Source organism: Schistocerca serialis, chromosome 11 (genome assembly GCF_023864345.2).
Source record: "Schistocerca serialis cubense isolate TAMUIC-IGC-003099 chromosome 11, iqSchSeri2.2, whole genome shotgun sequence".
In the NCBI taxonomy this organism is placed as follows: domain Eukaryota; kingdom Metazoa; phylum Arthropoda; class Insecta; order Orthoptera; family Acrididae; genus Schistocerca; species Schistocerca serialis.
The window spans coordinates 167,481,350-167,553,438 of NC_064648.1; the positions used below are offsets into that span (position 1 = coordinate 167,481,350).

At 42.8% G+C, this 72,089-nt stretch overlaps 1 protein-coding gene across 2 annotated transcripts; it reads left to right on the forward strand.

The window, feature by feature from the left end:
• Nucleotides 1–31,124: 31,124 nt before the first annotated feature.
• On the forward strand, nt 31,125–52,817 carry LOC126427137 (THAP domain-containing protein 1-like). Of its 2 annotated transcripts, none has more exons than XR_007576543.1 (3): nt 31,125–31,376; nt 49,009–49,177; nt 50,367–52,817. XR_007576543.1 is itself a non-coding variant. In XM_050089361.1 (3 exons), exons 1-3 carry the CDS (start codon nt 31,323–31,325, stop codon nt 50,493–50,495), a joined length of 288 nt encoding a protein of 95 aa, XP_049945318.1. In that variant the 5' UTR covers nt 31,125–31,322; the 3' UTR covers nt 50,496–52,817. The 2 variants fall into 2 exon arrangements, 1 of the variants encoding a protein (XP_049945318.1); XM_050089361.1 differs by having other exon boundaries at nt 49,009–49,113.
• Nucleotides 52,818–72,089: the final 19,272 nt, after the last annotated feature.

Below are 72,089 nucleotides of genomic sequence, written 5' to 3' on the forward strand. Positions count from 1 at the left end.
CGGGTTATTTTTGTACTTAATTGTTCTGTTTAGGGATTAATGGGGAACAAAAGCAACACAATGGCAGAGTCAGGAATGTGAGGTGTGTCAGAACCAGAAGCAGTACAGATTTTCTTGGATAAGGTAGCATGAACCGTGGACCTTGCCGTTGGTGGGGAGGCTTGCGTGCCTCAGCGATACAGATAGCCGTACTTTAGGTACAACCACAACGGAGTGGTATCTGTTGAGAGGCCAGACAAACGTGTGGTTCCTGAATAGGGGCAGCAGCCTTTTCAGTAGTTGCAGGGGCAACAGTCTGGATGATTGACTCATCTGGCCTTGTAACACTAACAAAAACGGCCTTGCTGTGCTGGTACTGCGAACGGCTGAAAGCAAGGGGAAACTACAGCCGTAATTTTTCCCGAGGGCATGCAGCTTTACTGTATAAGAATAGGATTGGGGAGAAGAGAAGTTTGTGGCACAACTTGACCAGAAGAAGGGATCGGTTGGTAGGACATGTTCTAAGACATGGAGGGATCACCAATTTTGTATTGGAGGGCAGCGTGGAGGGTAAAAATCGTAGAGGGAGACCAAGTGATGAATACACTAAGCAGATTCAGAAGGATGTAGGTTGCAGTAGGTACTGGGAGATGAAGAAGCTTGCACAGGATAGAGTAGCATGGAGAGCTGCATCAAACCAGTCTCAGGACTGAAGACCACAACAACAACAACAACAAGGTAGCACAGTTGACAGCGGACAATATACAGTTGAGGAGTGAATTAATCTGTAGAAGTGAGCGGGAAACTGCTTCTGATCAGTCCTTGTTGCCTGGAATGCCGCAGCTGGAGACTGATCCAGCTACCGCAATTTCGATTATTCCGTTTTGTGGCAAGGCATCTGAGGATGTGCATTCGTTTGTGGAGGACTCGGAAACTTCAGCTGCGATGAGTGGTCAGTCTCGTGAACAGTTGTAACGTGTAGCCGAGATTAGATTAACAGGTGTTCTGAGGCGTTAAGGAAGGCAGGGCGGTTTAAGCAGTTGAAGGAGGGGCTCTTACAGAGGTACAAGAAACAGAATAGCGCTCGGTGCTTTAGGGAGAGGTCGAGTACAATGACGAAGAGACAGGGGGAGACAGTAGGGAAACTTGCGGACAGGATAAGGGAAATTAACGAGTATACTTACGAGTTGGGTCAGAGCGATGAAGCGAATGGTGTTCTGTTGCAGGAGGCAGAGCAAATGGCACTCAATGCATTTTTAAGGGGTTACCAGCGCATATGTGGCGGAAACTGAGTGTAGGGACTCTGCAAGACTTGTATCCGGCCATTCAGCTGGCAATCCGATGTGAGGAAACAGATGTGGTAACAGGGGTGCGTGACAGACAAACAGTGTTTACAGTGGGCATAAAATGTTATAAGTGTGGTGGTACGGGACACGACGGCCTTATACGCAACCTGAGCAAAGCTGATTTCCCAGACGGACTCGTACGTCTCGTACACTCGTGTCTCACAAAGAGATGTTTCAACCCTGACGTGCAGGGCAAACAATCGACACGACACGGTATTCGAGTTGGAGTACCCCAGGGAAGCATCCCACGGCCCATCTTGTTCGACCTGTACATTAACGACTTCCCAGCAACACAAAACAATACGTTGGCCGTCTACGCAGATCACGCAGCCATCCTCGTGCAAGATTGGAAACTGTCGGACATTAATTCACGAATACAGACGGCACTCAGAACTGCCGAGCCTCGGGTGGAATGATGGCGTATTAAAGTAAATGTCGACAAGTGCGAAGCAGTTGCGTTTACGAGCGGACCAAAAGTACTGTGCAAACATCAACACAGTAGACAGATAACACTACATACACACCCAATACGTTTCCGAGAGAAAGTCAGATATCTCGGTGTCTGGCTGGACCGGAAACTTACACGGGGGGACCACATCGAATATGTTGCCAACAGAGCACACGCGAGGCTCAAAAAACTCTACCCAATGCTCGACAGGGGAAAGCACACTGAATAGCAGGGTGTCGAGGTCCGCATACGTGACACTGATTAGACCTCTGATGACGTACGCAACTCCCGTCTGGGGATATGCAGCTCCTACACGACTGCGCCACCTGCAGAAGAAAGTGCTGCAAATCATTAGCAACACTCCACGCTACGCACACACCGTGAACCTTCACAATGAATACCGCCCACTGACGCACAAACAAATCGCCGACATCACCCTACACTGTGCATCCGATATACGGCCTATCGGATCCAAAACGATGACAAACCTAACTGTTGTAGGTTGCTGATGCTGATCGAGAGATCAACACAGACCTGCACGAGGTCAAAGGTATCGGCTTGCACGATGACCCCCTGTAACAGTACGAGTCAAGATAGATGTAACAGAACTTGAATAGCGTATTTGCCTCTATCGGTTACGGTAGAGAGATCGATCTTTCGGTCCTGTCTGTATATTTATATATAATACTGCATGAATAGAGAATGGGCGAGTGTAAAGCTATCGTTAAAACCGAACGCCGCGCGATTTGTTACGATTCTTCGGTCATAATAATAACAACATGCTTTTGAATACAATTAAAATATAACGGCGACACCTGTTTAATGTTATTGGAAATAATTGTAGTAAATTAATGAGTAAGGTAGCCGATCCTATAAGAAGAGGTAAAATTGGGCATATTGAGGTGTTTTGCTTTATATCGACGAAGCCGATGATACGGCGTCATTTTTTTGGTTTACTCTTAGAAATAAACAAGTAAAGAAGTGCTAATTCTGCGTAGTGAAAAAATGTAGGGACGAGTTTTAAATAACTACGGTATACAATCAGAGTAACAAAAGGGCATTTAGTTACACGAAATCGCGGATAGCGAAGTGTGGTCATTAAATTGAGTACACCTACAGGGTGGTCAATTCCGGGATAAATCTATTCGCATCCCACGAGGGACGCCGGTATTGAGACCTTTTTTTTTTTAAATATATCGCAGAGAGCCGGCTCCAATTTATGAAAAGGACAAAAACGTCAACTTTTACGCGAACTCTTAATAATTGCAGATCGGAAAGAGAAGTGTGTAATTGTCTTACGCCCAACAAACATTCGTGGAGGCGGTGGCTTAACTAGAAGAGTCAATTACAAAATACTGTATCCCTGACTGTTGGTGTCGAGCAACGAAAACTGCTCATCAAAGGGTTTCCATGGAACTCAGGAGTTAGGGTTCAGGCACTCGCATACACTCCACATCACAGTGTGTACGAGTGGTGAATGCGAAATAAAACTGTGAACAAAGTTACGTTAAATAAAACAGAAGAAACAAGACAGTTTGGTCGTATCTGTTATTATTCCATAAACTGTAACATTTCTCATCGTTGTACGAAGCATTTATGGATGATCTTTATGACAATCTCGTTACAAGTTAAGTTTTGGAGACTTGGTCAAGAGGGGGTAGTTGTTAGATCCTAACTACTGCAGCTATTCTGGAATCAGGTGCTACCGTTACCGTTGTGTGTTGCCAGTGACTTAAGGTTACCATATCTCACGCTCTAAGATTGACGCGCCTTTCCTCTTGGTGTAACGGTGCCTCACAGCAACAACGACAGCGCCGACGACGAAGGAAGATACGGTAGACTACTCTACAGTACATTACTTTTTCAAGAATTTTGGACAAGGCAGTCAGAAGAGAGATTTGGCGGTAGTTGTTGACATCAGACGTAGCCCCTTATTGTTTATGCAGTCGCATACTTAAGTCTATCTGGGAAAATACCCTGCTTCAGAGAGCTGTTACATATGTTGCTAAGAATCCCACTTATTTCTTAGGGACAAGCTTTTATTATCCTGCTGGAAATGCCATCAATTCCATGTGAGCTTTTATTCCCGAGAAAGTTTATTATCTCCCTAATTTCAGAAGGAGAGGTTGGTTTAATTTCGATTGTATCAAATGGTGTGGGTAAGACCTCTTTTCTCTACAACATTTAAAAAATGAATATTCAAAATGTTTTCGACTTCCGGCTTGTTTATCAAGTTTCCATTCGCTTTGATGGTGATGCCGTCATCCTGCACTCTTGGTTGCCCTGTCTCCCTTGTAATAATATTCCAAATTTTTTTGATTTTGTTATCAGAGGTATTAATCTCAGACATGAAGCACATGCTTCTGTACTTTTTAATAACCATTCTTGATGTAGCACAGTAGTTTTTATAATATTTGGCTCTTTCTGCGTCATTACTCTTTCTTGTTGTTAGATACAGTTCCCTTTTGTGGTTACAAGATATTTTTATTCCTTTAGTAAGCCAAGGTTTTTTGTATGGTTTCTTATAATTACATTTAACTACTTACTTGGGAAACAGTTTTCAAATTCTCTTACAAGTGTATCATTAAATAAGTTATATTTTAAATTAGCATTGGGTTCCTTGTACACCTCATCCCAGTCTAACTGCTGAAGATTTTGTCTGAAATTTCTAATTGTTTAGTCATTCATTGAACGCACAACTTTGGAGGCTAGTGTTGAATTTCTGAATGGAGCTATGCCATATACTGTAACTAGCTGAGCACCGTGATCAGAAAGCCCATTCTCAACACGACAAGAATTTATGTTTTTAAACATATCTTGGTCTATCTATCAATGTGCTGCTGTCCTTTACTACCCGAGTGGGAAAATTAATGACAGATGTCAAATTGAAAGAACCGAGAAAGACTACCAGCTCATTCTTCCTATTACACTCTTTTAGTGAATCAACATTGAAGTCCCCACAAATAATAATTTACTTTCCCGTACCTGATTGATAGCACGACAAGGCATCCAAGTTTTCCAGGAATAAATGAAAGTTTCCTGAAGGGGACCTATATACTGTTACAATTATAAAAGAGCCCTCCTTCAGTTTAAGTTGACAGGCACATGCTTCTATATGTTGCTCTAGACAAAACTTTTTTGCATCCAAGCTTTCTACACAATGATAACATATGGTAACATATGTGGCCAACCCTCCTCTCACCTGGTTCTCTCTACTCATATGTGCAGCTAGTTTACAACCACTGATATTTACCTTTTCCATATCAGACACAATGTGATGCTCAGACAGGCATTGTATATCTATTACATTATCAGATCAAATGTCGTCTCAACAAACCAGGAGCTCACTACTTTATTCTTCAATGCCGGGTTATTTTCGTGAAAAATGGTAACATCACTGTTTAGTTTACTTTTGTGAGAATCTACTTTTTTCTTTACTCTACCAATATTTTGGTTAAATATGGTAACATTATTATTTATGTTCCTGTTGTGAGAATTTTGTGTGTTTTGGACCTCTTTAGCAACTGCCTGCCTGAACTTCTCATTGGACACTGATATTAGTCTAAAAAAGAGGTACATCCATGAGTACTAGTGTCCCCCCTCATGGATTTCTCAAACAACCCTGTCAGTTTACCCTTCCCTTTCCTATTGAGTGTTGGCCATGCCTCGAGGAATCCCCCCTTATCGATAGCCTCGACAGGAACCAATCCGATGTCTGACAGAGTGGCCGCCCTACGCAACTGGTCCGACTCCATATTTACCCTCCTGACAGAGCGGTTCAACTGGGGCCGATTGTGCCGAACGAAAGCAGGCACCATCCCAACACTGGTAAGGGGTCGTTGCCGAGGCTGTTTTCACCAGGTCTCACTCGATACTGTAACCCTGATCCCTATCGACACTGTTTCCCACTCCACCCACTATCATCACACGATCCTGCGTTGTGAATCCCTTGCACAAGGAACCTACATCCTCTACCACCTGGCTAAGACTTACACTTGGCTTGAAAAAGTTTGTGGCCTGGTACCTGTCACCTAATTTTTCCTGCAAAATCTGGCCCACACCTCTTCCAAGGCTGCTACCTAGCAACAGAACTTTCCTCTTACTTTCTACTTTTTTTGAAACAGTTGGTTTCCTAGTGAGATTCTGTTGCATCTTAACTACATCTACTTCTACTGGAGCCTCTTCCTTACTTAACTGTGGCAGCAAGGCAAATCTATCGGTTGTGCCAATTGGGAAACTGTCAGACACTCTCCTCTTTCTGTGGCCCCTGTTCCCAGCTACCACTTCCCACCGCTGTTTACCCTCCTCCCCCTTTAACCTCTTCAGTTCCCCCCTCGCTCTGTCCAAATCAGCCTGAAGGGCTCTAATTTTATCCTCCTGTTCAGCTATAATCCTATCTCTTGAGCAAACGCTGCAAAAGAATGGAAGAGTCTCGTTTGCTTCCCCAATTCCCATGCCGCTACAATTTCCCCAATGAAACCACCAATACTCGGTGCGGAATCTTAAATTTTCTAATCCACATTAATGCTTGAAAATTGCACTTACTTTACATAAAAGCAGTTGCTTTTCTATTCTGCCAGTTTGCTCTGCAGATGTTCATCAGTCGTATTATTCTTCATGCTGCATCCCTCTCTTCTTGCCTTCAAAAGTACAACTAAAAGCACAGCATTGTTGGTTCATTCAAGACGAAAATATCCAATACCTCCTACTTTAAACGAACATGTCATGAACTGCAGTCAGCTGTAACCTGTGCGGATGTGATGACGGTCATACTTTTGCTGGCAGGGACTCGACCTGCCATCTGTCTGCGGCAGTTGGTACTGCGGCCGGCAACTCCTGCCCTCTCGCGCCTCTCCAGTACACTACGTGCAGCCGGCCAAGTGTCTTTTCCGCCATTACACCTCGTGCTGTCTTCTCCAGACCTGGTCCCACAACGTACCAAATTCGGAAGATTAACTTATTATAAGACCAATTAAAGGATGTTGATTGTTAGAACTGTTTCCCAAATCAATTACACATCAAAATGTGCTTCATATTCAAATAGAGCAACTCTACAGTTATGCACAAGCAACAAACAAATAAAACTCATTGAACCTAAGGATGAGTTTTTTCATTTGTGGGATTTGAAGATAATGACTATCGACTGGATGGGTGGGACCGCCTCCGACTCCACAAACTCCTCTCTGCCCGGATATGGGTGTTGCCCGCCTCTACCATCCTCCACACTTACAAATCCTTAATCCGTCCCATCCTCTGTTATGCCAGTCCTGCCTGGATATCTGCCCCCCCCCCCCCCAAATTCTATAAGTCCCTCCAGATCCTTGAGCGTCATGCACTCCGCCTCGCCTTCCGTATACGCCTCCCGTCCCCCACGAGGATCCTCTATGACCTCATTCCTTTCCCCCATCTGCTCCTATTCCTCGAACATATCCGCATCCTCTACACCTCCCGCCGCCTTGATCCCCCTCACCCCCTAGTTGCTCCTCTCCTCTCCCACCCCCTGCCACGTCTTCACTGTTGTGTCCCCCCTACCCTCCATCTCTACACCCGTCACCTCCTTTCCCAGGGTGGCTTCCATCAACTCCCCGTCCCGGATGATGTCCTCTCTCCCTCCATTTATCCATCCTATCAACTCTGATCCTCACTCCCCCTCCTTTCCTCTGTCCTTTTCCCGGGCTCCCTCTCCCCCCCTTCCATCCTCTTTTTTTCCCCACCTCCCTTCTCTCTGCCCTCTTCTCTCCCCCAAGTCCTTTTGCATTTCCCTCCTCTGCCTCCTCTCATTCCCTCTTGCATCTGCCCTGCCCCTCCCCCCCTTTATTAGTCCTCTCCCTCCTTGGTTCCCCCCCCCTTTTCGTTTTTTTTCCTTCCTCCCTCCTTGTTCTTCCCCCTCCTCCAGGTCCCCCCCCCCATCTGCCTTTGGCTCGGGAGTGTCATCTTTGTGCCGCCCTTTTCGTGCAGTGTTTTACAGTGAGTGTTCCGTGTTGTGTTTTTTTTGGGAGGTGTTGCGAACGGCCATCATACTGTCGCTGGGTGTGCTTTTTATCTCTTGCGAACAGAAACCAGACTGTCGCCGTGTTTTTTTTTTTTTAATTGCGTATGTACTATGTTACTTGTCTGATTCCTGTGTCTTTTATTAACATTGCCACCCCCTTTTGCTTTCTGTTTTAACTTTCCTCATTTTTCCGCCATTTTATACTTTATGTCACCGTTTTATCGCCTGTTTTTCTTGTTTCTTTTCTTCTTCCATTTTTTAAAATAAAAGTCTGTAGGCTGTAGAGCAGCGTACTATGCTGCTGCCAGCCCACCCCCTTCGAGAGGAATTGAAAATCAATAAAGGAAAAAAAAATATGCGTGGGGAACGAAATAAATAGGAGAGCGAAAATAACCTAGCCTACTCGGCAGTGTTTGCATCACTAAGCGAGTATACTGAGCCTCCGATTGGTGCGAAAAAGTAAGTTAGGGGGCACTACGATTACCGCTTATGACTTTTAATATCGAGATATGCCGGTCAACGGTAACTTCGACAGCTGGTCAGGAGCTGAAAGTTGGTCTCACAGCAATGTGGAAATACGCACTGTCAGCTGCTGTGCGAGGACAGGGAACTACAGGAATTACGCACAGCTGCACATTCAAATCCAATAAGCAAGATGTTTCGCGTATTCACAAACACATCTGCATTGTGCTACGGAGTGTAGTGTGCCAAGTCTCTTACATCGTGTGACGCGGTTTCATTAACCACGCCGTTCAAAGATTGTAAGTAGAAAATTTGCGTATCGCAACCTAGTGTCACTGGAGTTGACCGAATATGTAGAATACACTACCAAACTTGTACCTGGGTGTAAGAAATTCTCGCCAAAAACCTTGTACAGACAGGGGCAGGGACAGCAGTTTTATTAGTAAAAACGCTTTATCTAAACATTAGGACACACCAAGCAATTGTGTATTACCTCTAAGAGTTTCCTGTCAAAGTTCTAAATTGGAAATGAGGTGAAGATGCCCCGAGTGCACTGTTGCTCATCGTCGCCGATAGATGGCACACCGGCATGCTGCCCTGGTAAACACACCGCAAATGCAGCGCCGCAGAGCGGAGAGCATCTCAACTCACTGTGCTGGCAACACGGCTGCTTCACGGAAATTCAAATAACCGAATTTTTAACTCTAAACTTTTAGGCGTGAGCCATTACACACCGTGGTTAATGTTCATTAGGCTTTGCATGCTGTGCTAATTCTTGGTAGAGGTATGCGGATGTGTTAACACTATTTTAATAGTTGATCGACATGGATACCTAAGAATTATGTGCCAGCTACACAGTCTATGGTTTCACCACAGTCTTTAAGTTTTGTTATATTATCTTTCGTATTTGTGTAGAAGTTTATTGTTATCTGACCAGTTACACAACGACTCGAGTCCTTTTCATTTTTTACTTCTAATATTTCTGGTGTCCTACCTGTAATTACTATAATGCCGTCAGCAGCAAATAACACAGTTTATCCTGGTGTGACCAACAGTGGGAAGTCATAATGGAAATGAGAAACAGTGTTTGGCCTGACACACTCTGTTGTTGACATATTGGTGATCTGAAAGATGTTTCACCATATAATTAGGGCCACTTGAAATCTGGGATATCTCTGTACTCTGTCTGCTAGGTAAGACCAAATCATTCATTAATCACTATTGTTTCAATTTTACCTTGAAGTATTTCATGATCAATCGTGTCAAATGCTTCACTGAGGTCTAGGAAAATATCTGTTACTTGTTCTCCTTTACCTAGAGCTGCTAAAACTACTTTTGTAAATTTTGCTATAGCTTCTACTGTTCACTCTCCAGACCTCAAGCCAAATTGTTCTTTGCACCCAAGTTACCATTTATTAGAATAACCCGTAAGTCTGTTTTTCTTAATAGTTTCTATCATTTTTTTGAAAAGTAAGACAGCATTAAAGCTGGTCTGTTGTCGCCCGTGATTTCTGTATCACCTTTTTTACGCACGGGAAGGACTTTTGCTTACGTCAGGCAATCGGGGAGACAACCTGATGAGAACTCATTTATGATGTCTGTTAAGGGTGTTTTTGTGCTTCTAATGCAGTTCCTTAGTAGACACATTGGAAGTTGATCTACATCTGTGGAAACTTTATTCTTAAATGTCTGTACAATCATACTGACTTCCTCCCCAGTGGCACTGTGTATGGCAAGTAGTTATTTGTTACTGTATGTTGCATTTTTGCTAGCTTCTCTTGCAGTCTGGCTGCTATATAGCTGAAGTTTTATGTTCCTCTGATTTCGCTTTGTGATACAAATTTCTTGGTTTGCTACATTCCAAATGGCTTTCCTTTTATTGAGTTGTGTAGGGTCTTATCATGTTGGATTCCTTTTGCTTCCTGCAGCAGTTTTCTGTATGTCTTTTCATATCTCAGAAAGAACTGTAAGAACGCTGGATCACTCTTATTTTCCTTAATAGATCTGAGATACAGGGTGGCACACATAAAACTGGCCCCTACGCTGGAAGGAATACGAATGGAAAAAATCAACGTACATCATCGCTTTCTTACATTTTTATTGTATAGTTTCGTTATTAACTATGTAATTAACAGTATAACTAACAGATTTAATTTTATTAGTACAATAATCATATTTTAGAAAGGAATTTTAAGTCTGTGTTCAAAACGTTCTCCGCCAACATCCGAGCAAAGTTGTGCACATCAAAGCGTGTCAAGGAAAACACTTTTCAGTACTCTTTGAAGAATGAAGAAATTTCTTCACATATGTCATTTTTAATGTGTCAAGTGTTCTGAGACTGTTGCAGTAGGCTCTAGCCTTTAGAAACCACCAGGGGTAAAAGTCACACGGTGACAAGTCGGGAGAGCGGGGTGGCCACAAGCCCTTACTAATGGTCCTCTCTTCTGTAAAATCAGTATGTCTTTCCTTGTTGAGTCTTAATGTCTTTTGATCAAGTCCTCGTTCTTCCAAGATGTTACAGAGGGTCTGTCCATCGGCCGAATCGTACGCCTTCTCGAAGTCGACGAACGTACAGGTGATCGGAGAGCTTCGGGTTGCTCCATGTTTCGATAGCATCTTCGAATTGAAAATTTGTTCGACACGAGAACACCCTGGTCGGAAACAGGCTTGATAGTCACCAGGTTTGTTTTCAAGCTGTTTTTGTGTTCTTTGAAGAAGGCACACAGATAGACTTTTGTAGGTGACTTCAAGGAGAGAAATACCTACGTAGTTATTGAAATCTCTTCTGTCACCTTTCTTGTGTAACGGATGGATGAGTGCATATTTCCATTCTTCAGGTACCTTTTCCGTTTTCCAGATAGCTATGATGATTTGTGTGAGCTCCTCAAGTGTATTTGGGCCTGTGCTCTTCACTAGTTCTGCAACTGCACCATCTTCTCCAGATGTCCTATTATTCTTGAGTCATAAGATGTGTCTACTTATTTTTTCTTTAGTAGGTGATAAAGACTCGGGGTTTACTTGTGCGGGAATCTATTTGGGACACCTCGATGTGGGCTCCTGGCAACTGAGTACCTCTGAGAAATATCGAGCCAGTTCTCTACAATTACCTCGGTTGGTCAGTGCGAGTTTGCCGTCTGGTTTTCGGAAACATAAGTTCTGAGGGGTGGATCCTCAAATCCTTCCTGCGGACGTCCTGTAAAAGTCTCGAGTATTGTGACCTCGGAAGTGTTTTTCTATCGAGTCCAACTGGTCCTTCATGTGCGTCCTCTTTGTTTGTCTGATAATTTTCGGGACTTTCTTTCTGGTCTGAAGATAATGTTGTTGAGTCTCCAGTGACTTCTTAGAGTTATATTTCTAGAAAGCAGTCTTTCGATCTTCCAGTTCTTCTTCACATGCCGAGTCCCACCGCAGGTGTTTCGTATTCTTCTTCAACGGTACTGCCTCTTTGGCTCTCTTGATTATCTAGTGCCTGGCTTTTCATTTTCCCATTCTTCTTTTACGTTGCTTTCTTTGATCTTTTTGGTGTCGAATTTTTGAAGATAAGTTTTTTTGTGGTGGATTCTTTCAGAGTAAATTTCACTTTGATCTGCCCTAGATAGTGATCAGAGTCAATGTTGGCTCCACTTCGGACTTGCACGTCCTGAATTTCCTTCTGTGAAGGGTGTGTGATGGCCACATGGTCGATCTGATATTATCTGAAAGACTCTACAGCAAATCTCCATCTCTGGAAATCAAAAGCTCTATGTCATGAGAAGAAAACAGATAATTCTAATAATAAAATAAAAACAATTTGGCGCATTGTAAAAAAGGAAACAGGAAGAGATACAACAAGCAAAGAAGATGTAAATAAAATCAGATATGGTGGTACCCCTAGTAGATAACCCAAAACTGTGGCTGAGATTGGTGATAAACACTTCCTGTCAGTAACTCAACAGATTCGTTGAAATCCCAAAGTTGATGAGGCTTTAACTCTTTGTCAAGCAGTATACTGAAACACAATTTCAGAAATTCACGTTAATCCTGGCACTGTAGAAGAAATTCAAAAAATGGTCATGTCTCTAAAAAGTACAAACTCTGCAGCGGTTGACAATATATCTAGTATTTTATTGAAATATTCTTGCGTGTGGATAAGGGACATTCTCTGCTATATTTTCAATGCTTCCCTTCAGAAAGGTGTTGTTCCCAGTAGACTTAAGTATGCCATTGTGAAGCCCCTGTACCAAAATGGCTATAAAGCTGAACTAACTATCGACCTATCTCTTTGCTTACAGCTTTCTCCAAAATTCTAGAAAAGCTAATACATGTAAGAATTACTGATCATCTCATGAAGAATGGAGTTCTCAGCAAGAGCCAATTTTGCTCTCAAAAGGGCCGTTCAACAGAAGACGCAGTCTGTGCACTTGTAAATGAAGTCCTAGAAACCCTTAATGAAAAAATGCTTGCACTTGGTGTCTTCTGTGATTTATCCAAAGTGTTTGACCGTGTTGATCACCAGATGCACTTGCAAAAAGCAAAATTATTTGGAATAAGTGGTGTTGCACCCAGTTGGCTACAGTAATACCTCCGAGACAGAAAACAAAAAGCTGTCTCGAGTAGGTCGGGTGGAGTATGTGACGTTTCCTCACATTCTGTATCGAGTTCCATTACATGTAGAGTGCCTCAGGGCTGAATTCTTGGGCCACTATTATTCCTGATTTTTATAAATGATCTACCATCACGTACAAGCCTGCCGTGTAAATTTACATTATTTGCTGACGATATCACAATTTTTATGGGCAGTAGAACAGACCGTAATCTTGAGGAACTCATTAATCACATACTCTCTGATGTGGTTAAATGGTTCAAGGTGAATGGTCTCTCATTGAATTCCAGTAAGACCAGCTTTATTCAGTTCTGTATAAGAACATAAAACGAGAGAGAGGTAAGTGTGACATGTGGTAATCAGACAATAGAAAGAATGGAGACAACAAAATTTCTTGGAGTGCACATTGGCAAGAAAATGAACTGGTCTTCACATATTATAGATCTCTGTAAGAGGCTAAGCTCTGCTACGGGTTGTCACTACATGTGTTGAACCTAAAACTGCAAAGGCGGCATACTATGGCTATTTTCACTCACTCATTGAATATGGCGTTATTTTTTGGGCAACCAGCAATTAGCAAGGAAAGTGTTCATTGCACAGAAGCGAGCTTTAAGAATTATATGTGGATTGGGCCCAAGAGACTCGTGTAGAGACAGCTTTAGAAAATTTAAATATACACAATTACATGCCAATATATTATTTCTCTAATGTGTCTTGTTTGTAAAAATATAGAGATATTTCAACCAAACAGTAATTATCACAAACGTAACACACGGAGGAAGAATGACATACACAGTGAGCACAGAAATTTGAGCTCGGCGCAAAAGGGTGTCTATTACATTGGAGCAAAACTCTTCAATTCTCTTCCTTCTGAAATAAAGACAGAGATTCATAACAAGAGTAAGTTTAAGAAAGCACTAAAAATATTTCTGCTAGAAAAAGCTTTTTACAGTCAAGATAAATTTTTAACTAAATAAATTGTTAAATTTTAATATTACATAATACAAGTTGACATAATGCCCTAAGAATGTTATTTAACTTGAGCTCTGTATCTGTTTTCTGTAGTGCTTTAATGTATTTTCTTTTTAATGTATTGCTGCTCAAACAATTCACTGTATAAATTTTTATATAATCATGTACTCAAATGTCTGTATATGCTATAAGATTATCATATTGTACTTGTGAAAAACTGACTCGTTCCACGTCCTTGTGAACCCAACACAGTTGGACCTATGGAACACGAAATAAATCAAATCAAATCAAATCCAAGTGTTCGGTTTTCGAGGATGTTTCCTCAGGGAGGTGGATATTATTTTCAGATTCTTCTGTTGGCAAAGTTTAATGAGTCTCATGCCGTTGTTGTTGAGGAATTTATGGGCCAGGAAATTGCCTACAGTCTTTTGGTATTCCTTTTCTCTGCCAATCTGGGCACTGAAGTCACCTAGTAATATGTTTGTGTCTTCAGAATGAGATTTTCACTCTGCAGCGGAGTGTACGCTGATATGAAACTTCCTGGCAGATTAAAACTGTGTGCCGGACCGAGACTCGAACTCGGGACCTTTGCCTTTCGCGGGCAAGTGCTCTACCAACTGAGCTACCCAAGCACGACTCACGCCCGGTACTCACAGCTTTACTTCTGCCAGTACCTCGTCTCCTACCTTCCAAACTTTACAGAAGCTCTCCTGCGAACCTTACAGAACTAGCACTCCTGAAAGAAAGGATATTGCGCAGACATGGTTTAGCCACAGCCTAGGGGATGTTTCCAGAATGAGATTTTCACTCTGCAGCGGAGTGTGCGCTGATATGAAACTTCCTGGCAGATTAAAACTGTGTGCCGGACCGAGACTCGAACTCGGGACCTTTGCCTTTCGCAGGCAAGTGCTCTACCAACTGAGCTACCCAAGCACGACTCACGCCCGGTACTCACAGCTTTACTTCTGCCAGTACCTCGTCTCCTACCTTCCAAACTTTACAGAAGCTCTCCTGCGAGTAAAGCTGTGAGGACAGGTGTGAGTCGAACTTGGGTAGCTCAATTCGCAGAGCACTTGCCTGCGAAAGGGAAAGGTCCCTAGTCCGAGTCTCGGTCCGGCACGTAGTTTTAATCTGCCAGGAAGTTTCATCTTTGTGTCTTCTTTGGGGACTATTCCTATAATCTTCTCCAATTTACACTAAAACTGCTTTACCTTCTGCAGATCTCTCTTATTTTCAATGTTCGTGGTTCCATGTACATTAATTAGTGTATATTTTTTGTTTGCACCCTGTATGCGCATTGTTAAGAGTCTATTACTTATGGGGGTGACTTCTTTAATTGAATCAACTATGCTCTTGTGAGTCACTTCGTTACTGTTTGCACGTGAAATGGATGAATTTTAACTTGTAAATTCTTCCAATCTCGTCCCTGCACATTATAGATGAGATTAATTTAGGGACTATAAAGAACTATGGCTGTTGCTGTGTGATAAGTCAGTATCCTACGTGCTGACCCAAGCACCTCAGGGAAATATGGCAAAAGACTAATTTGTAGTGTCTGTTGTCAACCAGGAACTGTATGCAATAACTGACATTCAAACCTGTTGTTTGCTTGTCCCAATGTGGGCTTGCACGAAATAAGCGCTACAGTGTTTCATAAGTGTAATGTATGTTCTCCAACGTAAGCTACTTCTAACCCCCCCCCCCCTTTTAACTCCTCAGCAGAACTGCTCACTGAATAACATACAAAAACAGTTTGTATTGATCTAGCAAGAACAAAGTAATGTGCCTTCTTTTTGGAACTACAGTGAAAACTGGTATTTGTTTCACACATAATGTTTGAATTCTGAACTTAGGTTTCAACTATGCTGTGGTTCCACATTCTCAGAGTTCAAATTATTCTCTGTGGGTACGCATTTTGGTTTTATCCTTGGGTGACATTTCTCACTCGGAAGTCTGTTTCTTCATAGGATATTCACCTAAATACTGAGTAAAGAATTCAGTGCTAAGCTGTGGAAGCACACAGCACAGCTGAGGCCAATTCAGCAGGTGCTTAGTAATGTGTCTTGCAAATTTGTAGCAAAATTTACCACCAGCCTAGATACTAATCTAACATTCACTCCAAAAAGTATTAAAATGCTTCTGTACACTCACATTGCTTTTAAATGTATTGTAATTTTTTATTGTTTGTTGTAATATGTTAGCCATTGCCTCTGTGTGTTCTGTCATTGGATATTCAACAACTTAAACATTAAATTAGTTTCATGGACCAAGTGCTGATGACAGGGTGTGAGGGGGAATTAGGTGGTATTATTTTAAATTACTACGGTATATATATATATATATATATATATACAAAAACAAAGATGATGTGACTTACCAAACGAAAGCGCTGGCAGGTTGATAGACACACAAACAAACACAAACACACACACAAAATTCAAGCTTTTGCAACCAACCGTTGCTTCATCAGGAAAGAGGGTAAGGAGAGGGAAAGATGAAAGGATGTGGGTTTTAAGAGAGAGGGTAAGGAGTCATTCCAACCCCAGGAACAGAAAGACTTACCGTAGGGGGAAGAAAGGACAGGTATACACAAAAAAGGACAGGTATACACTCGCGCACACGCGCACACACACACACACACACACACACACACACACACACACACACACACACACACACATATATGCAGAGATCTCTGCCCAAACTCTTTGCCTTTACAAGTGTCTGCTTGTGTCTGTATATGTGCGGATGGATATGTGTGTGTGGGCGAGTGTATACCTGTCCTTTTTTCCCCCTAAGGTAAGTCTTTCCGCTCCCGGGATTGGAATAACTCCTTACCCTCTCCCTTAAAACCCACATCCTTTCGTCTTTCCCTCTCCTTCCCTCTTTCCTGACGAGGCAACCGTTGGTTGCAAAAGCTAGAATTTTGTGTGTGTGTTTGTAACTCTTACTGCTGGCTCTTTGGTGGCTTTGTGACAGTGACTGTGTTAAATTTTACATTCGTAAATTTCAATGTGACAGACATATCACTTCCACTTAACAGTGAAGGCCTGGAATTATGTACTTAAAAATGTTAAAATAATTATGCAGGGTCACATTTGTGAATAAATGAAGAGCATGAAGGTAACCGATTTAGTGTGAAACATTTAATTTAAACATAGAAAAAGTGAGGCTTTCTCAGATTTCTATAATAATATAATACAAATAATATAATACAAATTTATTCCCTTCTCTTGAAGCATTTCAAGTAATTTTTTTCACAATATTTCCTGCTGATTGTCCAAGAAATTAGTGCCAATGTCCTCATTCAGAGTCTGGTTAATGATTTCATTTGATTTGTCTTCCATAGGTCCAACTGCGTTGGGTTCACATGGATGTGGAACGAGTCAGGTTTTTACAAGTACAATATGATAATCTTATAGCATATACAGACATTTGAGTACATGATTATACAAAAATTTATACAGTGAATTGTTTGAGTAGCAATACAGTAAAAAGAAAATACATATTTTCTTAGAATCATTAAAGCACTACAGAAAACAGAGACAGGGGACCTACTGCTCATTAAAAAGTGAAAAGTTTCACTACTGCAACAGACAATGAAAGAATTTGAATTTGCTTCTCTGGTTTGAATTATGTACAAACTGGAAGTGTGTGCTATTTCCATGCAACAATATTATTTAAGCTGGATATTCCCCAACGGTGTAGAGAATGTGAACTTGAATGTTTGAAGGGATCTGGTGTTACTCCAGCGCAGCTGTACCTTGACAGCTAGGCGTTGTCACTTCCTGCACTGGAGCGTCTGTTACAATAATTTTCATTGAGGGATTTTTTACATTGTAGAAAAGATGTGCAATCAGTAATGAGAGTTTTTCTAGCTTTCGCTTACTGCCAAACATTATGTTTTGGTTCCATCAGAACATTTCCACCTCGTTATGATTGTGTTAATCAGATACTGAAAACGGAGTGGTAACTGCTGTGTGATGAGCGATTTGTTCTTTGCTTCAGTGTGCACTCCTCACCTCATCCTGACAAACAATAAAAATCTCACTGAAATTCATCTGGAGAGAATAGTAATGTTTCTTTCACAACACACTGAATGCAAAATGTGCATCGATGGGTTTTCACCACCACACTGGCGGTGTGGTGGTGAAATTCTAGCTTTCGCAACCAATGGTTGCCTTTACAAATGTCTGCTTGTGTCTGTGTATGTGTGGATGGATATGTGTGTGTGTGCGAGTGTATACCAACGGCCACGCTCTGCTGTGGCCGTTGGCAGTCTCAGCGTTAAATATAAAATTGTGGGAGTAAACAAGTTAAATGAACTACTTCATTCTTTTGTGTCTAAAATGTAAAGAGGTGTTTCCAAATATTGTATGAAATGTTTTGCAGGCCTCTAAGTGATTTACTGAAACAACGAAATAGCAAGCTAACATTTCATACCAAATACAATGTACCAAAAGTCGTGGTTTGTTATCCACTCTGAGTAAACCTTCATCAGTCCATTTTCAATGAAAATATAAATTATATGTCATTATGATGTGAAATGTTTCACAGCGTCAGAAATTGTACATTATGACTTTTGCATTGATATACAAGAAGACAAAATCTATTGCATTTCAAAATTCAGCATTTTTATTTGAATTTTCATAGGACTACATGTGCAAATTAACATTGAAACCACACGATAGCTGTATCGTTTATATATTTAAGAAAATAAATTAATGAAAAGACAATTATTTACTGTACTGATGCAAATGGAAGAGAAACATACACGCACTATTACATGTTATTCTGTTAAAGGAAACCAGAGGACAAGAAACTGGAATTAACACAGGTTCCACTGCACCCCTGGCCATCTCGATTGTTGACTGGTAATGGTGTGAGCAGGGAGGGAAAACTGGACAAGGTGAGGCCATATATAAAGCCCTGCAAACTTATTTTTCTAATAGAAGTACCATTGCAGTGCACAGGTTAGAATAATAATAGTTATTTATCCTGAGATGTGTTAATATGTTTCCAGACGATGCAGACTTGTAAGTTTCCTCTACAGTCTTTTGGTTTGCCATCTCTAACCATCATCACCGAGTGTAGCAAATGTGAAAGAAATCAGATGTTTCAGTTGAAAATGTACAACTTTTGTCTCGTTTATTTAGAATTAATCATTGACATGTGTGTTCATCACATCCCTCACAGAACTGACCAAATACCCACTTCCAACGCATCTGATCTAAAATAGTTTTCTGGAACTTAAATAAGTTGTTTCAACATTTGCTCTCATGGAGTCTACCACTTGGAATAGCTGCTGACTTTCAAGGTTTTAATGAATTATTGGAAGGTTCTCTATCGTGATATACATGCACCAGTAAATGCACAAGTGAATACATACAAAAGGAATATACCCTTCCTCTAAAATGCACATTGCAACTGGGGGGTTAAAAGTGTCTTACACAGACCGATAACTTCAAAGAGTGGTTACCAATTTACGACTTTAGCTTTGTTTTAAATGTATGTAGGTTCAAAAATCTAATATTTGTGTGTGCTGCAAGTTTATTGCGACACAATACAAATACCATTCAGGAATTTGAATATGAGTGGGAAGTCTATGTGAAACACATATAGTAATTTGTCATCATTATATACATAACAATTTATTGAAATTTACTGTAGCTACCAGATACAAACATCACAAGTATTGCCACCAACCTTCAAAGGACTTCTTCACGATCTTCCAAGTGCCGACAGAGTATTGCCTTTTAGTGCCAAAGTAAAAGATTTGTATATTTTAGTACATTCTTGTAAATGCACAGAATGGTATCAGAAAAGGTAAATATACACAAACGGCTCTCTTCAATTTCCTAAAAATTGTTTAGAAAGCTGTTGAGGACAAGAAACTGATCTGTGGGTTGTTTATGGAGACTTCCAAAGCACATGATCTTATAACTCATAATCTATTGCTGTTAAAACTATATGATTATGGTACCGCTGATGTTTCCTATGAGTGGTTCAAGTCATAAGTAACTGATAGGAAATGAAAAGTACACATTTCTCGGGATGTTAATGTGTACCATTCTGAATATAAAAGAGTAAATTATGGGGTGCCCCAGGGCTCGGTATTGGGACCATTGTTATATTCTTGGTTGCTATTAATGACCTACCACAACAGTTTTAGACAGCTGATACTATATTATTTGCTGATGATAAAAAATTCATTATGAAAGGGAGGAATGATAATGCGATGCAGCCAAAAATCAACAAAACAGTAGAAGTGGCAGAAAAATGGTTGAAAGGTAACTGTTTCGTTGTCAATGACAAGAAAACTGTATGGAATCAACTTAAACGAAGGAACAAGAATAGGACCAATGCAAAATTCACATTATCGAATAGCCAAATTCAGAAATTGAATCACATAAATTTTTTAGGGTTATGGGTGGATGAGCATCTAAGATGGAAAAAACATGAAGAAATACTTGACAAAATATTAAGCAAATACTGTTACATATTAAGAATGCCTAAAGATTGCTGAAAAACCGAAACAGTGTTACGTGCTCATTACACACAGATGCATAGTCTACTGAAGTATGGTATAGTGTTCTGGGGAAATACCTCTTTTGCAAAGTAGACTTAGAGCACCAAAAGAAAGCTGTAAGATTAATAAGTAATACAGCTTACAGAGCATCACGAAGAGGTATCTTCAAGGAATTAAAAATCATGACCTTACCATTTATATTTATATTTTAAAGTTTCTGCTTCATTAAAAACCATCGACTTTCAGCTTTGAATAGTGTAATCCGCAATTACCAAACAAGATACAGCGATGGCTCTCATAGGGATGTGCACATAAATCAATATGTCAGGACAGTGCTGTTTACAAACCTAAAATTCTTTACAGTGCATTGCCAGATAACATCAAAACATACCACACATTCAAAAAATAACTAAGACTCTACCAATATACAACAGCTTCTACAGCGTTAATGAATACCTGAAATTTTGCTCAAATCTGTAGGTCTGCTTCAGAACTGTCTAAACAGAAATTGATTATTATCAAGCATTTCCTAGATAAAACCAAATTTCTTTTATCTATGTATGTATCTAATTATGTACCTGGAACACATGAGGCAATACTGACCCTACGAGTTATCTTAGAAAATAGATTAAGGAAAGGTAAACCTACGTTTCTAGCATTTGTAGACTTAGAGAAAGCTTTTGACAATGTTGATTGGAATACTCTCTTTCAAATTCTGAAGGTGGCAGGGGTAAAATACAGGGAGCGAAAGGCTATTTACAATTTGTACAGAAACCAGATGGCAGTTATAAGAGTCGAGGGGTATGAAAGGGAAGCAGTGGTTGGGAAGGGAGTGAGACAGGGTTGTAGCCTATCCCCGAGGTTATTCAATCTGTATATTGAGCAAGAAATAAAGGAAACAAAAGAAAAGTTCGCAGTAGGTATTAAAATCCACGGAGAAGAAATAAAAACTTTGAGGTTCGTCGATGACATTGTGATTCTGTCAGAGACAGCAAAGGACTTGGAAGAAAATTTGGACGGAATGGATAGGATATAAGATGAACATCAACAAAAGCAAAACAAGGATAATGGAATGTAGTCGAATTAAGTCGGGTGATGCTGGGGGAATTAGATTGGGAAATGAGAAACTTAAAGTAGTAAACGAGTTTTGCCAATTGGGGAGCAAAATAACTGATGATGGTCGAAGTAGAGAGGATATAAAATGTAGATTGGCAATGGCAAGAAAAGCGTAAGAATCGAAGCTTTCAAAATGTGGTGCTACAGAAGAATGCTGAAAATTAGATGGGTAGATCACATAACTAATGAGGAGGTATTGAATAGAATTGGGGAGAAGAGGAGCTTGTGGCACTACTTGACTAGAAGAAGGGATCGGTTGGTAGGACATGTTCTGAGACACCGAGGGATCACCAATTTAGTATTGGAGGGCAGCGTGGAGGGTAAAAATCGTAGAGGGAGACCAAGAGATGAATACACTGAGTAGATTCAGAAGGATGTAGGCTGCAGTAGGTACTGGGAGATGAAGAAGCTTGCACGGGATAGAGTAGCATTGAGAGCTGCATCAAACCAGTCTCAGGACTGAAGACCACAACAACAACAACCTGACTTTTGTGCCATAAATTACTATCACTAGTTAACTAAAGTACTGGTATTTAATAGTTTTAGTGAAATCAACCACATTGTTTAACTAGCTTTTATGTTATCTATATGCACGCATATAATCTTTTAATCGAATCAAGCAGAATAATGTTTTTGTTATAAAGGTGTGTTGATACCAATGATATGCTTTTATACATGATGCAAATATGTAATATTTTATACTGCTCTCTACTTTGACAAGTCCAATATCGTGAATGTGATAATAAGTGCAGTAAATAAATAAAAATACTAGAATATTTGCAGTTATTAAAATATTTCGAGAATATCCAAAAGGTTAGTAACCCGGATTACATGAAGCACCACCTAGACCATACCAACAGGTTCTTATGTAGCACTTCCATTTCCTCATAGCTAATGAGACTACCATGGGGATGAGTATTTGGAAAGCAAATATTTAATTCTTCATAGCAGTAAACTTCAGGTGCAATATACATATATCTCATAATTCATGAGTACATGGACAAAAACTTTCACACCAGTTTAATATTTTGTGTGTGTGTGTGTGTGTGTGTGTGTTTTTGGGCAAGGCTATTATATATGAACATACTTTGTTTTCAAGAGCCCTAAAAGCAATTCCTTTCCAACATTTTAAAAATTAAGACTAAGAAAGCAAGCAAAATAAAATTTACAATAAAACAAATAGTAACAGAATAAGCAATTTTCACTTACGTTTACCAAGCTAACATACACGAAGAAGTGACAAACATCAGCAAGCCCCTGCATATCAGCGACATTGACTGAAAATTACCAGCTGCCATTAGAGACGAGCAACAGAACGCAGCAGGGAAACCGACGAGCTCCCCCACTGACGCACAAACAAATCGCCAACATCACCCTACACTGTGCATCCGATATATGGCCTATCGGACCCAAAACGATGATAAACCTAACTGTTGTAGGTTGCTGACACTGATCGAGAGATCAACACTGGCACCCAGCAGCAGCCACCGAGCAACTGCACCGCACGACATCAAAGGTTTCGACACGCACGATACCCCCTACTAAGAAAGCCCACCCTTGCACGACCTATCGCAGGCATCAAGACATCTGCACTTGCCACCCAACCCAACTATCACAGAGGTTTTTCTCCCTTGGCTCTTCCCTTGGCACTTTTTTTCCTCTGTCCTTTAAACCGCTGCCCTCTGTTCGACTTTGAGTCAATATATCTGCAGATGAGCTCTTATTAATGGTTAACCTTAACCAGACATACGCGATCATTGCAGTACCCACATACTGCGACACCTCACTCTAGTGGAAACTAACCCTTATGCAGAGATGGCAGTGGACCTTTTGATTTGACCATCAAGACGGTGTGGGCATGGAGGGTCTCCACATTTGAAAAAAAATCGTACAGGACCTGTGCAGGGGCAATGTACCCAGTCACCGAGGAATAGAGGAAGGGGTGGAAATCAGCAGCGTGGAGTTAGTAGAGGTGGACAATCAGTAAATGGCAGAGGGAGTCCAAGACCCACCTAAGCGAGCTCCCGTTTAATTTAAGTGCAACAAATACGTATGCAGAGGTGGAATGTTCAGTGACAGGATCCATAGAATCTAAAAAGTAAGATTTTGTTCTACACAGGGGCGCAAGTGTCGGTGGCTACTAAGAGTTTAATGGGATGAAGGAAGTTAGACCCACCACATTATAGGTTGCGTGGAGTGCGCGATAAGGAGGCCACGCCTTCGGGGTCAGTGACAGTTGACTTTCGCGTAGGGAAGTCCAGTTTGATGCACGCACGGAGGTAGTACCGTGGGTAAGTGAGGGCTACGACATGATCCTAGAAGTAGATTTCTTGCATCAACGTCATGCCAAAATTGACCTTCCACAACGAACTGTGGAATTGGGTGAAATGTTATTTCATCTAGGGGAAACTGTTGTCGACGCAGAGCTGTCACGAGGGCCGTTCAGTGTAATGAACAAACCAATTGAACTGCGTACATTAGCATTAAGGCTTAATTCACACGAGTGTGTGTCTGGTGGCACCGGGAAGTCGCTTTGGGTAAGTGTTGAGTCGAATCTACCTGTGGGTACAGTATGTGTTATTGAACCATTGGAGGATGATGAAGTTTTGGGTCCATTGGGTTGTTTTGTGCAACGTAGTGTTGTACGCGTACAGGAGGGGAACGACAGGCGAGTAGTCCACGTGAACGTGGATAATTTTATCGCTGTAGACGCGAATTTGAGAAAAGTTTGGATGTGTCAGATGACGAAGACTGGTGTTCGAGAGGTAGGCGAAGCGATCAGCCACTAACTGCTGGTAGACTGCATTGCGTAACAAAATAAAGCATTTTAAAGCAGGAGAAAAGAGCATATGGAAGAATTGCTGTGGGGATTTAAGGATTTGTTTTTTCTGCGAGGGCCGTCACCAGCAACTCCATTAGTTCAACAAAGGATACCAACAGGGAACGAACGAAGCACCTGTTTATCATAAACCATACAGAATACCGAGGCATCTGCAGCCGATTGTGGAGGATTTCATTGATCAGCAGCTTGCGGACGGTATTGTAGAGCATAGTAATAGCTGCTGGGGAGCCGGCACTGTCGTTGTGCCAAAAAAATCTACGGATGGAACTAAGAAATACAGGTTCTATTGTGGCTACCGATACAGTAATGGACGCATACCCCATTCCAAACATATCAGAGACTTTGGATCACTTACGACAGTGGCACTACTTTTCTGTGATGGATTTGACAAGTGTTTATCATCACTTAGATGTGGTTGCAGAGGATCGTCCAAAAACTGCTTTCTCTACACCTGGAGGCCATTACCAGTACATCAGAATGCCATTCGGTTTGAAAACACTCCAGCAACGTTCCAGAGGTTGCTAGACAGTGTGTTGAGGTGTTTGAAACCACGGCAGTGTCTCGTCTATTTGGATGACATTACAGTGTTTTCAAGTAGTATGGAGCAACATAGACAGCGGTTGAGGGAAGTCTTCATGACATTTGAAATATTTAGGTCATATCATCAGTAAGGACGGTGTGCAAACAGATCTGAGGTTGGTAAAGGCTGTAAGGGGTTTTGGGGAACCGAAAACAGTTAAGGAAGTGCAGTCATTCATCGGAATTTTCAATTTCTGTCGAAAGTTCGTGAAGGGTTTTGCAGATTTAACACAGCTGTTGACGTGATTGTTACAGAAGAGTGTGAAATTTGAGTGGACAGAAGTGTGTCAGAAAGCGTTTGACAAACTGAAAGAAGTGTTAATATCAAGACCGGTTCTTGTGCTTCCAGATCTTGAAAAGGAATTTATTCTACCATGTGATGCATCAAATCAAGCATTAGGGTGCGTTCTTAGCCAGGAAATTGATGGGAAAGAACATCCAGTAGTGCATCTAGGCAGTTGTATGCAGCAGAGAGGAATTACTCAACAACAGAGAGGGAGATGGCTAGCATAATCTATGGAATCAAATATTTTAAATGTTATTTATATGGGAGAATATTTCGGGTAGTGACAGATCATGCTGCATTGAAGCGGTTGTTGGGGTTGAAGGATCCGTCCACTAGAGTCGCTAGATGGGCTGAGAGGCTTATGTAAAATGTATCAGACACAGCCGCAATTTAATGTGTACGATAGTCTTCCGTGCAGGGAAACGAATTTAGGACCAAGGGTAGCAGTGCCAGCAAAGCTGAGACATGAGGCTTTAAAGGAAGCACATGATCACGTGTTATCTGGTCATGGCGGGTGTTGAGTGACGAATAGGAGAGTGGTGGAGAGGTAGAAAAGTAGATGTGGAACAGTATGTCAAGAATTGTATACTACGTGCGCAGAGAGCAGATTTGAGTCGGAAACAGATACAGCTACAACGATTGCTGGATGCGACATGTTCATTCTCTGTGTTTGGGGTTTGATGTCTTAGGACCTTTCAGGTGAACACCGTCGGGGAATAGATTCGTTCTGACAGTAATAGACCATTTTGGAGGTATGTGGAGATAGTGGCCATGCCAAATCAACAGGCAGCAATGGTCGCGCAAGTGTTAGTAAACAAATTGATTTTGAAGTTTGGTGTACCAGAGACAATAATTACTGACCAAGGGACCAACTTCATGTCGGATTTAATGAAGGAACTGTGTAAATTATTGAACGTAAGGAAATTGAGGACGAGAGCATTGCATCCACAGGCCAACGGAAGGACAGAACGGGTACACAGAACAATCGGGAAGCTGCTGAGTTTTTATGTGGATTCCCATCACAATCTATGGGATGAATATTTGAAGCATATTGTATGCGCATACAATGCAGAAGTCCATATAAATACCGGTTTGTCTCCGTATGAGGTAGTGTACAGGCGAAAAATGCCTTCACTGTCTGATTTAGTGATGCTACAGAAAGGAAGGATCGGTGAATTTGTACGTCAATTTGCAAGGACAATTCCGGATGTTTGGAAACGGATAAAAAAGGCAAATGCAAAGGCTTTGGAGAGGCAGGAAGACGCAGTAAGATGGAGGGGAAGTTTACTGCAGTATAGAGTGGGCAATGGGTTATGCTGTCCAGCCCCTACACACAAAAAGCTGAACCAGTTTTCGATTTAGTCAACCCAGTCATTTCTCTTCACTTCAGTATTACTGTAGACAGCTTCCTACTCTGTCAAAAATTTCTGCTTCTTCATTCCTGTACAATAAGTCCGTAATAACCGAATAGTCTGAAAACAAGATGTAACTTGATAATTCAATCGCATTTCAAAACCACTTCCGTCTACGCGGGAGCCAAAATCGATTGCGGAATTGGAAAACTGGAAATTAGGGGCGGATTTCCAGACTCGAGTTTGAAGTGTTACATGACTGCCCAGAGGTGGTATTGGTAAAACGCTTAACGAAATCCGGTTTTGGGAGCCCCACGTAAATGGGGTGATGGAGGTTACAGTAAAACTGATCCGACATAGGGGAAGAACAGTTTAGGTTTCGGAGAAATGTAGGAACGTGCATTGCAATACCGCATCTATGACTTATCTTTGAAGATGATAGGCTAAGGACAGACAAACCTACGTTTGTAACATTGGTAGACATAGTGAAAGCTTTTGACAATGTTTACTGGAAAACACTCTTTGAAACTCAGAAAGTGACAGGGTAAAATACAGCAAGTAAAATGCTGTTAACAAGTTGTGCAGGAAACGTACTCAGTTATGAGTTGAGAGGCATGGAATGGTAGCAGTGGTTGAGAAGGGAGTGAGACAAGGCGCGCGGAGTGGCTGCGTGGTCAGAGGCGCCACGCCACGGATTGCGCGGCCCCTCCCACCAGAGGTTCGAATCCTCCCCCAGGCATGGGTGTGTGTGTTGTTCTTAGCATAAGTTAGTTTAAGTACTTTGTAAGTCCAGGGACCGACGACCTCAGCAGTTTGGTCCCTTAGTAATTCACACACTTTTGAACATTTGGAGTGAGGCAGGGTTGTAGTCTAACGCTGATGTTCTTCAGTCTATACATTGAAGCAGCAGTAAAGGAAAACAATAAATATTAGGAGTAGGAATTATAGTTCAGGGATAAGAAATGAAAACTTTGTAGTATGCCAGTGACATTGTATTTCTGTGAGAGACAGCGGAGCATTTAGAAGAATAGTTGAATGGAATGGACAGCGTCTTGAAAGGAGGATACAAGCTGAACATCAACAAAAGCATGACAATGATAATGGGATATGGTCGAATTAGATCAGGTGATCCTGAGGGATTTAGATCCAGAAACGAAACACTTAAAATAATTGAAGAATTTTGCTATTTGTGCAGTAAAATAATTTGTGATGGCCAAAGGAGAGAGAATATAAAATGTACACTGGCAATGGCAAGCAAAGCACTTCTGGAGGAGAGAAATTTGTTAACATTGAATGTGTTTCTCCCTTACCGTCTGCGCCCGTCCTGTCTGCCTCTCGCCCACCCTCACCTACCTCGGCCCCACCATTGACCGTCACCTCACCTGGATCCCTCATCTCCGCTCCATCCAATCCAAAGCCCACAATCGCCTCCGACTCCTCAAACTCCTCTCTGGCCAGACATGGGGGTTGCCCCCTCTACCATCCTCCACACCTACAAATCCTTAATCCGTCCCATCTGCTGTTATGCCAGTCCCGCCCAGGTGTCTGCCCCCTGCAAATTCTATAAGTCCCTCCAGATCCTTGAGCGTCATGTACTCCGCCTCGCCTTCCGTATACGCCTCCCGTCCCCCACGCGGATCCTCCATGATCTCATTCCTTTTCCCCATCTGCTCCTCTTCCTCGAACATATCCGCATCCTCTGCACCTCCCGCTGCCTTGATCCCCCTCACCCCCTGGTTGCTCCTCTCCTCTCCCACCCCCTGCCACGCCTTCACTGTTGTATCCCCCCTACCCTCCACCTCTACACCCTACATCTCCTTTCCCAAGGAGGCTTTCATCAACTCCCCCTCCCGGATGATGCCCTCTCTCCCTCCATTTATCCCTCCTATCAACTCTGATCCTCACTCCCCCTCCTTTCCTCTGTCCTTTTCCCGGGCTCCCTCTCCCCCCCTTCCATCCTCTTTTTTCCCCACCTACGCTCTCTCTGCCCCCTTCCATCCCCTGAGTCCTTATGCATTTCCCTCCTCTGCCTTTTCCTATTCCCTCTCGCGTCTGCACTGCCCCCCCCCCCCCCCCCCTTATGAGTCCTCTCCCTCCTTTGATTGCCCCTTTCGTTTTTCCTCTCTTCCCTCCTTGTTCTCCCCCCCCCCCCCCATCTGCCCTCGGCTATGGTGTTTTATCTTTGTGCCGACATTTTAGTACAGTGTTTACAGTGAGTGTTCGGTGTTGTGTCTTCTCTGAAGTGTTGTGAATGGCCATCATACTGTCGCTGGGTGTGATTTTTTTTATCTCTTGTGAACAGAAAGCAGACTGTCGCCATGTTTTTGAATTGTCTGTCTACTATGTTCCCTGTCTGCTTCCTGTGTATTTTATTAGCTTTGCCAACCCTTTGCTTTTTGTTTTAACTTTCCACAATTTTCCGCGGTTTACAATTTCAGTCACCGATTTATCGCCTGCTTATATTGTTTCTTATCTTCTTTCTTACGTTTTAAACAGAGCAGCGTACTAAGCTGCTGCCAGCCCGCCCCCTTCGGGGGGAATCGAAATACAATAAAGGAAAAAAAATTAATTAGATGTAGTAGTAGTAGTACTAGCAAATGCACAAGTTGCATTTCTATCAGTTGTCTTTAGCCAGAAATACCCAAACAACAGCAAATTAAGACATAGAGACTATTAGTTGAATCAAATAATGCTCAGATGTACTGGAATCGATGAACAATTGTTTCACTTAACTGGTCACAAAGAGATCTACACACAAGTATGAAAACTTATCTGGGAAATAGAGACACTGTGGCAGCAGAAGTGAAGAGGCATATAAAGTTTCCACTTTAACACAATAAGTACCGAGTCACATAGCAAGGCCGGATGAAATTTGTGGATGAAGTTCTGTTCCCATCGTAAGTATAGCACTTAAAGACACTGTCAACTTGAATTAGAATCACAAAATTATTCAACTATATGTTATAGACAACGCTGTTGAATGCAATTCGACATAAAGTACAAGATGTACAGCTTTGCTTCAATCAACGGTATGTTATATACAACGCTGTTGAATGCAATACGACATAACGTACAAGGTGTACAGCTTTGCTTCCGCCATTTGAACTTAATTCAGAGTTAACACCATCTAAACTCTCACTTGCCGCCATTTTTAATGAACATTCAATCTGTTTCGCCACCACTGTTAACAGATGTTGATATTAAACTCTGCCAATCCTATAGGTTGCAAAGCTTAGTGTTCAAAATTCGTTTATTCTCTTTCCTCGAGGCAGCCGTGTTGCCAGAACAGTGAGTTGAGATGCTCTTCGCTTTGCGGCGCTGCAGTTGTGGTGTGCCATCTATCGGCGACGACGAGCAACAGTGCGTTCGTTCAGCATCTCTCATTTCCAATTTAGAACTTTGACAGGAAACTCTTAGAGGTAATAAACAACTGCTTCGCGAACCAAATGTTTACTAATAGCTTTTTTACTAATAAAATTGTTGTACCTGCCCCTGTCTGTATAATGTTAGAGGCGAGAATTTTTCATACCCAGGTATAAGTTTGGTAATGTATTCTACATATCTGGTCAACGCATATGTTAGTGCATAGATCAGCAAATTTTCTACCGTTAAATTTTTGAAAGGTGTGGTTGACGAAATCACACTATATGTTGTATCTGAAATTTTTGTCAGATGATTTCTGCAAGCTCATCTGTGTTATTACCGTAGTTTATACCAAACTAGCAGCATCTGAAAGTCTTCTTATTTGATTTCAGCTTGCTCATCTGTATTATTCCCGTAGTTTATACCATAATAGCAGCTCGCTGTACGCATCTCAACATAGCTATGAGACCAACCTTCGGGTGCTGAATAGCTCTCGCAGTTAACGTTCACCGGCATGTCTCATACATAACTCGCAATCGTACCGTCTAAGGCGCTGCACTCATGGACTGTTCGGCTGGTCCCGGCGGAGGCTCGAGTCCCGACTCGGGCATGGGTGCGTGTGCTTGTCCTTAGGATAATTTAGGTTAAGTAGGGTGGAAACTTAGGGACTGACGACCTTAGCAGTTAAGTCCCATAAGATTTCACACACATTTGGAAATCGTAGTGCTTCCTTTTTCGCACAAATCGGAGGCTCAGTATACTCGATTTGTCCCATAAGATTTCACACACATTTGGAAATCGTAGTGCTTCCTTTTTCGCACAAATCGGAGGCTCAGTATACTCGATTTGTGTTGGAAACACTGCCGAGTAAGCCAGATTATTTTCACTCTCCTAATTATATCAGTTCTTGCCCATCCAGTCGATAATCATTAAAGAATTCCCACAAATGAACAAAATTCATCCTTAGGTTAAATGAGTTTTATTTGTTTGTTTGCTTGTGCATAACTGTAGAGTTGCTCTATTTGAATCTTAATCACATTTTGATGTGTAATTGATTTGGGAAACAGTTCTAAGAATGAACATCCTTTAATTGGTCTTATGATAAGTTAATCTTCCGAATTTGGTACGTTGCGCGACTAAGGCTGGAGAAGACGGCACGAGGTATAATGGCGGAAAAAACAATTGGCCGGCTGCACGTAGTGCACCGGAGAGACGCGAGAGGGCAGGAGCTGCTGGCCGCAGTACCAACTGCCGCAGACAGATGGCAGGTCGAGTCGCTGCCGTCACTCAGTGCAAAGTATGGATGGCCGTATTTACATCACCGCAGGTTACAGTAGACTGTAATTCGTGACACGTTCGTTTAAAATAGGAAATATTGGGTATTTTCGTCTTGAATAAACCAGCAATGCTGTGCTTTTAGTTGTACTTACGAAGAGAAGAAGAGAGGGATGCATCAAGAAGAATAATACGGCTGATGAACATCTGCAGAGCAAACTGGCAGAATACAAAAGTAACTGCGTTGTGTAAAGTAAGTGCAATTTTCACGCATTAACGTGGATTAGAAAATGTAGGATTCCTCAACGAGTATATCACGTAGCAGAGACCTGCAGTAGTTTAACTTATTGAAGTTCTTGACGTAACTAGTAGTGGATTGTTGAGGTTAAAGTCAGACGTGCAGTATCGGTGCTTGCATAAGTGTACAGTTGTTGGAAACAGAAAAATGCCATAACTGAGCCCCAAGACAGTCACGTTTCAATTAGTGGTGTGCAAATCCTGAAGCATGGTTTTCTAATATTTTTTTTTTTTTTTTTTTTTTTTTTTTTTCCCCCCCTTGTGTTTAATTTATCGACACGGGACGTGACGAATGAAAACGAAACAAGACAAACGCAAAACGAAAGCAAACGGAATGAGGATATCATAATTGATTTCTTAATTTCTCGTTATTTTACAACTGTTTGTGTAAGATGTTACTGCAGTAAACGATCTCAAGTGCAACTACAGCTTCAGCATGTGTGTAAAATATTGTGATACGTTAAACCGAACGGAAATTACGTACCAAGGAATGAATGTTACTAAAGAGGAGATGCTAAGTTTTTAAATTAAAAATTAAATTGCTTTCAAGCAATTCTGTAAGTGGAATGCCATAGATAAGGTATTATTGTGTATTACTCGAACGTGTGTGTTGTCATTATCAGTAATATTTCTAAACTTTTGTTGTTTTGCAGATGAACGTCTTTTTCATTTTTAAATATAATTGTAATAGACAGTTACGAATTTTTTACACCTTTAATACACAGTATACGTAATGAGATCAGCCAACTATAATTTGAGTCGCATTATTCCAGAGCCATTTAAAACTGCGGAACGGATTTGTGATACCCCAACCTCTGCTGCCCCAACCTCTTTTTGTCAATGTGAACCGCTATAGGAACGCAAGGCCATTGCAGAGAAGATGTTTTTGAAATATGCCCCTAGGAAACACGTAAAATAGAAAAATTAGTTTTATAACTTAAGTAACCTACACATCTTGTTTATATTATTTTTTGCTGCTGAATGACAACTGCCTCAAATACTATAGGAACACTTATGATTTATCCAGAAAGAGATTTGCACTCTGCAACGGAGTGTGCGCTGATATGAAACTTCCTGACAGATTAAAACTGTGTGACCGAGACTCGAACTCGGGACCTTTGCCTTTCGCGGGCAACTGCTCTACCTAAAGGAAGGTAGGAGACGAGGTACTGGCAGAAGTAAAGCTGTGAGTACCGGGCGTGAGTCGTGCTTCGGTAGCTCAGATGGTAGAGCAGTTGCCCGCGAAAGGCAAAGGTCCCGAGTTCGAGTCTCGGTCGGTCACACAGTTTTAATCTGCTAGGAAGTTTCACTTATGATTTATGGTTTCATTATGGGGTCGGCAGAAGCGTCCGATCCCACGCGTCGGCTTTGACCCGTGACGTAAGGGTTTTGTCGTGTGACGTCATGACGGCGCGGAGTTTGGTTTGAGTGTGGCTGTCTCCAGTTCTGTTTTGTCTTATTTTATTTACTTTTCTGATCTGTTCATTCTATCTCCTGAGATGTTTTTTTTTAAATTTAAAAACACTTATTACTTATTTTAATTATCTGTTTCCTCCAATTTTTGTTTTAGTTTATTATATTTATCTTTCTGATCTGTTCGTTGTATCCCGTGAGATTTTTTTAAAAAAAAGACAAAAAAACACTAATCAGCTACTGAAGCATCTTTATCCTGTATGGGTTGCAGGGGTTACGACCCCTGGGGAGGTGGGTGGGTATTCATGCATGGCTGTCTTCACTTACACGTTGTAGCTACGCAAGGCGTCTAAATTTGTTTATATTTCGTTTGCCCCCCCACCCAAATCACCCCATTTCCCGTGCTTGTCCCGTTAGTGTGATTAGGGAATTGGGGTGTTTTTTGGGTGGAGGCAAACTAAATATAAACAAATTTAGACACCTACCCCCATACAAAATCACACAAAACGCCGAAAAAAACAGACATCACAAAACTCCCCAAATACCACTAGACACAAAATCATATGGAATCGGACACTTCCCTTGACGTATATAGCTCAACAGCAGCTCCCGATCCCATAAATTAGGATCAGACACTTCCCTTGGCCTATATAGCTCAAAAACATATGCCAATACCAATACCAACATACACAGCCACACATTAGGATCGAACACTTCCATTGACGTGCACACTGTTAATTTTATCCGTCATATCCATTCCTGAACAAAAACAACAACCGATTAATTTTACTAAAATTACCACAGGATGTACAGCGAACAACACTAAATTAACCTTCACGTAAAATCGTTAACTCACTGAAACGAATTCCACTACAAACACAGCAGACACTCGAACAATTCTGGATAATGAGCAAAAGCGAACTGAGCCCATTACACCACACAAACGAAAACCCTGAACATACCACCAGAGAGCACAACAAACCACAACACGACGACATCTACAAACACGCCACACTCACAAACCAAACTCCACGCCATCATGACGTCACACACGACAACACCCTTATGTCACGGGTCAAAGCCGATGCGTGGGATCGGACGCTTCTGTCGACCCGATGCTCGTCTATTTTCACTTCCTACGCGTCACCCTATTCAGATGCAGGCTGTAATTAGTGTATCCACTTCTGCCAATTGGAGCGACAGTAACGTCACACACGAGACATTGGTCCAGTCGACAGCAGTTCACTCAGCACCCCGATGACACAGCTGACTGCTGCGTTTACTCACGGCTGGCTGTGGCACTGCAAAACCTCCACATTAGAGTGCGCTGTTACTGCTTGTATTTCTTCCACATCAGCTTCCGTACTCTGCTGTAACTTGTTACAACTACTTAAGTTAACCAAGTCCAAAAATCATTCTAGACTCTCTGATCCTCTCTCGGTGGCTTTGTGCATTTGTGACTTCTGTATAAGCTTTGTTATTTGAAGGAATGTAACAGCTGTTGAAGTTTTTTGAGGCATAGTAGATGTATGTGAATTTAGCGGCCCCAAAGGCTGCAGTTGGACTCCTGACTCATGATCAGAAAAGGAAAATAAGACACAAACTGGGCAAGAACAAACACATGGTTGGAATTCCAAGAGGGTCAGCCAGCTTGCAGGTTTTCTTGCCTGTGATCAGTCTGACAGCTTTTCGTAGCGTCATTACTGCTGCACGGATATTGTTGTGGTCGTGACCTTCGAGACTGGTTTTGTACGTATCTCCAATCCAGTCTCTCGTGTACAAGCCTCTTCATGTCTGAATAACTACTGCAAACTACATACATGTCAACCTACCTACTGCATTTGAGGCTTTGTCTCTCTCTCCAAAATTTTTACTGCCGACACTTCCCTCCGTTATCCAATTAACTGTTACTTTATGTCTCATGATATTTCCTGTTACCCTGATTGTACTTTTTAGACAGGTGGTGCCATAAATTTTTCTCCTCCGAAATTATATCCCTCTTTATCGATTATGACCTCCTCCATTATTTTCACGGGAGAATTTTATTTGCGGGTCTGCAAGTGATAAACTAATTGTTACAGTGTAGAAGTGGCACATCAATACCTCATTGTTTTATTTCATTTGTTGCGAATAGTTTTGGGATCCGCCACACTATTGAACTGGAATGAGACATGTTGCTGGTCAGAGTTGGCAGATCTTCATGAACATCGAGCTGGTAATATAAAACAATATTGTATGTGTGGGATTTTGTTCAAAAGCAAATACCTCTTCGCTGATGATTGTCTACCCACTAATCTTCAGCATTCTTCTGCAGCACTACATTTAAACAGCTACTATTCAACTCTTGTCTAAGCTGTTTATTGTCCATGTTTCACTTCCATATCTCGCTATAGTCCAGACAAATATTTCAGTTGTCAGTTGGATTTATTTGTATTAATACGAGGTGTGTCTTGTGTTAGGATTCTAGGGTAACTTGAGTAACTCCATGTGAAGAAACAAATCACTATTTAGAACTCGTCCATGTGGAGGTCACTGACTAAAACCTGAACATAAATCCAAATGTGCAAATAAAATAACTAATTTATTGTAAATCTACAACACCCACAACTCCTTTCGTCATCCCACAGCCTGAAAATCGCAGCATTCTGGTATGTTGTCTGCAGGAACAGCAATCCAATTACAACACTCTGAAGATATATGTAAACAAGAAATTGAAATAATAAATTACCAGTGCAGTAGAGTCCCTGAAAAACTCAATGATTGCAAAAGAATCACAGCACAAAAACATACATAAAATAAGATCTCCCATGCAGCACCATGTCAGACTGCCAACGTCTTAATAGGAAAAGACATAAACATATCATTCACCACGCACAACAATATTGGGCAGAAAATCGGGCATCCTTCAAACACTGCAGACCCAGAAATACCGAAGAAAACAAACTGACTCTATCGCAATTAACAACATATACAACGACATCCGTCATCTTCGTTATATTCTCTCTCTCTCTCTCTCTCTCTCTCTCTCTCTCTCTCTCTCTCTCTCTCTCTCTCTCTCTCATACCACCTAATATTTACGGCGAATTTAGTAATTTGCACGTTTCATTGATATTTTCTAAATGAGTATTTGACTCATTAGGTCCAGTTAAAATGACAGAACAGTTTGGCCCCCACCACAACCTAGTTGGTTATAACATGCAACAGATGGTAACCTGACAAACGTTTAGCTCTGGCATAACCAAAATTCCGCTCTTCTTCTGTCACTCCTTTCATCCTCCATCTCTGGATCCCCAAACCAATTTGTTACTTATGTAAAATTTTAGCAATTTAATTATCACACATTGTGCTTTCGAGGCTGAGTGGAAGCATCGGCACCTGGTTTGATCCCTGGCATAAGGGTGTGGCTGTGTGCAGGGTCATTACGACGCGGTGTTTGTGTCGGTTGTGTCTGTCGGTGTCGTCTTGTTGCGTTTGACGGTGGGTGTGGTGGAAGGTGTGTGAAGTCGTTGCCAGTGTTTGTAGTTCACGATGTAAGGTTTGGAAGATTTTTCAGTGTGTTATCAATTAATTTTTTTTGTTTGTGTGTTTGGCATTTACGTTAGGTGTTTTTGGTTTGCCGTTTGTGGTGCGGTAAGATGTTTAAGTTATTGTGTGGCTTTTGTTATTAGGTATGGACATGTGTGTGTGCGTGCATGTTGTAAGTAATTTTTTTTATTTTATTGTCTGCTCTTTATGAGTTGTGATGTTTTGTATATTCGTAGTGTGTTGAATGTGTTTTAATTTATGTAGAGATTTTGATACTTAGATTTTTGAGGTATTGTGGTTTTGGTTTTGGTTTTAGTTTTTGTAGTTGTAGGCGTTGGTTTTTTGGTATCAATAGTTGTGGTTGATGTAAGGGAAATGATTGATTCCAATTTTCGTAGTTTTAGCTGTAGATGTTGGGGTTTTGGTTTCATCAACTGCGGTTGATGATACTGCCACCACCACCACCACCACTTCTGTACTACCATCTCACAAAAAATCTGGCCAGTCCGAAGACTGTGAGATATGGTGTGCACAGAATTATCATGGTCTGATTTTATATGCTCTCTACTTTGATCATCATTATTCCGCTGCCCAAACAGCAAAACTCCTCTACTCCTTTAAGTGTGTCATCTAATCTAATTACCTCAGCATCACCTGATTTAATTCCACTACATTCCATTTTCCTCGTTGTGCTTTTGTTGATGTTCATCTCATATCCTCGTTTCAAGACACAGTCCATTCCCTTCAACTGTTCTTACAAGTTCTTTGAGTCTTTGCCAAAATTGCAATGTCATCGGCAAACCTCAAGTTTTTTATTTCTTTTCACTGGATTTTAATGTCTTCTCCAAATTTTTCTTTTGTTTCCTTTACTGCTTGCACAATGTACAGATTGAATTACATTGAAGATCAGCTACAACACTGTCACACTTCCTTCCCAATCACTGCTTCCCATTTGTGCCCCTTGACTCTTGTAACTGCCATCCTGTTTAAGTAAAATTTGTAAATAGCCTTATGCTTCCTGTATCTTATGCCTGCCACCTTCAGAATATGAAGGAACATGTTCCAGTCAACATTGTTAAAAGCTTCCTCTTAGTCTACAGTTGCTATAAACGTAGGTTTGCTTTTTCTTAACCTAGCTTCTAAGATAAGTCGTAGGATCAGTAATGGCTTGCATGTTCCTACATTTCTACAGAATCCAAACTGATTTTCTCTGAGGTCATCGTCTTCAGTTTTTCCCTACGTCTGTTTTGCAACAGTGTCTTATTAAACTGATAGTTTGATATTTTCACACCTGTGAGCACCTGCTTTCTTTGGAATTTGGATTATTATTTTCTCCTTGATGTCTGAGGGTATTTCGGGTGTGTCATATATCTTGCCCACGAGGTGAGAGTTTTGTCATGGCTGGCTCTCCCAAGGCCGTCAGTAGTTCTAATGGAATTTTGTCTACTCCCGGGACCATGTTTGGACTTGCGTCTTTCAGTGCTATGTCGACCTCTTCACACAGTATCGTATCTGCCTTCTCATCTTCATCTATGCCCTTTTCCTTTTCCATAATACTGCCCTAAAGTACATCGCCCTTGTACAGACCCTCTATACTCCTTCCACCTTCCCCTTCTTTGCTTAGAACTGATTTTCCATCTGAGCTCCTGACATTCATACAAGTGGTTCCATTTTCTCCAAAAGCCTCTTTAATTTTCCCGTAGGTGACATCCATCTTATCCCCATTGATTTATGCTTCTACGGCCTTACAGTTGTCATCTAGCCATTCTTGCTTAGCAATGTTGCACTTCCTGTTGATCTCATTTTTGAAATGTTTGTGTTCCTTTTTACCTGCTCCATTTGCTGAATTTTTATATTTTCTCCTTTCATCAGTTAAATTCAATATTTCTTATGTTACCCCAAGATTTCTACTAGCCCTCATCTTTCAGCCTACTTGATTCTCTGCTTGCTACGCTATTTCATCTCTCAGAGCCACCCATTCTTCATCTCCTGTATTCCTTTCTTGTGTTCTTGTCAATTGTTCTCTAATGCTGTCTCTCAAAGTCTCTACAAAGTATGGTTCTTTCAGTGTATCCAGGTCCCACTTCCTTAAATTCCTACCTTTTGCAGTTTCTGTAGTTTTAACCTATAGTTCATAACCATTAAATTGTGGTCAGAGTCCACATCTGCCCCTGGAAATGTCGTACAATTTAAATCCTGGTTCCCAAATCTGTCTTACCGTTACATAATCAATCTGAAACCTTCCAGTGTCACCAACTCTCTTCAACATGTACAACCTTCTTCCATGATTAAACCAAGTGTTGGCAATGGCTAAGTAATGCTCTGTACAAAACTCTACCAGGTGGCTTCCTCTTTCATTTCTTACACCCAGTCAGAATCCACCTACTACATTTCCTTCGCTTCCTTTGCCTTCTACCATATTCCAGTCCCTATGGACTATAAAATTTTGGTCTCCCTTATCTCTCTGAGCGATTTCTTCAATCGCTTCATCTGCAGAGCTAGTTGGCATATAAACTTGTACTACTGTGATAGATCTTCACTATACTGTTTGTAGTAGCTTATCCACGTTCCAATTTTTTTATTCATTATTAAACCTACTGCTGCATTACCCCTATTTGATTTTGTATTTATAACCCTGTATTCACATCAGCAGAAGACCTGTTTCTTCTGCCACCGAACTTCACTAATTTCCACTATATGTAACTTCAACCCATCCATTTCCCTTTTCAAATTTTCTAACGTAACTGCCCAATTCAGGGATCTGACATTCAACGCTCCGAAATGTAGAACCCCAGTTTTGTTTCTCCTGATACTGACACCTTCCTGAGTAGTCCCTGTCCGGAGATCCAAATGAGGAAATATTTTGCATCTATAATATTTTATCCAAGAGGACACCATCATTATTTAACTGTACAGTAAAGCTGGATGCCCTCAGGAAAACTTACAGCTGTAGTTACCCTTTGCTTTCAGCTGTTTGCAGTACAAGCACAGCAAAGCCATTTAGCTTGATGTCACAAGGCTGGTTCAGTCAGTCATCCAGACTGTTGCCCCTGCAACTACTGAAAAACCTGCTGCCCCTCTTCAGGAACCACACGTTTGTCTGTTGTCTCAACAGATACCCTCCCATTGTGGTTGCACCTACGGTACGGCCATCTGTATCGCTGAGCCACTCGAGCCTTCCCGCTGACGGCAAGGTCCGTGGTTCGTGGGGGAGCGAGTACAGAGCTGCACAATTACAGTCACTGACAGTAGTCATTTCGAACACAGTCAAGTGTTGTGAAAACGTACACATTCAGTTCTCTCAGGAAGTAATGAGGATTTAGTTTCTTTCCAGGATAGAAATTAATATTTCTTTAAATAGCATGCGCACACACGTGTAAAATACACCAAATTTATTGATGTGCTACAGTGTTCTTACTCTGTGCCTTTTAATTGCTTTCAAAAAATGTTGTCAGATATTTTATGAAACTGCCCACAACACCACCTTTATCGTTTTGTTTCAGGGTAACATCAAGTAATTGCACTGCACTAACATAGCCGACTTCAGTCTTGTTCTATTTTGTTGATGTCAAAGACCAGGGTGTAGCATGCCCTCCTGGTTCCACGTGGTTTGTGGTGACAATAGCTTTTCCACTGTTCAGTCTGATTCATCCAGAAGCAACAATGAAGTCTCTATTGATGGATTAAAAGCTCAGATTAGCGAAAGATGGTGAAGGAAATAAGGCCATGCAATTTGAAAGGAACTATGCCAGCATTTTGCTGAAGTGATTTAGGGGAATGATAAATCAGGATGGCTGGACGTGGCTCTGAATCGTTGTCTTCTGAATAAGATTCCAGTGTTTCATCCACTGCTCCTCCCCATTCGGTACGATTTAGACACAGTAGCCTGTTCGGTGTTCTGGGTGATGTAGACAAAAAATTAATTACCTAGTATCTCCATGTCAATAAATGCACACATGAAATTCTAATAGCTATCATTCTATAACTCGGAGCGGCAGCAGTACTAGCAGATGGAAAAATTGCTTTTCTATAAATTATATGTAGTCTGAAATATCCAAACAGCAATAAACAAAGAGGTGGAGAAGATTAATTGAATCGCGTAATCTTTACATTCCTACTGCTGGTGATTATTAAAATCACTGCTCAGTCTTACTGCTATGAGTTACAGGTTGTTTCACTTAATAGGTCAAAAGATAGCTATGAAAATATGGAAACTTATCTGAGAAATAAAGATACTGTGGCACCAGAAGTGAAGAGGCATATGAAGTTTTCACTGTGACACAATAAATGCTGAGTCACATAGCAAGGTTGGATGACATTTCTGGATGAAGTGCTGTTCCCATCTTCACTACTTTTACGGACACTTCCATCTCGAATTAAGATCACGAAATATCTCAGTTATGTGTTACAAGCCTACTGTATACACACAGTCACCAACAGCTGGGTGCCAGAATGCATATCGACATATACTACATGCGAGACACTTATTTCGGAATGCCAGAAAGAATCCGCAATCTAAATGGTACATAAATGACTGAAGAGTACATGCATGCAGTTAACTTGTACAAAATGTAGGGGCAAAAACCGTTTTAGTAAGTTGCAAATAGTAACTGATAAACTGGGATTACGTTCAATAGAGTTAATGAAGTTGCCTTGCTATTTAGAGTTACCTGACGCTCTTATAGAAATTCATGTTTTGATGGTAGCATACAGCTGGCGCAAACAATTGAAAATGATTAGCACCCCCCTGCAGGGGGGTCCACAACTCTTTTGTGGATACGTGCGTGGAGAGCACGGGGCCCCGAGCTATTGCGGCCTTCTTTCCCCAGGGCTGCATTTCCTTCCCCTTCCCCTCCTTACTCCTTTCCCCTCGCCCTCTCCTCTCCCTCTATTGGTGTCCTTGCTTATGTTGGCCCCCGCTATCCTCCTGGTTCTGTTGGTTTTACACTCCGGCTTTGTTGCGTAATCATCTCCTCCTTTTGGCATTCCTTGCTCCCCCTCTGGGGTTTGACCTCCATTACAAAATTTCTCTTCCGTAGTGTGAGCCATTTGGGGAAGAGCACCTTACCTAGTGTCTCCGACGTGCGCCCTCCTAGTACATTCCACCTTTTCTTTCACGTCGTTGTCCGATGCTAGGGTGCATAGCCAGCACGGTAGCCAGCCCGTGTGGTGGGGTCGCTATGTACCCTTTTGGTTGCGCCCCCTGAACACACAGGGATCACACTTCTGATACCTGAGCTGTGACCTCCTCATGCATGCCTTGGAGTGGTTGCTCGTCGTCCCGGAGCATCGGAACTCCCGGCAATGGCCGCCGTGCCAGACAGCCCTTGCTGTGGCTGGGTGGCGCCCGTGGGGAGAGCCCCTGATAGGAGTGGGTGGTATCAGGGCAGACGCTATGCAGATGAAACGCATACGGGTCCAAAACTCTGGCAGTTCTTCTGCGGCCGTCTCTCTGCGTGGAACTGACTCTTCGAGTGCTGCTTCTCCTGCCCCTTCGGCCCTCCCTTCCGTGGCTACCCCCTGGGAAGAGGGTCAGGCCCATCGGCTCGGGGCGAAACCTTTCCCCCGTTATCTAGTTTGCACAAGGACTGATGGGGGTACTTTCACCAGTGTAAAACCTTTATTCTTTGTGGAACACATTGAAGACAAGTTTGGCGAAGTGCACTCCCTGAGCGAGATGCGGTCGGGTTCGTTGCTCGTCAAAACTGCTTCAGCTGCCCAGTCTGCGGCCCTTCGTGCCTGTACCCATCTTGGCACAATTCCTGTGTCCATTACCCCCCACCAGTCTCTAAATATGGTACAAGGTGTGATTTTTCACAGGGACCTCATCCTTCAAACTGACGAGGAACTTCGGGACAATCTCGGACGGCGGGGTGTTCACTTTGTTCGGCGTGTCCAGAAGGGTCCTAAAGACAATCGCATTGCTACTTGTGCCTTTATCCTGCTCTTTGAAGGGGATACCCTCCCTGAGAAAGTTAAGATTACGGTTGATCGATGTGATGTGAAGCCGTACATCCCACCTCCTATGAGGTGTTTTAAGTGCTTGCGTTTTGGACACATGTGTTCCCGCTGTTCACAGGCCCCTCTCTGTGGTGACTGTGGACATCCACTCCGGGAGGGGAGTCCCTGTGTTCCCCCTCCTGTGTGTGTAAATTGTCACGGTAGTCATTCTCCACGTTCACCAGATTGCCCAGTATATAAGAAGGAAAAGAAGATACAGGAGTATAAGTCCCTCGATCGTTTAACCTACAGAGAGGCCCATAAGAAATATACACATCTTCACCCTGTGTCCATGACATCTAGTTACGCTTTAGTTACATCTTCACCCCTTCCTCCCCCTTCCTTACCCCCATCCCGGACCCCTCTCCTCCCCCCTCCCCTGCGACTCCCACACCTTCTCCTCTGGGCGCTGCTCCCCCTCCCCAGCCGGAGAAGTGTCCCGCTTCTTCGGCGTCTGCCGGTCGAGGGCGCCTCTCCCGGGATGCCCCTTCCCGGCACCTTCCAGGCCAAACGTCTGCTGCCGCGTGACGACCGCGAGAGCCGCAGTCTGTCGGCCCCCAGGTCGCCCAGTCTCTTTCTGTTCCCGATCTTGCTGCAGCTGGCTCCTTTATGCCACACAGCCCCCCTCGATCCCAGCCTGAAAAGAAGAAGAAACATAAGTCCCGGGACAAAGAGCCTCTGGTGTCACCGGAGGTCCCTCCCCCGACTTCACAACCGGATTCTGACCTGTCTTTCACGGGTGTCGCCCCCTCCTTGGCGGTGACGGGTTGGGACCTGGCGGTATGACTGGCTTTAGCGTGTTCAGTCCCCATTTAAATCATCGTTCTGTGGTTCTGCAATGGAATTCTAATGGATACTATCGTCACCTTCCGGAATTGAAATCCCTTCTTTCGTCTTACTCTGCAGCTTGTGTGGTTCTCCAGGAATCTCATTTTACTGATTCTCACTCACTGACCCTCCGTGGGTTCCGTGTTTTCTGTCGAAATCAGGTCGGACCCCTGCAGGCTTCTGGTGGCGTTTGTATGTCGGTCCGAACAGACATTGCTAGCACGTGGATTCCTCTTCAAACTACATTGGAAGTGGTTGCTGTTAGGGTCCACCTAGACTCTGTGGTCACAGTTTCCAATCTTTATCTCCCTCCTGACAGGACTCTTACACCTGCTGCCTTAACTGCCCTTCTTCAGGAACTTCCTCCTCCTTGGGGATTTTAATGCTCATCATCCTTTGTGGGGCAGTGCCTTTCCCTCTAGACGAGGTCTTCTTCTAGACCAATTTATTGCAGACCACGACCTGTGCCTTCTTAATGATGGCTGCCCTACTCATTTCAGTGCGGGTCATGGTACCTTTTCTGCCATTGATCTTTCTCTTTCTTCTCCCTCTCTCCTCCCTTCATTACACTGGTTGCCACACGACGACCTTTGTGACAGTGACCATTTCCTGTCGATTATCTCGCTCCCTTCCTGCTCCCCGATGGACAGGTTACCTCGTCGGTCTTTCCGACGCGCCGATTGACCTCTATACACTGCACAGGTTGAGTTTTCTCCCTCTTTGTCGGGTTGTATTGATGACGTCCTACGTGACGTGTCTGATGCGATTGTTCGCGCTGCTAGCCTTGCTGTCCCGCGCTCATCTGGACCATATCGTCGCCGGCAAGTCCCGTGGCGGAGTACGGCCATTGCCATTGCCATTGCCATCGCCATCCGTGATCGCCGTCGAGCTTTGCAACACCTTAAGAGGCACCCATCCGTAGCCAGCCTTACTACGTTTAAACGCCTCTGCGCTAAAGCCCGTTATTTAATCAAACAGAGCAAGCGGATATGTTGGGAACGATTCGTTTCTTCCCTTGGTTCTACTGTCCCCCTGTCACGGGTATGGGTTACACTTCGCTGTCTCCAAGGTTGCCATCGGCACTCGACCCTCCCAGGCCTTCACCTCCCAGATGGCCTTTATAAGGACCCGTTAGTTCTTGCAGAACATCTTGCGACCCATTTTGCTGTGGCATCAGCGTCAGCCTCCTATCCGGCTGCTTTTCTTCACTTGAAACAGTGGGCTGAAGCTCTCACCTTATGCTTCACCCCTTGTGAGTCAGAATCTTACAACGAACCTTTTACGGAATGGGAATTTCTTTCTGCTCTATCTTCTTCTCATGATGCGGCCCCCGGCCCAGATTCCGTTCATAACCAACTGCTTCAACGTCTCAGTGCTCCACAACGGCAACATCTTCTTCGGGTGTTTAACCGTATCTGGCTTCAGGGTGACTTTCCTTCTCAGTGGAGGGATAGCATTGTGGTTCCAGTCCTTAAGCCTGGTAAGAACCCCCTATCTGTTGACAGCTATCGGCCAATTAGTTTGACCGATGTTGTTTGTAAGTTACTCGAACGGATGGTAGCCCGTCGGCTCAATTGGGTCCTCGAATCTCGGGATCTGTTGTCCCCTTACCAGTGTGGCTTTCAAGAGGGACGGTCTCCGATCGATCATTTACTTCGCTCGGAATCCGCAGTTCGGCAGGCTTTTTCCCAGCGCCGCCATTTGGATGCAGTGTTTTTTGACCTTCGCAAGGCCTATGACACGGCCTGGCGCCATCACATCTTACTTACCCTTCATCAGTGGGGTCTTCGTGGCCCACTCCCGATTTTTATCCGCCAGTTTCTGTTCCGTCGGTCGTTCAGAGTTCGAGTTGGTACTGTTTTTAGTTCTCCACGGACCCAGGAGACGGGCATCCCGCAGGGTTCTGTCTTGAGTGTCCTTTTCCTCATTGCTATCGATGGACTTGTGGCCTCTGTCGGTCCTTTGGTCGCCCCTGCCCTGTATGTGGATGATTTCTGCATTTGGATTAGTTCCTCTTCAATGGCATCTGCAGAGCGGCAGCTCCAGGGAGCTATACGGCGTGCCTCTGCATGGACCCTCTCACATGGGTTCCAATTCTCTCCTCTAAAATCCCGGGTGGTCCACTTCTGTCGCCGTGCTACGATCCACCCTGATCCAGAGCTCTATCTCGCTGCACAAAGATTGCCTGCGGTCCCACAGTTTCGTTTCCTGGGTCTTCTTTTTGACAACAAGCTCACTTGGCTGCCCCATATCAGACACCTGAAGGTAGGATGTTTCCGTAAACTCAATGTCCTTCGCTTCCTTGCCCACTCCTCTTGGGGTGCGGACCGTTCCCTCCTCCTCTGTCTTTATCGTGCTCTAGTTCTGTCTCGCTTGGACTGTGGTTGTCAAGTTTATGGTTCAGCTGCTGCTTCCACACTGCACGTGCTGGATCCGGTCCACCATCGTGCTATCCGTTTGGCCACCGGTGCCTTCCCTACTAGCCCTGTTGGTAGTCTCCTGGTTGAAGCTGGGATCCCCCCCCTTTCTGTTCGGCAGTCCCAGCTTCTGGTGTCTTATGCACTCACTATCCGTTCCTCTCCCACTCATCCCTCCTATTCTATCCTGTTTCCAGACCATGGACGTCGCCCACCCGACTCCCGCCCTCGGGTGGGTTTACCGGCTGGGCTGCACCTTGCGTCTCTTCGCCGTGATTTTCAGCTTCCTTCTTTGTCCTGCCTTCCTCGCTCCCTCCCCTCCACCCCCCTTGGTTAGTTCCTCGGCCTCGAATTCGGATGGATCTCCGCCGAGGTCCGAAAGATTCCATCCCCCCTGGTGGTGTTCCGTTCCTTTTTCCGCTAAATTTTATGGGAGTTTTGGGATGCTGTTGTTTTTTACACTGATGGCTCTAAATCTGCTGATCATGTGGGATATGCCTTCACGTCCTCTGTCGGAACGGAAAATCATCTGCTACCACCTACATGTGGGGTGTTTACTGCGGAATTGATGGCAATTTCCCAGGCCCTTACCTTTATTAAACAGTCTCAACACAACTGCATTTTGTTATGCACGGACTCAATGAGTGGCCTTCTTGCTATTGACCGGTGTTTTCGCACCATCCCTCGGTCTCTGCCATCCGTGACCATCTCGCTGATATTCACCGTGCTGCTTGTTCCGTTGACTTCCTTTGGGTCCCTGGCCGTGTGGGTATCCCGGGTAATGAGCTCGCTGATCGTTTGGCTGGGACAGCAATCACTTAGCCCCCGTTTTCTGTAACCCCTCCTGCAGTGGATTTACGGCTTCATATCAAATCCCACTTCACACAGTCATGGGCCAATTCTTGGGAGGCTACTCCCCTGTCTAATAAACTTCGTGCGAATAAGGTGACACCAGGCCCGTGGCATTCTTCCTTCCGCCTCTCCTGAAAGGACTTGACCACACTGTGTCGTCTCCGCATTGTCCATAGCAGGCTGACCCGTGGTTTTCTTTTGCGTGATGAGCCACCCCCACTTTGTGGTTGTGGAGCCTTCCAGTCGGTAGCCCACATTTTGGTTGAATGCCCCCTTCTTTTGGCTCTGCGTGCTAAGTACAGACTCCCCCACGCTTTACCTTTGATGCTGGCTGACGATTCCCAGATGGTCTCTCTGGTTCTCGGTTTCCTCTGGGAAAGTGGTTTTTATTCTCAGTTTTAAGGTTTTTAATCTCTCTCTGGTATTGGGGCAGGGTGGTGAGTGTTTGGGTGTCTCCCACTGCAAGCAGTGCTTGGAGATTCCCTGACCAAAATCCTCTTTTTTTCCCCTTTTCCTCTGTTTTTACCCTTTTTTTTAAGGCTTGGTTAGTCTGCTTTTCCCATACGTACTTTCTACATTCTAGCTGTTGTACCTTTTAAGCCACAGGTGGTCTTGCCTATGCTGCTTCAGCATAGTGTTGGGTTCGTTCTCTTGCTGACTTCCCTCATTTTGTTTTTACCATTGACAACATGACTGCCCCTTTATGTTTTTAGCCTTTTCCCTTTTATTGTTCTGACTTTCCTGAGATGTCACATTAGCGGACCACATTTGAAACAAGGGACTGATGACCTTGCTGTTTGGTCCCTTAAACCTCAAACAACCAACCAATGATTAGCACCTAACTGTGCAAGTTTGAGAATTTATTTCGAGGCTGCTGTAGGATATACGTGTGTTGTTTATAATGCAAAATGTGAACGTTGAATCCTTACAGAATCTGTCCCACCTACAAGTCTCATACCATCTTCCGACTTGTGAAACTTTGTCGATTCCACCTGCTCATATAGTTGAGGGTTTAAAACATACCTATTTGTTCTTCCACGAGGAAGTCGTTTTGCTAGAAAGTCCGAAGTTGGGAGCAAGGTCAGTTTAGGTGCACTCCACTTTGCTGCTCTGGATTTGTGGCATGTTTACAGAAGTAGTAAAGCTCTGTATAAAGGAAAGCACGGCCATCCTATATCCCTGCATTGGTTGCCGTTCGCATCTCGGGATTGGCAGAGACCGCATCACATGACATTAGAAACCATCGTTGGCCCGAGCATTGTGTGTGAAGCATGGGACTCGTTGTGTATTTTCGAAGTTTTAAGTAGAATAATGCCTCAGTGCTGTGCTTTCGGCTGTTTGTTTCGAGGCAAAAAGGGAGGAGAACTGTACAGGATTCCTTCGGAAGGGAGAGATGCAACAAGGAGGAGAATATAGCTGATGAAACTCAGCAGAATCTGATGAAAATCAGCAGAACCAACTGGCAACCCACAAGAGACTCTAGCTGGTGTGCAGTAAGCACAGTTTGTATTGATCAGCACAAATCATCTTAGGGCTTAAGACTCACTGTGTAATAAACTTGCTGTTTTTTGACTTACTTCGTGATCAGATTTGGTGCATCGTTATACGTGGTTAGCCTAAAGTCGCCAAGATTGTTTTTAAAAGGTACGTCGATTTCAAGCCAATTTTTACCAAAAGTAGTGAAAATGGTTCGTTTCTAGTAGATCTGTAATGTACAGACTGCTGTAAGGGCGTATTTTTTGCAGCACAAAAGACAAAATAGCTAAACGTTGTTTTTTGTTGCATATTCAGTGTGTAGGCCCAACTGTGGAAGATGGAAAATGCAACATTTGGATGTTTTAGAGTACGTTGTTGCATCCTCCGAAAATTAAGGTACTATGGCTAACTGTTCTTTAAAGACGAATTAACAATGTATCATTTCCAGTAAGTTTTGTGAAAATAATTGGTGTGATAGTGATGTTCTTTTCCAAATTGCCTATTGTTTGCTTTTAACAGTGTAAGCCTACCCTTTTAACAATCATTGAAATAAATGAAAAGAAAAGCATAGCTGAATTGCAACGTCAATCTTAACAGTACAGGATATTTTAATTACTTCTTTTAATACAGCTTCTTGTACAATCGGCAGTCTCAGATGGCAATACTAGGTAGGCCTACAATATGCCCATCGTACAATACTTGTTGTTACACAGCAAACGTAAACCTACACAGGAAATATGAATCTTATGAAAAATAAACTTGAATGAATATACAATACATTACCTGAAAGATGTTAGTTCTCTCATGTAAAATGAAATTTTTTTTCAATTAGTTTGCAGGTAGAAGCTGAGAGACTGATCAATGTTGCAGTGTTTCTGTATAGCTACCGTACCTAATTCATGATCCTCTGAGCTTCTTGCACTTCGTGTAGTTATGAGGAATGTGTGCTCGGTTCTATTGATATTGCTGTTTCATATATTTTATATTATAAACTACTGCTATAATGAATAGTTTTGAAATTTTTATATCACAACGTTTGTATTTAAATTGGCTGATAGTACTGTTTCTGTTTACCAGACTCACTTCACTCCAGACCAGTTTGAAGCCAACAGAGCTGATGGAGTGGAAAAACTTAAACCAAATGCTGTGCCAACCATATTCTGTTACCGTAAGCCACCAATGGTACGTAAAGCTACTGCTGAGAGGAAATCTGTTGGCCTACTAGAGAAACGTACTGAGGATACAGGTAACTCGAAAATAACATTCAGTGCATCAATAGCTTTTTACACGTCATGCTGTCGCTTGCTGCTGAATTGTGATGACACTCTGAAAATCTTGTGTGACTGCTAGCAGTTCACATTAGTTATTTTAATCTGAAGGACACACAAAATTTCCCTTCACAGCATTATGCTTGCAGACACTAGGCGTACCTGTATCGTAGAACTTGTCATAGGAATGCTTTGTCAATTGAGTACAATAAGCATATACCTTTCTAAAAGTTGTAGTAAATATGTGGCCCAGAGTTTCATCTTCAGAAATTGTTTCATACTCTCATTTTAATCCTGAGTTGTGTACAGAAACAGATTCAAATATTTCATTCACAACAGCTGTATATTTTTCAAACTGGCATGTCCAGGGTCTGTTGATGGAGGGAACAAAATACTTTGCCACAAGGTAATTTAGTGAACAGGACCACATATCTTACGTACACAGTCCACTTGTATTGGTATCTGGTGAAAGAAATGGTAATGTCTTTCCTCATTCCTTTCTGCTATATCGTTCTACTGCTTGCCACTGGATACGGTATATACTGTACTTCTAATGTACAGTTAAACATTATACCTAAATGCGAAAATAGATGCTTTGATTTGTTACCACAGCTGGTTAAAGTTTACTTAAGTTTCCCCTTACCATTCATGTTTTTAAAACTTTGTAATCAGAGCTTTGCGTTTATTGGCAATATGTGCCACAACAGGTGCTAAGATACCTAATCTTGTGGTTAGGTTTGGACGGGATAATTTAATCATTTATTGCAAATAATGTTTACTTGCACTTAACTGTAATCCCCACTACAACCCACATCAGAAAGTACCACTGGTCCCACAGCTATTATAATTTTTATGTTCAAGCCTGACATGCTCTGTTGTGATTGAAGTGTTGTTGTGAATTCAGTATAATTGCTCATCTACAATTTCACTTTAGTATATGGCATTAATTTTGCATTTCATAGTAGTAAGCACACACCTGGAATAATACGACCCAGATTGTCATAATTTGCTTCTGTGCTTCGAAACTAACATTTTGTCACCTTATGTAGCTGTAAATCACGTATGATAGCATACTGGGAAACAATCCCTGGCTACTTAAAAACATATTATAGTGTTAAATGCTTTTTATTTTTGAAGATTGTAATATTGCAAATCTGTGTTTCATAGGTTGGAGAGCCTTCAAATGTGACCAATGGCATCAGTCCTGCAGAGAACATGGACCCAATAGAAGATGAAGTCACCACCCTGAAGAACCGAGTAAAACAGCTTCATGCTGAAATTGAAGTTTTAAACTGAAAACTCAACCTCTCTTCTTTTGTGCCTTTTACTAAAGACAACCTCCTTGCCGGTGTGCACGGTTTATTCGGCGCAGATCAGTTTGCAATATTAACAAAGGGGAAACGCTGCAGGAAGGGCTGAAAATTAGACTAGCTTGTGGTGGTATAGGGTACAAAGTCCTGCTGGAAAATAAACTTCCGTTTCCTTCAGACAGAACCCCGATATGTTCGCTACAGAATGTAAAATTTAGGCCTGTTGTGCTGAGGGAGCTCATAAGCTCGCTGAAAGTCAAGCTTCGGCACATGTTATCAGGGGAGAAACATAGTGTTCTCGTGACGGATGAGTTTAGTGTCAATCCATCATTCGAATATGATTGAAGCAATGGCTGCATCATTGGTAATCATACCATACCTCCATCAAATCTTGCCCTTGCAACAACTACAGCTTCTCATGCATTAGTTTTTATGCTGGGTGGTACCACCTCAAGATGGAAAGAAATCATAGGTTACCATTACAGGGACTGGTGACCTCAGATGTTAGGTCCAATAGTGCTTAGAGCCATTTTACCATTACACATGGCCATCTTTTTTCCAGTTCTCATGTCAAAGACATCATTATAAACATTATTAGAGAATCTCGGGCATTCGTACAATGTTCACTGCATCGTGTCAGATACGGCAGGGCACAATCGAGCTGAATGGCGAGAATTTGGAATTGTTGTCGAAAGGTTTTCAGAATTAGTTTCTGCCAGTATCCTTGTGATAATAATAGGAAACTAATTTTCCTCACAGATTCACCACACATTTTGAAAAGTATGAGGATTCAGTTAGTCAATGGGCAATCAGTCTTCTTTTCACAAAATGTTGTCGAGGAACGTGATCTGCCTTGTAATGAGGTACATATAAATCGTGTATAACAGTGGCTTGAGGTAGGCAGTGGTTTAAGTCTTAAACTGGTACCAGAACTGTGTGAGGGGTGTCTGAGGCCAAACAATTACGAGAAAATGAAAGTTGGCTCGGCTACTGCCCTAATTAACAGCGAGACTGCAGCAGCCAGTGAGTATGCTGTCTAGACAGAGAAACCGCAGCAAAATACTTTAACCACAGCACGATTTCTAAAGCACGTTCGTGAGTGGTCTTGCCTCATGACATCCAGAGCTCCAGTTATGGCTCTGAGTTGTTATGATGAACAAACATACAGTGAGGCTCTCTGCCATCTTTAGGACACTGTGATTATTTGACAACTTGGAAATTGGCCTGAACAGTGCCTGGAAACCAATTCAGTCTGGCGTAGTTTTGATAACTGCCAGTATTTTGGAATTTTAGGACACATTCCTGAATGAGAATAAATTTAAATTTTTGCTGTCGAGTAGATTTACAAAAGATCCTTAGAAAATCTGTTTTCAGTGGTCAGGTTCAAAAGTTCTATACCAGCACCACAAGAGTAGAAATTGGCACTGAGGGTTATTGCTCTTTCTCTGATCTTTATTACTGTCACAGATAATAATGAAAATAAAATTAATGGGGGAATCGCTAAGTGAAGATGAGGATAAGTGTTCCGAGGAAGTTGATGGCCCCCTTCGTAATGCTGTGTGTGATGGTGAGCACCAGTCTCTCTACTATTTATGTGGTCACACTGTTAGGCAAGTTATGAAGCGTCACGAACTTTGCAAATTTTTCGAGGGGAGCCCAATAGTGTCTAGAGAAAATGTCTGTATGTCTGTGAACGTGCTTTTACAACTAAAATCCTTTAGAGACCTCACTTATTGAGCCAGCAAGTGAGGTTTTGTTTGTATTTCAAAAGGCAGAGGTGTAGTTGAGAAGCAAACAAAAAGATGTTACTCTCAGGTGAATTGTTGCTCTCTGATGTAGCCACTTCTGTGGTTGCGTCAGTGGAGGAGAAAGTAGTTTTCCCAGCCTGCCACAGTGTACAGGAGAAAATAATTCACAGCTTCCTAGCAACAAGAATTCATCTGCTTCTAAGGGAGCGAAATAAGATATAAGGTTTAGTGACACAAGGCAGTAGAAGCAGGCCATGACAAAGTTATTGCAGAAACTGTGGCTTCCGAAATCACTTTTTACTAAATGATTTGAAAAATTGACATACATTAGCATGTTGAGACATAAAATCTGTGTTAACGATTTTTCTTCAAATGTTCTCATTTTTCTTTTACGTACAGTTATTTTTATATTTTTGTTTTACGTTTCTTTCTCAGAGTGTGGAGTGCTTTTATTATCTCGTGTAATATTTGCTACATTTTGCAAGTAGAGTATACCCCTGTCAAGGGTTCAGAATGATGAATATATAAATAAAAACTTCATCTTTCAACCTGTGTACATATTTGACTTTTGTGATTTCCCATCACTTTTGTTTTTCTTGTAATTCATTTGCTTTCCTTAGTTTTTGTTTCTCTGAATTTCAGTAGCCTTTTATACGTACGGTGTATCTACATCAATTAATACAGAAGGAAGTCTGTAAAGTTTCCCTCCCTTCTCAGCTCAAAAAGTACAGCCAAAGCCACAGCACGTAACATAACTGAAAATGAAACTTTCGAAACTACAATACTTCTGCTGCATATGCAAACTAAGTTGACCGTATGTGGGAAATGACTCTGACTCTACGTTTGCAGCCATTGCACTGTGTCAGCTTAGTTTGTGGAAATGGAGAAGTTACCTGGGAGCGGCAGAAAATGGGCATTACTGCGCACACACAGCTGCGATGACGTGCACGGCGCTTGCTCGGCACGTACGCTTTTCCTCGCATTTGTGTTTGAAATTTCGTGCGTATTAAGGCATCGTGTGAAGCACTGTGTCATGGTGTTCAGAGGGGACATAGGGAGTTATTGTACTTAGGGCAATTGTTTTACCATTTCCTATCCGGATAAGAAGTGCAAAATAAGGAAGCAGGTCTGGAGTAATATTCAATTTACAACTAGAGTATTCAGCTCAAAGTATCACAATATTTTGCTATGTGATGACTTGAACATAGATTTTATTTGTTTGTACCCTGCAATACCGCTATGTAGTATTTCTGATGAGATTTCTATCTTCACACACTGGAAAAAACTAGTAAAAAAGGATATAAATTTCTTGCAAAAAAAAGTGAATGAACTAGAAAGAAAGAACTTGTTACTCGTACACACTGGAACTGTGGATAATAAGTTATTTCAAGACTATTTTAAAGTGTATAAAAAGTATAGAAAGTTATCTGTGACGTGCCGAGAAACTGTACAGTTGGCAGTGTGTGTTGTGCTCTAGGAACAAATAGAAAGCCATGTGCGGAGTTACAGTAATGAGGCAATGTGCTGCCAGTCTATAATTTACCACAGAACGGCATTCTGTAAATTTAAGATGAAGACAACATAAATTATTAAATAACCACAAGCATAGAGGAGGTAACGGACAAGTGCTGAAACACTTCTCGATCGAAACACATTGTTTCACCGAAGGAAGACTTGTAAAATTCTGCTAAAGCTGTTAATATATTTGAAATGAAATACTTTATGCATAACTGCTTACCAATTTGCCTGCTTAGTCATCTTCAAATGAATGTTTATGTATGCTGGTACACAGATAGTGTTAAGAGATATTATTATATCGTAAAAGAAACAGGACATCGGAGAATATTCCAAGTGCATGTGAAGTTCGTAAACCATACTAAAATACATAATTTGGCTTAAAGTGCACATTCGTACTTTGATTCACAGTCGAGTACCTAGTATTAAGCTTTTCTGAGTGGTATTTGGGATGCTAGTTTTCTTGGAGTACCAGTACTGTGGTATCTCACGCTCGGTTCTCTATTACGGCGTAATGCTATATACGACAGAAAATGAAAGCGTGCACTTGAAACTGAGCAAACAGTTGAAATTAGCCAGCAGTGTGGAATGAAACACTTTGTTAAATAAAAAAAGAAAAAAAACTGCTGCTGCAGACAAGATCAATAAAAACCAAATTTCTTTAGCAAACTGATAGAAATAACTTCACTGTTCTACAAGACGTTTAAAGCTTGGTTGCCAATAACGTGGAAATAAAATCGGAGAACAGAAACTAATAAAATATTTTAGTCTACATGACTATGTGAATGTATTTTAATTCACTTCATAGCTCCCAGCCACAGAAATCCATTTTGTTTTCATTTGACGAGAGTCCTGTAAATGAGGGGAGAAAAGGAAAAGCACTAAACGTAAACATGGCTAACCTGAAGAGTATCCCCCACTACAACTCGGGCTGTGTTACTCGGGCTGCTGTGCACTTGCACAAATCTGGCAGCTCGGGTGTACCAGAATAATTTTTCTCTGCACCAAATGGCTGGCTGCTCACTGCTACTGCTCGTACAGCCAGCAGCCACGCACAGAGTATCCAGAAGTGGGAGAGGGCGCTACTCGTATGCGACCTCAGCTCTGCGCATGTGCGTGACCCCGCTTGCAACTGCTCAAAGGGACACCGTCTAGAAACGAGACTCACAGCATGCATCGTGACGTCACAGCGGTGGCCGTATAAATAATACAGGGGCGATTCTACAAGTCGGTCGAGGGGGGATGGCTAATTGTTGGGGAATGGAATATTGCTTAACAAAAGGAGAGCTGGGGTCCTCCAATGACAAAATGGTAAAATTTAGTGTTGCTTAAAGTGGTTTTTGTTAACTGTTTTGGAAGCCGGCCGCGGTGGCCGAGTGGTTCTAGGCGCTTCAGTCCGGAACCGCGCAACTGCTACGGTCGCAGGTTCGAATCCTGCCTCGGCCATGGATGTGTGTGATGTCCCTAGGTTAGTTAGGTTTAAGTAGTTCTAAGTTCTAGGGGACTGATGGCCTCAGATGTTAAGTCCCATAGTGCTCAGAGCCAACTGTTTTGGAGTTCAGGGTAAAAAATGTGTATTAATAAATAATAAGACGCCCATTTTAAGTTAAATGATATTTATTGGTATAGATAGTAAGCAATTTCCCGCTGTTATTCTTTTGTTAACCTGTGTTTGAGATATATAGCAACCTATATTGCTGCATAATTATTTAAAGAGTGATTGAATCTGTTGTAGTAATATATTCGCTGATTTCTGAAGTCATTTTATCCAGTGTAATATGATAATCAGTTGGGTGGGGGGGGAGGGGCTATAGCCCCCATAGCGCCCCACCCCCTCACTTACCTCCATCCCTGGTATAACATTGGCACTTCGGCAGGCCCTGCAACACAGACTGTTCAATAATGAAGAAATGTTTGCTGGGTAACACAACAACCACAACAAATGGACGATACAGAAGTCAGCTATGAGAAAGGTAGCGCGCCTTACCTCCGGCTAACTGCGTTCGACCACGAAACGTGACAGCAGTCGACGAGTGTGCTGCGCATTGGTGATGCATTCGTATACGGCGAGGTGACAAAAACTCGTGGGACAGCGACATGCACACGTATACATAAGGCGGCAGTATCGCGTTCACAAGTTATAAGAGGGCAGTGTATTGCGAGGGCTGTCATTTGTACTCGGGTGATTCACGTGAAGAGATTTCCGACGTGGTTGCAGCTGCACATTGGGAATTGACACTCTGTGAATGTTAGTTGGAGCTATGCTCATGGGACATTCTATTTCAGAAATCAGTAGGAATTAAAAATTTGCGAGATCCACAGTGTCGAGAGTGTGCCGATAATACCAAATTTCAGGCATCACCTCTCACCACAGACAACGCAGTGGTCACAGGCCTTCAATTGACGACAGAGAGCAGCACTGTCTGTGTAGAGGTGTCAGTGCTAACAGACAAGTAACACTGTGTGAAATAATCGCAGCAGCCAATGTGGGACGTATCCATTAGAATATTGTCGCGAAATTTGGCAGCAGATAACTGGAGCGATTGCCTCTGGTAACAGCAAGATGACAGCTGCAGCTCCTCTGCTGGGCTCTTGACCGTATCGGTTGGGCTCCAGACAACTGCATAACCGTGCCCTACTCAGGTGAAACCTGATTTCAGTGGGTAAGAGCTGACGGTGTGGAGCAGGCCCCACGAAGCCGTGGATGCGGGTTGTCGAGAAGGCACCGTGCGAGCCGGTCGTGGCTCCATAATGGTGTGGGCTGTGTTTACATTGAATGGATTTGGCCCTCGTTGTGTCTGATTTATTTCGTGTTCCATAGGTCCAACTGTGATGGATACACAAGGACATGGAACGAGTCACGTTCTTACAAATACAATCTGATAAGCTTATAGCATATACAGAAATTTGAGTACATAATTACATAAAAATGTATACAGTAAATTCTTTGGGCAGCAATACAGAAAAAAATATACATATTTTCGTAGGATCATTAAAACACTACAGAAAACAGAGTACACACAGGTACAGAGCTCAGGTTAAATAACATTCTTAGAGGCATTACGTCAACTTGTATTATATAATATTAAAATGTTGCAATTTATTTAGTTAATAATTGATCTCGACTGTAGAAAGCTTTTTCTAGCAGAAATATTTTTAGTGCTTTCTTAAACTTACTCTTGTTATGAATCTCTGTCTTTATTTCAGGAGGAAGAGCACTGAAGTGTTTTGCTCCAGTGTAGTGGACACCCTTTTGCGCCAAGATCAAATTTCTGAGCTTGCTGTGTATGTCATTCTTCCTCCGTGTGTTATACTCATGATAATTACTGCTTGGTTGAAATATCTCTATATTTTTACAAACAAAACACATGAGAGAAAAATATATTGGCATGTAGTTGTGTATATTTTATGTTTACGAAAACTATTTCTACACAAGTCTCTTGGGCAAAATCCACATATAATTCTTAAAGCTCGCTTCTGTGCAATGAACACTTTCCTCGCCAACAGCTGGTTGCCCCAAAAAATAATTCCGTACTCAATGAGAGAATGAAAATAGGCATAGTATGCCATTTTTGCAATGTTAGGTTCAACACCTGTAGTGACAACCCGTAAAGCATAGCTAGCAGAGTTAAGCCTCTTACAGAGATCAATAATATGTGAAGACCAGTTCATTTTCTTGTCGATGCGCACTCCAAGAAATTTTGTTGTTTCCATTCTTTCTATTTGTTGATTACCACATGTCACACTTATCTCTCTCTCATTCTCTGTTTTTGTACAGAATTGAATAAAGCTGGTCATACTACAATTTAATGAGACCATCCACCTTGAACTAATTAACCACATCTGAGAGTATGTGATTAATGAGTTCCTCAAGATTACGTACCCCAACTTCACAACCATCGGTTCCTCCTCCATCTAAACATCATATTTCCAAGAAGGCTAATAAGAAACCCAGTTCATCTCCTTCTCTGCCAAAGCGTGTCTCATCTACAGCACCACCTGGCGGAAATCGCCCTCGGCCGTCTTCTGTGTCGCTGAGGCGCACTGCTGGCGGCCGATCGCTGGTGGCAGGAGCTGCTGCTGAAAAACCTATGGATCAGGATCTTCTGCCTTCGGCTGAATGCCATTCCATGCGGTTGGTCGCAAGCTCTGAGCAGTCGTTGAGTTGACAGCAACCTTGGTCACATTCCTCCATTTTCTGTTCACCCTATGTCCACCATCCCCTGGAATATCCGCGGCATTCGAGCCAATCGGGATGAATTGTCGATCCTCTTGCGATCCTACTCGCCGATCATCTTCTGTCTTCAGGAAACAAAGCTGCATCCCCGTGACCGCTTTGTTCTCCCCCACTTTCAGTCCGTCCGATATGATCTCCCCTCTGTTGAAGGCACTCCAGCCCATGGAGGACTCGTGATTCTTCTCCACGATACTCTCCATTATCACCCAATCCACTTAAATACTTCCTTCCAAGCTGTCGCTGTGCGTCTTTCCCTTTCTGGATATACCTTTTCTCTTTGTACTGTATACATTCCATCGTCCACACCAATGGCACGAGCTGATCTCCTTCATCTTCTTGGTCAGCTTCCATCCCCCTATTTGCTGGTTGGGGACTTCAATGCCCACCACCCGGTTTGGGGATCTCCACATCCTTGTCCACGTGGCTCACTATTGCTAGACGTCTTCCACCAAGCGGATCTAGTCTGCCTCAACACTGGGGTCCCCACATTTTTGTCTGCCTCCACGACAAATTTCTCTCATTTAGACCTTTCGGTCGGTACTGTTCCGCTAGCTCGGCGCTTCGAATGGTTCGCCCTTGATGATATACACTCGAGTGATCACTTTCCACGTGTCCTTAGACTGCAATCTCAACTGCCCTATATGCGCCCGCGACGCTGGAAGTTTGCCCAAGCCAACTGGACACTTTTTTCGTCTCTAGCGACATTCGATGACTGTCACTTTCCTAGCATCGACGATGAGGTCACACATCTTACCAACGTTATTCTTACAGCTGCGGAACGTTCAATACCACGCACCTCCGGATTGCCCCGGCGCCCCCCAGTTCCTTGGTGGAACGAGGCATGCCGTGATGCAATACGTGAGTGGCGACGTGGTCTCCGCGTTTTCCACCACCATCCTACTTTGGCCAACTGTATCCGCTACAAGCAGTTCCGTGCGCGATGCCGTCGCGTCATACGCGATAGCAAGAAGGCAAGCTGGAAATTCTTTATTAGCTCATTTAACACCTTCACTCCCTCCTCGGAAGTTTGGAGTCGGATTCGACGGTTATCAGGCGTGCCTAGTTTCTCCCCGGTCTCTGGGCTCACTGTCACGCATGATACATTAGTGGACCCCGTCGCAATTTCTCACTCCTTGGGTAAACACTTTGCTGAGATTTCGAGTTCTTCAAATTACCCGCCAGCGTTTCTCCCGAAGAAACGTGCAGCGGAAGTGCAACCTCTTGCTTTCTTCTCTCAAAATCGCGAAAGCTACAATACTGTTTTCTCCATGCGGGAACTCCAACATGCACTCTCTTCTTCTCGCTCAACCGCCCCAGGACCAGATGGCATCCACATCCAAATGTTGCTGCATTTATCAACCCATAGTCTGCGTTACCTCCTTCGCCTTTATAATCGAATTTGGACCGACAGTACTTTTCCCAGACGATGGCGGGAAGCTATCGTCGTTCCTGTTCCGAAACCTGGAAAGGACAAACATCTCCCCTCTAGTTATCGCCCCATTTCTCTCACAAGTAGTGTATGTAAGGTTCTGGAGCGTATGGTGAATTGCCGTTTAGCTTGGTGGCTGGAGTCCCGCAGTCTTTTAACACCTGCCCAATGCGGATTCCGAAAGCATCGTTCTGCAGTTGACCATCTTGTTGCTCAACGGACCAGCCTTCTTGAACGACTTCTTCAAGGATGTCTCGATCGCCTCTACTCTTGGAGCACCGAAACCGGCTTCCGTTTTTCTCCCAGTAAGACCGTTTGTGTTAATTTTTGGCGATGTAAGGAGTTTCTTCCACCCTCCTTACTTCTAGGACCTGTCAACCTTCCGTTTTCGCACGTCGCTAAATTCTTGGGTCTTATGTTTGACAGAAAACTGTGTTGGTCCTCCCACGTTTCCTATCTTTCGGCTCGCTGTCTGCGATCGCTCAACACCCTCCGTGTCCTGAATGGCACCTCCTGGGGAGCTGACCGAGTGGTCCTTCTCCGCCTCTATCGCGCCTTAGTGCGCTCGAAATTGGACTATGGAAGCATAGTTTACTCGTCTGCTCATCCGTCTATTCTTCGCCGTCTCGACTCTATCCACCACCGTGGATTACGTTTAGTGTCTGGAGCTTTTTACACCAGCCCTGTGGAAAGCCTTTATGCTGAGACTGCTGAACCTCCACTGTCCAATCGGCAAGCAGTCCTTCTGAGTCGTTATGCTAGCCATCTGTCTTCCATGCCTGCTAATCCAGCGCATGACATTTTTTTCCACGCCTCCTTTGATGTAGGGTATGCAGGCCGCCCCTCCTCCATACTACCACCAGGAGTCCGCTTCCGTCAACTGCTCCATTCTCTTTCCTTCTGCTTTCCTAAAACCTTCTTGACAACTTGGGGTACAGCGCTGCCTTGGCTCCGTCCCCGGATCTGCCTGCTCCGTGACCTTTGTCAATTTCCCAAGGATGGTACCCCTTCACTTGTTTATCGTCGAGCATTTGCTGCTCTGTGTGCACAAATGGAGGAAGCCACATTTATTTACACTGATGGCTCGAAAACATCGTTAGGTGTAGGGAGTGCCTATATTGTTGGCGACACCCCAAATCAATTTCGGCTTCCCGACCAGTGTTCGGTTTATACTGCGGAGCTTTACGCTGTTCTCCAGGCTGTCCACTACATCCGCCGCCATCAGCGGATACAGTACATTATCTGCTCAGATTCTCTCAGCTCTCTCCTCAGTCTCCAAGCTCTTTATCCTGTGCACCTTCTGGTCCACCGGATTCAGGACTGTCTCCGCTTGCTCCACCTGGGGGGCGTCTCGGTGGCGTTCCTCTGGCTCCCGGGACACGGTATCTGTGGAAATGAGGCGGCCGATATTGCGGCCAAGGCTGCAGTCTCTCTTCCTCGGCCAGCTATTCAATCGGTTCCCTTCGCCGATCTACGGAGCGTTTTATGTCGTTGTGTTGTTCTTTTATGGCACGCACATTGGTCGACACTTCCCCATAATAAATTGCGGGATGTGAAAGCTCTTCCCTGTGCTTGGACCTCTTCCTTCCAAACGCGTCGTCGGGAGGAGGTAATTTTAACTAGACTCCGGATAGGGTACTGTCTTTTTAGCCATCGACATCTTTTAACCGGCGATCCTCCCCCACTCTGTCCCCACTGCTCTCAGCTGTGGACGGTGAGACACCTTTTAATTGAGTGCCCCTATTTTACTCCGTTACGCGCCCGTCTACAGCTGTCGCCTGATATATCGTCATTTTAGCAGATGACACGCGCTCGACCGATCGCGTTCTCGAGTTCATTAATGCCAGTGAAATGACGTCAGTCATTTGAACCTTTTTTTGGGGACACCCAACCTCTTTCTGTAGTGGATTTTTAAACCTTCCTTCCTGCTTTTAGTTTCTCCAATTTTTTGAGTTTCGTTCCCATTGCTGCTGGTTTCCATTTTCGGTTTTTACTGTTTCCTAAGTCACGGACCGGGCGCTAATGACCATAGCAGTTTTGCGCCCTAAAACCAAAACAAAAAAAAAACAGGAGACACCAAGTGCTAGCATTTTTTCATAAGGGTTTTCTAGGACTTCATTTGCAAGTGCATAGACTGCATCTTCTGTTGAACGGCCCTCTTGAGAGCCAAATTGGCTCTTTCTGAGAACTCCATTCTTCATGAGATGATCAGTAATTCTTACATGTATTAGCTTTTGTAGAATTTTGGAGAAAGCTGTAAGCAAAGAGATAGGTCGATAGTTAGTTCAGCTTTCTCGCGATTTTTGTACAGGGGCTTCACAATGGCATACTTAAGTCTACTGGGAACAACACCTTTCTGAAGGGAAGCATTGAAAATGACAGAGAATGTCCCTTATCCACACACAAGAAGATTTCAATAAATTACTAGATATATTATCAACCCCTGCAGAGTTTGTACTTTTTAGAGACATGATAAGTTTTTGAATTTCTTCTACAGTGATAGGATTAAGGTGAATTTCTGAAATTGTGTTTGAATATACTGCTTGACAAAGAGTTACAGCTTCATCAACACTGGGCTTTCGACCAATCTGTTGAGTTACTGATAGGAAGTATTTATTAAAAATATCAGCCACCGTTTTGGGGTTATCTACTAGGGTACCTTCATATCTGATTTTATTTACATCTTCTTTGCTTGTTGTATCTCTTCCTGTTTCTTTTTTTACAATGCTCCAAATTGGTTTTACTTTATTATTAGAATTATCTATTTTCTTCTCATAATAAAATGCTTTTGATTTCCCTGTTAGTTTCTTCAAAATTTTACAGTATAATCTATAGTGTTCCCATTTTTCTACATATTTACAGAATCTTATTGCAGCATAAGTTTCCCTTTTGGTTTTACATGGCTGTTTTATACCTTTTGTAATCAAAGGCTTGCTTACAGGATTGGAAACACTGTTTCTGACCCATTTCTTGGGAAATATTTCTTCAAAAAGAGCACAGAATTCATTTATAAAACAGTTAAATTTAGTATCAACCTCATCATGGCTATATACTAAAGACCAATCCATTTGCTGCAACCTGTGGTTGAAAGTTCCTTTTGCCTCTTCATTCATTAATCTTATGAATTTCCATTCATCTTTTGATGTTATTGAAGTCTGTTTGCCGATCCTATGGGCTGCAGAGCTTAGGGTTAAAAATTCTTTTTCCACGAGGCAGCCGCATTGTCAGCACAGATAGTTGAGATGGTGTCCGCTTTGTGGCGCTGCAGTTGTGATGTGTTTACCAAGTCAGCATGTCAGTACGCCATCTATCAGCAACAACAAGCAACATCACGCATATTACTTCACCTCATTCCCAATTTAGAACTTTCACAGAAATCTCTTTGAGACAATAAACACCTGTTTCGTGAAATAAAATGTTTACTTATAGTTTTTTACTGATAAAATTGATGTATGCGCCCATGTCTGTACATTGCTTATGGCGGGAGTTTTTTATAGCCAGCAACAAGTATGGTAATGTATTCTACATATTTGGCAAACTCACCATGAATCGAAACTGTGTGTAATTCTAACATAAATAACGAATTTTTGATAGGCAAGGTTCGTAAATTCTGCGCCAAAAGTTTGTACCATCGCAGAACGGTATGAACGTGTTTCGTTTGTAAAACACACCGCATGCATCTGCAAAAGTTATTTGTAACTCCGCGTCTGTTATATGATAAACCAGTTGAGAGGTATTTCTGATTGTTCCATCATTTTCTTTTTTGTGATACTGGGTGAGCTGTGACGGCGTTTGTTTTGTTAGTAGGTATGTAGAAGCTGCTCTGAAATTCAGTATAGCAACATAGATTAAAAAAGAAAACAACAAATTCAAAACTAATTGTGATGAAACAAAGCTAAAAAATCTAAAGAATAAACTGCAAGCAGAAAACATCATTATAACAATATCTGACAAAGGTAAGAGTGTTGTCCTCATGAGATCGAAAGAATACACAGAAAAAAAGAATTTATCAGTAAAAAGAACATCAAAAAAATAAAGTCAAACCTAACTAACATATTTCAAACACATGCTAAAAACACACTCAAAAGTATAGAGTATACACTTACAGACGAAGGGAAACAGAGACTTGTACAAAAAATCCTCAAGTGCCCGACATGATATCCCAACTGAAGGTCCATAAAGAAAATTATCCAGTCCGTTAAATAGTAAATTTCAGAGCATCTCCTACATACCTACTAGCAAAACAAATGCAGTCACTGCTCACCCAGTATTATAAACTAGAAAATGATAGAACATCCAGAAATAACCTCAACTGGTTGAACATATAAGAGAGACCAAAATCCCCGACACAGCAACACTGCCCTCCATTGATGTAGAAAGTATGTACAGTTCCATCCCTATTAATGAAACCATAAAAATAATGGAAGAAAACCTGAAAACACACAACCAGCTATCTCATGAACACACAGATGAAACAATAAAATTATTAGTTAACAACACAACAAAATTATCTTGAATTCAATAAAGAATATTACATGCAAGAAGAATGGATTCAGCTATTTCAGGAACATTAGCCGACATTTTCATAAATCATATAGAAAAATTTGTGTTATCTACCGGTACAGGTTCATGGATTACATAATATGCATGGTAGATGAACCTGGAAACAGAATACAGCAACTACACAAAGGCATAAATACTCCACACAAAACCTTAGGCTTCCAAATAGAGGAATAACAAGAAAACTCGCTCAACTTTCTAGACATAACCTAAGAAAAGACAATAACAAACACACATTTGACATATACAGAAAACCTACGACAAGTGACGTTATCTTCAATGCAACCTCAATCCACACACTGAATGACAAACAAGCAGCAATCAGATTCATGTTAAACAGGCTGAACAGGATAGCCCTAAACACTTCTGATTACCAGGAAAGGCTAGTGATTATAAAACAAATAGAGACAAATAATGAAAAGACTAACCAAACCACACCAACTCATACAGCTCGTTGCCCTACAACAAAAACATGGCATACAGCGACCTACCACCACAAATTCACACACAAAAAAAATAGGTAACACATTCAAAAACCAAGGCATGAACACTGCTTACAAAACGAACAATTCCATACAGAATCATATCCCAAAACTGAAATCAAAGCCAGACAGACACCAGCAATTTGGAATCTGTCAGCTCAGTTGCAGAGATTGTGGAAAGCTATACATTGCAATTACTAGTAGGACATTTGAAACAAGATATAAAGAATGTCAGAGCATTTCAATATGGTACAAATCATTCAGCATGTGCGGAGCATCTAAAACGAGAACACCATTGACCAAGCAATATTGAAAAAGTTATGACTATCACAAAAATCAGTAAACACAGACACCTCTCCCTTCCCAAGAAAATTTCTGCGTAGAAAAAGCAATAACACAAAATAAACAGTTGCTCAATGACCAAATAAATATTGGAAACCACACACTATATAAAATAACCGATGAAATTACATGAAAAAGAAAAGAGCTTTTCCATCATTCACCCCCCTCTCACAACCACCCGTCCCACTTACAACTTCATTTAACGTCTCGCTCCTCGCCTTCTGTTTTGACTCACACCCCATCACGCTGCTATACACTTCTGTGCACTCAGCATGGATTTTCCCACCCCTTCACACACACACACACACACACACACACACACACACACACACACAGAGAGAGAGAGAGAGAGAGAGAGAGAGAGAGAGAGAGAGAGAGAGAGAGAGTCTTTCCCTACTATTACACATTACACAGTACATAAATTTACAGAAGCATAATTAAATAGAATTATACTCATACAATAATCCAAAAAAGAATTGTAAGTGAGAGACAAAGTCGTGTAAAGGTTATGTTGGGAGCACTACAAAACTCAAACCACAACACATTAGAAGTACAAAAACAAACAGAATGCAGTGATGTGCATAAAAGTGTGTTGTGAAAAACAAGAAATGCATAGTGCTGCTGAACAACTAAAAACGAGACCAAAATTATCAGTCTAACGCAGAAAAACGATATCCTAGCAGACAACATTTCCCAATGTAAGCGAGAAACCAACCGAAAATCACTCTAAGTACAAATGAACTTATTGTTAATGAACTGTTTTTCGATCTAAAAGCAAATCAAAATGTAAAGAACTTAATTACAGACCACTCATGATGCTTTACCCCAATAGAGCGAAATGCGCCCGGTGAAAAAAAAAAATCACGCATTTTCGTAGTTGCGACGACGGAACAAAAATACCCTCAAGAATGACCACACAAACGGATAATTTACACCAAAATACTTAGCGTCACAGATCTGTCTCTCGAAGACACCCCCTCCAATGTAATCAGCTGAATTACGAATACTAACTTCACTTAATTAAGGTTTATTACACATACAAGAGTGCGGAGTGAATTGCCTCCATCCAGAATACACACATTATATACAGAGCTACAGAACATTCCAGTACAATCATTCTTGACATTTGTGGATACTTCTACAATGTACTCGTGCCGATTATAGAAATTAAAATTGTACAGTCCAGGTGAGTTTTGAACTCACAACCCTCGATGCAACTGTTTAATATCATATCCACTACACCACATTGCTACTCAGCTTCTTGTGCGACATTGCCCTGTCCTTAAGAGAACAGCGTCTCGGTGTCACGTCGTCCTAGTCCGGGAACGAGTCATCGATCCTGCGTACTCCGACTCCCGATGACTGATGTTCGCCCTACGCTCTTCGTCACCTTTCCGCTTGTCGCCTGTCGCCGGAGCTTCAAATTTACTCTGGGTTGCAGGATCCTCGTAGGGCTTCATTCGAAGCACATGCACCGTATCTCTGATCTTTCGTCGTCTTGTGTCGGAATCGAAATCTTCAACTTCATAAGTAACATCAGACAACTGTCTTACAACCTTATAAGGTCCAAAGTAGCGCCTGAGCAGAGACCAACCTTCCGAACAGGAGTGAAGATCCAGACGAGGTCACCAGGCTGGTAGACAAGAGGGCGGTGGCTCGCGCCGTACCTTCGGCGATCGTTTCCTTTAGCCAGCAGCGTGCGGAGTGGAGCTGACTGCCGAGCTTGCTCAGCTCTGGTTAACATCTGGCCGATCTAGTCGTCGTCCACCTCATCAGGATGTAACGGAAACAGTGTCCAATTATGGTAAACATTTTTGGAAAACAGTGATCAATTAATTATTATTAATTATTATTAATAATTATTATTATTATTAATTATTAATCAGTCGACTGCGTAGCAGTGAGGAGAGCTCCGCCTGCCATCCTAAGGGAGCCATGGGTCTGATGATGGTTTTGTAAAAAGAACCGAAACCGGTTACCTATATCATTAAAACATGAATGGTGTGATCAAGACTGAACTTCAGTCAAAATATACGGAAACAGTGTCCATCGTCGTAGTCGCCTCACACCCATGCACCAGGAAAAGAGGCGTAAATCCTGTGGTGTCCTGTTTGGTGGTGGTGTAGGCAAACGTCACGTATGGTAGCACCTCATCCCAGTTGCTCTGCTCAACACAGACGAAGATTGATAGCATGTCGGCCAAGGTCTTAATAAGGCGTTCAGTAAGCCCATTAGTTTGCGGATGGTAGGCAGTCGTCATGTGATGAGTAATGTTGCACCGACGGTTTATCTCTGTCACAAGATTCGATTGAAAAACTTTCCGTCGATCCGTAATTAACGACATAGGGGCACCGTGTTCTAATGCAATATCTTCCACGATGAATTTGGCTACTTGGGATGCTTTGGCTGTTTTCACGGCTTTTGCAATGGTGTAGCGTGTCAGATAATCAGTGCAAACAATAATCCGTCTATTGCCACTAGCAGACGTTGGAAATCATCTGAGGAGGTCAATCCCAACACGTGGGAAAGCCGTTTTGGCCGGTGGAATTGGTACGAGTCGGCCAGGTGGTTTCTGAGGAACTGCACTCTCGACAGTGCAACACAGTGATGGGCACTCCTAAATCAACCTGGCCAGAAAAATCTCTTGCGGATCCTATCGTGTTTCTTAATAAATCCTAAATGTCCGACCTCAGGTGTGTCACGGAATTTCTGTAGAACTTCTAAGTGCGTGTGTTAAGGAATCACTGGTAGCCCCCTCTTTCCAAACGGATCAAAGTTTTTCTTGCAAAGCAATCCATTAACTACCTTAAATTGTCCTTTCACATCCTCTGACCGATTTAAGGCAAGCGGAATTTTAGATATCTTGGCGTCCTTCTTCTGCTCATCAGAGAGATCCCGGAGTGCAGTGAGACAGTCACTATCTTCATCAAAGTCTTGATGGTCTTGCTCGGGGTTTCGTGAGACACAGTTGGCATCTTGGTGTTTTCTTCCACTTTTGTACACCATGGGAAATTCATACTCTCGCCCACCTGGCGAGTCGTCCTGTTGGATCCTTAAGACCTGTCAACCAACAAAGTGAATGATGGTCTGTAAAAACTTTGAATGGCCTTCCATACAGATACTGTCGGAATTTGCACATGGCCCAGATCACAGCAAGACATTCTCTTTCTGTAGTTGAGTAGTTTCTCTCGCCTTTTGTAAGTGTCGTAGAAGCAGAAGCTATAACCTTCAATTTCCCATCCAAAATATGCACCAGAACAGCACCGATCCCATACCTGGCACCTGTGTGTAGTTCTGTGGGTGCTCCCTCACCATACAGACCAAGTACAGGGGCAGTCGTCAGAGCTTTTCGCAGCACATCGAAAGAATCTTGTTGAGCACCACCCCACATAAATTTAGCATCAGTTTTTAACAACTCTTGGAGTGGCCTGGCTTTGATACAAAAGTCTTTGATAAAACGACGGTAATAAGAACATAATCTTCTCACATCTCCGATACCTTTAGGAATAGGAAATTCCGTTTAGCTCTCACCTTTTCTGGATCTGACCGCACACTTGGTTTGACACAATGTGTCCAAGTATTTTGATTTCTTTTGCTCCAAAGAGACACTTTCTTGGATTAAGTTTCAGTCCGCCTTGTTGGAGACACTTAAGAACGGCCCTGTGTCTTTTCATATGTTCATCAAATGTCTCTGAGAACACTATAATGTCATCTAATTAACAAAGACACATCGTCCACTTCAGGTGACGTAGAAGATTATCCGTCATCCATTCAAAAGTTGCTGGTGCATTACACAAACCAAACGGCATTACCTTGAACTCTTACAGGCCCTCAGGGGTGAAGAATGAAGTTTTCTCACGATCAGCCTCATCTACTTTGATCTGACAGTATCCCGAGTACATGTCCACGGTTGAGAAAAACTTAGCCCCCTTCAGACAATCTAGTGTATCGTCAATTTGTGGAAGAGGGTAAACGTCCTTTTTAGTTGCCTTATTAAGCTTCCTGTAATCAACACAAAAGCGCCAACTGCCATCCTACTTCCTGACGAGAACCACTGGTGATGGGGAACCACTGGTGACGACCACGGGCTCTGCGAAGGCTGAACGATGTCATTCTTCATCATTTTCTCTGCCTTGTCACGAATTATTCGATGTTCCGTTGCTGACACAGGGTACACTCTCTGCTTATTGGTTGATGGTCTCCAGTGCAAATCCAGTGCTTCACCGTCAATTTGTCTAATTTGCTCCTCACCTGTGTACTGAAGCATTCAGAGAACTCTTGAAGAATGCCAAGTAGCATCTTCCGTTGTTCCTTAGTGAAATTTGGTGTTGTTCGAGCTAGAAGATCTCGTCTCCTCGTGGTAGCGCCAATTTCGCCCACAGTCTCGGCATGGGAGGTTTCTATGACACTCAGCTGTTCTGCAATTTACAGCTCAGTTTGCTACGCACATGCGTATTGGAAGGATCTGCGGTTCTCGGCGACAGTTAACTGTCCACAATTCACCGAATCCGTTCTTAAACGAGGTGACAGAGGCTGGGATGACCAAGTTATTCTCCAGTGGTATGCTTCTCTTACATTCCACTACAAGATCCACGGGTTGATGCACTGCACGACACATGACAGTTACCTTTCTAGCGCTGACTGCACGAATGATCACTTCGTCCAGCACACCTAGTGTCCACACACTCGCATGTGCATCTCCCTGTCCACAGTATCTCATCTCGTCTAGCATAATCATCGACTGACCGCAATCTACAGTTACATGAGAAGCTTTCAAAAAGTCCCATCCGAGGATGATGCCGTGACTACACTTTTGTAAGACAATGAATTCTAAGGGCTGTGTATGGCCACTTATACCCAGACGAATCACGAATGCTACGTCTTCCTGTAGGTTTTACATATCTCCCATTAGCCCACTTCAGCAGAGATGTTTTGGTGTCGACGAATACGGTTTTCTGCAACCGCCGACGTTACTTCTCCGAAACGGCTTGATATGATGCTCCAGAGTCCACAAGAGCCTGGGCTGGTCGGCCAACCGTGAGGATGTCGACGTAGTTTCCTGTCATTTTTGTAGTGATCGATGGCGGAGGGTTTTTCTCTTCGGCGGCCTCACCTCCAAGGAAGGTAGCACCCTTTAGTTTTCCAGGTTGTGGCGGCTACGTGATCGGCTGGAGCTTCTAAACAGCGATGGAGACCTTTATCGGCGTGTTGGGGAGCATCCTCTCCAGCGGCTAGCTTGCGGCGATGATGACCTACATCGTCCTGCACCCACATCTTCTTGGTCATCTTCGTCGTCCCGGAGTTGGCATCGGCTAAGATCGGTCTGTTGTTTTCTAGCGCGGTCGTCATCAAATATCCACCGCTTTTCTCGGCAATAGCGTACCACATCTCCCAGTTGTCCACAGTGGACACATACTGGTCGGTTATCCTGGGTCCTCCAGACATCAGTCTTCCTCGGTGCCCGAACAGGTCCCTCGTGTGGCATTGTAGGAACGTAACTCCACCTGCGTCTCGACTTTTTCACCATTTTAAAGGGAAATGAAGAAGGAGAGATTGGGTTCAATGTATGTTCCACTTCCTCCCTTATGACCTCTTGAAGCGTCTCGGTTTTTTGCTCGCTGTGCAATCCGAGTGCCTTCTGAACTTCCTCTCTCACTATCTGACGAAGAACTCTTGTGAACTCAGTTGCTTCTTCCATCACAGGCATCGATACGACGTTTGGAAGCCGTTCAAACTCCTTGCGTGTAATTCTTTTTTGATGCATTGTCTCGATATACTGAAACCATTTTATGAAGTCGTCTGCTGTCCAAACTTCCTTCTGGAGTAGGGCTCGATACATGTCCTCAGCAACGCCTTTCATGAGATGTGCAACCTTAACTTCCTCCTTCATTCTAGCATCCAGTATTTTACACAACCCGAAGACGTCTTGAATGTAGCATACTGTAGTTTCTCCTGGACGCTGTGCCCTGCACTTTATCTTCAGCCTCGCACTTCTGTCATCGTGTGTCGCCAAAATACTCGCGCAGTTCCGCCTGGAATACTTTCCAGCTTGTCAACTTCCCCTCGTTGTTCTCATACCATTGCTTGGCAGTGCCCTCCAAGTAGAAAAAATACGTTAGCCAAACACACAATGTCACCCCGTTTGTTCAATTTGGCTATACGCTAATATACCTTCAGCCACTTGTTTCGATCTTGGCCGGAAGAATGTTTCACGTGGTGGCACACAGCTGCCGTCATCTTAACGCCCTCTTCTTCTCCTGTTTCCGGCAGACGGCGATCTGTTGAATACGGCTCGAACTCGGGTTTCTCGCCACGTGAACGGCGGCTCTGTCGTGGCCTGATGGGAGCCACTGTGTCGTCGATAATGTGCGCTATCACAAGTTCCGATACCCAGCACCTGCACCAGAATAATTTCACGTAGAAGGAGGAGTAATGAGCTGAATGACGAACACTAGCTTCACATAACGAAGGTTTATTCAGCACTTGCACATACAACAGCGCGGAGCGAACTGCCTCTGGCCAGAACACATACAGTATCCACACAGGGTGTTGTTACAAAAAGGTACGGTCAAACTTTCAGGAAACATTCCTCACACACAAAGAAAGAAAATATGTTATGCGGACATGTGTCCGGAAACGCTTACTTTCCATGTTAGAGCTCATTTTATTACTTCTCTTCAAACCACATTAATCGTGGAATGGAAACACACAACAACAGAACGTACCGGCGTGACTTCAAACACTTTGTTACAGGAAATGTTCAAAATGTTCTCCGTTAGCGAGGATACGTGCATCCACCCTCCGTCGCACGAAATCCCTGATGCGCCGATGCAGCCATGGAGAATGGCGTATTGTATCACAGCCGTCCACAATACCAGCTCGAAGAGTCTCTACATTTGGTACCGGGGTTGCGTAGACAAGAGCTTTCAAACGCCCCCATAAATGAAAGTCAAGAGGGTTGAGGTCAGGAGAGCGTGGAGGCCACGGAATTGGTCCGCCTCTACCAATCCGTCGGTCACCGAATCTGTTGTCGAGAAGTGTACGAAAACTTCGACTGAAATGTGCAGGAGCTCCATCGTGCACGAACCACTTGTTGTGTCGTACTTGTAAAGGCACATGTTCTAGCAGCACAGGTAGAGTATCCCGTATGATATCGTGATAATGTGGTCCATTGAGCGTAGGTGGAAGAACGTGGGGCCCAATACAGACATCACCAATAATGCCTGTCCAAACGTTCACAGAAAATTGTGTTGATGACGTGATTGCA

What these genes read in the sequence shown, in the direction of transcription:
- LOC126427137 (XM_050089361.1), top strand. Translation starts at nt 31,323, where the DNA reads ATGAACATCTGCAGAGCAAACTGGCAGAATACAAAAGTAACTGCGTTG. An exon ending in AAGTAACTGCGTTGTGTAAA is followed by an intron (nt 31,377 to 49,008) that starts GTAAGTGCAATT and finishes TCTGTTTACCAG; the next exon opens with ACTCACTTCACTCCAGACCA. An exon ending in GTTACCGTAAGCCACCAATG is followed by an intron (nt 49,114 to 50,366) that starts GTACGTAAAGCT and finishes TGTGTTTCATAG; the next exon opens with GTTGGAGAGCCTTCAAATGT.